Source organism: Rhamphochromis longiceps, linkage group LG14 (genome assembly GCF_057381845.1).
Source record: "Rhamphochromis longiceps isolate RC_006_pf linkage group LG14, R_longiceps_female_GT1.1, whole genome shotgun sequence".
Classification (NCBI taxonomy): Eukaryota; Metazoa; Chordata; class Actinopteri; order Cichliformes; family Cichlidae; genus Rhamphochromis; species Rhamphochromis longiceps.
Genome location: NC_140570.1, coordinates 19,626,878 through 19,698,966, shown reverse-complemented (window position 1 = coordinate 19,698,966; position 72,089 = coordinate 19,626,878). Strand labels below are relative to the sequence as shown.

Genomic DNA, 72,089 nt, shown 5'->3' with positions numbered 1-72,089 from the left:
AGTGACTAGAACCATGGAAAGGGTCTTAAAGCTGGGAGGGCTGAAATTTTGTGTAAAGTGTGTATATAATATTCCATTCATCTTGTCACATTCTTATACAACTCTAAAACGTATTTTATTCTTGCAACTATCAGACCCTGCTGCACAAAACAGAAAAACAAAACTGAACTGGTCCACCAAGAAAAATATACTGGGAAACCTTTTGGTAAATCGCTTTTTGGTAGATCACTTTGTGGCTTAACACCAGCATGCGTCAAGACAACAGGTGAGGAACTTCATTATGAAATCACTAAAAGTATACTAGACTTCTAACTACAAGGTTTCTTGATACAAAGCAGTCAAGCTATATAGTAAAGCTATTGTGCACAGGTGACTAGAATCTATCCAAATATAGATATTTTACCCAGAAGCTAAATTTAACCAGATAGTTGAGTATCCATTTGCAAGAAAAGCAGGGCTCTGAAATGACTGCTTAACAATAATGCTAAACTGTGCAGTGGCAGGTCATAATAAGCCCAAGCGCTACCTGTGTGTGCAGGTAATAATATTCCAAATGTGACTTGACACTCATAAGTTTAGCTGATAAATTTCCTCACAACAGGCACTGATGCCAAAAGTGTTCAACATGTCTGTGAGGACATTTAGCTGGTGATAGGTATTGGCTAATAGCTCATTTTGAAAAATGCACCACTTCTACTGGTGTCTAGTGTGTAACGTAATTTAACCAAGATGCTTTCCAGGGAGAAAAAGTATTTTTACTTATTTAATACAACTTCCCAAATTACACATTAGTGAATAAAATAACAGCAGGAATAGTGTTTATTGCGTTTTAACACCTCTGTCTACATATTTTTTGCATTTGGCAGAGTGTGCTGTGATGTATACCTTTTACAACAGGGGTGACTATCTTGCTAATTAAAATGGGAACAAATCATTAGACTATAGTCAATTAAATGACAAAAATGCCATGAGAAAACCTTTAAAAATAAGCACAATTTAAACTTGTTAAACACTGGCTAAACAAATATTTTATGTGTATTGTAGGAGCTATATTGATTCCAACCGTTAATCAAATCAAGCATTTGTTGGTGAAACGAGCTGCACTTTTGGTTGTTTATAATGCTGCAAACACACACAGTGGCAAAATAATTTGTGGAGTTTTTTGACCCTTGAGGTGCAAGTAGCATTAGTGTTTTTTTATGCTAGCATCAACATCCTTGTGCAAAATGTGGTTACACATTGCTTCGGTTTCTTGGTTATATTCCAGTTTAAGAAAGCTGACATAACAGCTGCTCCCTTTTTATTTTTTGTGGGGGTAAAAAGTACTGCTGGGCAGCACTTGTGAACTTCCACAGAGACAAAGACAGCATGAGAGACGTCTGTGAAAACTGTATTCCTGGGTAGAGGCCACTGTTGATGTAGCATCTTTATAAGGGTAATACATTCAACTGACCAGTATTTCTGGCTCTGACTAGCAAGGATAGCAATGTTAAAATTTCCAGCTACGTGCAAACTAGTGATGGATAGAGTTAACTTGCCATCTTTAATCGCTAAAAATACTTCAAATGCAGCCTCAGTCACTGGAAGAATCACTGAAGATAAATTGAAAAAAAAATGCATAATGAAGACAGAGATCAAAAGAAAATGTTGCTCAATGAAAGGTATTATCCATTTTAATGTGAGGAATATTTCCATATCCAGCAGTAACAAGTGTGAACAAGACCTTTGCAGTTGCTGCAAAGAACCTTTGTCCTACAGCACATAAATCTAAACTTTAGAGGAAGCAGTCTTATGTGCTACTAAGCTTTGTAACCATAAGAAAACAAAGATTGAGAGTACAAGAAAAAAGATGAGGGAATGGAAGAAGGGGGGTAAGGGTGAACAGAAGAGACAGAAAAGATAAAGAGAATAAAGTGCCCTCGAGACGAGACCGTTTGATCATCCCAGCTGAATCAGCCATGTACTTTAGCTGAATTTTAAAAAAACTGATGCCGAAACTCTGCAATCCAGTTATATGTATCATTCTCTCCCCTCGCTTACCCTGTTTCTAAGGATCTCTTTCCCAGCACTAACGCATTCCAATCCTGTCCCTTTTACATCCAAACCATAAAAAAAGGTCCTAGATAAGATTTTTTTTTCCCTCAGCAGGACAAATTACCAAAAATGATTTACCCTGCAGCCTTAAATGTAAGAAAGAAAATATAAATGTAAAATGAAATAAACATTAAGTGAATGTAAGTGGGCACTCTTATTCAGAATGCCTAGAGGTGCAGTGGGTGAAATAGCAGTAACAGCCTGACACCAGAGTTTGGACTGGCAAGCAGTGCATCTTTTTTAACTGCTTGGAAGAAGGATATCACCATCTTCATTTACAGTTTGCATTTCGTAAGTGCCAATCAAGCTTCACTACGAGCCAAAGGGGAATGAATAATTAGCTGGTAAATAATTGGGCAATGAACACAAGCAGTTGTTGTCTAGTTTGTTTGTCTCAGGGGTGGGACAAAGCAAAACAATATCAATCTTCCCTGTTATTCAGCAACAGTTTGAGCGTGGGCAAGGACAAATTACTGTCAGTTCTTTCCAATATACAATGTTTACACGAAAGTGCACCAGCCCTTTATCTTGTTGCTGCTTAAAACTGCTCTGCTATACTGTTAAGAAAAAGACCCCTCCTGAGGGAATATACCACTCATAAAATAAAATAGTTACATGAAAAAAAAGAAGGGCAAAAGACAGCCTGGCATACTGATTGAGAGTCGAACCTGTAGGTTCTCATGCGCTGACATAACTTTGACCTACTGCAATGGTGATCTTGCATTCATTAGCAGAAAAATTACCTCTATGGCAAATGTAAAGAATTCCTCAGTGACATCATTTCATATTTATGTAGTCTTTTCATGGCAGTGCTTCCGATAGAATAACACACATTTTATTCTTATGATTTTCCATGGCAGCATATGCAGATCTGACAGCCAGTAAGAGCTGAAAGGGATTTTTTTTCTCTGCTATTGCTTAAGTTGCTATTAACTATTATTACTTGACAAAAATGCACTACTCAGTCTTAGAATAGCAAGCGCAGAAATCCGACTGCCCCAGGAGACGTTAACGTATCACTGTGGTATCCTCAGCCCAAGCCTGACCAAACATCATCAAAGGCAGCATGATTAACCCCGAAAGAGAGAGAAGAGAAACAAACATAGTATGTCTTCCACAAGTGCAGCACTGTGTTATCACTGTAATCGGGTCATCTGTTCAAAATATAAGCCTGTAAAAATTTTTCTTTTTACTGACGTGTCAACGATGTCTGACAGTTTCTTTTAATGAAATGATCAAATATACGGTACCTCTGTAAGCAGAGTGCATAACTGGTCTAATTTAGTTTAAAACAGTATCCATACTTATATTACAGTATATCATGAATTTGGTGTACTTATTTTTTTGGTAATGAAAAGCACTTTGTGTCCAAGCACTAGAAAAACAGGGGTTTTTTTTACTCTCTACAACAAAACAATTCCCAGCAAGCAAACATACTGCAAATGCTGCCATGGTAGAGTTCTGTGTTAGATTAAATGGTGGTGACCTAAATATGAGAAAAGGCCATTTGAGAAGAGGATCATCAGTTTGATTCCAAAGTTCAAAAAAAGCAAAATACATAAATAGCACAAAACAAAAAAAACAAGGCAAATAAACTCCAGCTGCTTCAATGGAGGAGCTCAGTGATCAACGGTGGCCCCCTGTTGTGATTATGCGAAATGCAAGTGTGTATGAATGTGAAATAGGACACTGTTTAAATAAGAAGTAAGTTTGACAAAATTATCACTGAAGGCAAAATAGGCCACAGACCTGTTTCCACTGAAACCCAAAAAGAGAAAAAAAAAATTCTGAATATTTTAAGAATAATTGCACAGATTCACGGATGGATGTTGAAGTCTGAATGGATGTCCTTGCCTTAACTATGCGGCTGTGTGCTTGAGGATCAGGGTATCCTGTCATATAGCAGAGTAAATACCTCTGCAGACCACCACCAGCCAAGCACGGGGATTAATGGGCCATTTGAGGCTACTTGACATTTCTGAAGCCTATTTCTTCTGCAGAGAACAAGAAACACAACCCTGGAAGGCCCCGCTCCACTGTCGCCAACATGAACACACAGGCAAACAACACAGAACAACACAAAAATGATACTTGTTATACTGCAGGTGCATAAAATTATTTTACAGTTTTTATAAATTGAAAATTAAATACATGCCAAGCTACTGTATTACAAATGTTCTTCACATGCACACACAAAATAAATTGTACGAACAGAGAAAGAGATGCTGGTAAATAAAGCTGACTGATGGATTTCCAGTGACATAATGTACTATAAGCACACATAATAATAAATCCATAAATCTAGTCAAACTCTCTATTTGCTAAACTATTCAGAGTGCGTGCACTTTGTAACCCGTGATATATCTACCAAATTAAAAGACCCTTACATTTAATAGAACTTAATCAAACAAAGTAAAAGTTTACTTCTGCGTGGCATGCAGAATTACTGGCCATTAATCTATGATTTTCCAAACACAGCTAGAATTATAGTATTGCTATATAAATTGCTATATAGAAACCCATAACAAGAAAATATATAGGAAAACTCAAAAGGCAAACAAAAGGCTGCCAATCAATGCATTGGTGTTTGTTTTTTACCAAATGCGAAATCTCACAGCTGTTCAAGAGAAGTCACCATCTTCTTTCAAACGGCTAAAAGTATACCGTAACATCATGCTAACTATTTATATGGAGTCACCAAGGATACATTTAGAAAAACATTTTTTATCATAGTTTGTTCTTACTGTCTTTGAAACATTTCACTAATTAGAAAATGTTTAACACATTAACCTGCTACCTAGGGCTGTGCGATATGACCAAAATCTCATATCCCGATATTAAGACATCTATCGTCCGATAACGATATAAATCACAAAAATGTAACATTTTCTGTAAATTCTGTGAATCTCGGGCAGCTCGACTTGTGGGAAGTGTTTCCAGCTGCGCGTCATGTAGCTGGAGTCGAGTGTTTTAACCGATGCATGAAACGATACATTTTTAGACATAAGTTGTAACGGCCGCTGTTTTCTTTGTGAGTATTTATTAAACGGCGTGCTGCGGGGAAAAGCCTGTTCTAATGTTTGAGTCTAAGGTTTATTTTTTAGCACCTGGCGGCTCTTTTTTACTTCTCATCCATAAATAATCTGCTTTTTCACGTGGTTCAGTTTATTTTGAAAAGTCTCAACAGGATCTTGAGCTTTATTGTGAAAGGTTCATGTGGAACATAAACAAGCGGACACGCGATGGTTTTACCGTGGTTGTTGCTAACCACAACGCATAAAAACAGGCGCTTGTCCGTCCATAGTGTGGTTATATAAAATATAAGAGAAAGAGAGAAGTTTAAGAAATTAATATAGCCACTACAGTGACCATCAAAACGATGAAAAAATATTGCCGTAAACAGTTTATTTTGCGACACCACGAAACAAACGATAGCGTAAAATGAAATGATAGACGTTTTTATATTTCATCCGATATATATCGTTATATTGAACAGCCCTACTGCTACCTATTATCCACACCACTCAAACCACTCAGTTTACCAATTAATGTAATCATACTGTTGGGTATATGTAGTGTTATGACCCAAGATCATGTGGATCATATGTGTGTGTGTGTTTGTGTGACTCCTCCCACCAGAGGATGGCTGTGGGGTTTTTCTCTCTTCCCTCGCTCTCAGCTGTGGAAATGGGCGTGTCTTAATGGAGATGGGTGTGTATTAATGGAGACCAGTGCCTGCTGAGTGGTTGGATTGAGTTCATTCCTGTTCCGGGATTGGATAATTGGTTGATCAACCAGTACTTAACCACCACTCCTGGCCTCCACCACCCAACAAACAGTCTGGGTTTGTGATTGTTACTTTGAGTGTCTCTGACTGAAAACTTAGCAAATTAGTATATTAGTAAGTATAAATGCACTAAGTAAATCTTACCCCTGCTCGTGTTGTCATTGTGAGATTGTTGGAATGTTAGTATTGATTATTCTGCTCAAGCTGCACAGAGTAATCAGCATTTCTACTGACTCTTGTTTAACCGATTTGGGTTTTTGAATCAAGTAGAGTCTGAGATGTCATTTAAAGTTAAGAAAGTAACTCTGCGTTATACTTTTAAATTCAATGAAAATTGCATTTAGATGCCGGTGGATAACTTGTCCATGTGTGACATTCTGGTATTTAATGCTTAGGAAGTAAATAAAGAGTTTCTTTTTTTAAATTCATGTAATGACTGTAAAGGATTTAATTTCACATTGTGTGACTCTGTTGTGTGCTTGATAATAAGGAACTAAGGCAATTAAGCCTTATCATCTGTGTCGGGAAGCACTGTGTACACTAATCTTTTGTTTGCATATAGTGTGTGTGTTTGTGTGTATGAGAGAGAGAGAGCGAAAGCAAAAGAGAAAAGGGGGGATATGAATATATTCTTGGCTATGTTGTTTTCACATGTGCATTTGTTTGACTCAGGCGTGACTCAAGCATGTCCAGTAAGTGCTTGTTTGTGTATTGTGAGTTTTCTAGAGCATTGGTCCTCATGGATCAGTACAACGCACAATGCCTGTTAAACACTACTATTCTTGTATTCATCTCAAAGTTTATTTGCCCTCACGAGAATCAGGAATAACTCACCTACATATATCTATATGCCGTACGCGAATGTATGCATTTTAATATATGTCTTTGAGTGTGTTTGTGTGCATTTAATGTCTCCTAGTTTAATTTATATACAGAATGTAAGTGTGTGATTTTGTAAGTTGGAGGCAAGAGAACTCTGTCAGTGAAGCAAAAACAATGCTTGTTAGAATAATTCTCCATTTGCCTTATTGCCTTTTGTAACAAACCTGCTAAGAACACCTACCTATTGATAATCTGCTCCAAACACAACGCATCAGACAACAGACAACCCTACACAAAATACACACAACACACGTATAGAGTAACTGCAATGACAATAGAATACAACTAGCACTATCAGAAATACAAAAACAAACTGTTATTAAAAAAAATCCTTGATGCTTATTGCTATAACACTACACAAAACGTTTTTGCTTGAACTGCTTGAAAATAAAATGTATTTGAACACATCCATCAAATTACTGCTTATCCATTTATTGTTGGAAGGGCTGGAGTACAAATAAAAGTATTCTGAAGGGCACGGAGGAAGCAAACTTTGCAGAGTTCGATACACAATCAATACCCAATCTTAAAAAGTCAAAGAAAACGGGTTGTTAATGTGTAGGTTTTGCAAACTCTTTGCACAGTTGGACAAAGAAAAAAACAATAACAACACTGAAGACCTCTGCCTTTTGTGGATAAGCAGTAGGAATTCCTTGGAAGCTCATAAACCAGAGCTGGATGATCCATGTTTTTTTTTATCCACACCCAACACTTAAGCATAAGTTAGAAACTTCTAGGAAGTTGTCTTAACAGATTAATTTAGTGCAAGACAGATATTGTGAGTTGCACAAGCTGGACTAGTGGTTCAGTCTCTTTAATTTATGCATTATGACCTGATCACCACTTATGCTAGCTTTCCTCTTTAACCTTACTGGCACCTAGAGAGATTACTTTTTGTCTGTAGGCATTATTGATTGGATTAACAATTTCAGCCTTGATATTCTGAGACATTACCCTATATAGTCCTGTAAGTCAGTGATGTATGCCAAGATTCCCACAGAGACTGCTCCAAGATTCCCCTGAGAAGTTCCGTGCCTTTCAGCAGAGATGCCTTTAGCCGTTCACTGAATTCAGGCATGCATGAGTGTAGTACAGGACATTGTGGTTATCAAACTATCAGCAAGGCTTGGAGTGATCATATTTTCATTTAGGTGAATAGCACAGCTGGCTTCATGCATTCTCAAAAGCTGCGATCAGTGGTTATGTATGAACCATGTTTTAAACATATAATCAAATATCGGCATCAGTGATCGTAAACAAGTAATATTACACTATAGGGAAAGACGGACAAAGCAAGTTCATGTGCTGGGTCACTGTTGGTTCATTATGGCTGTCCATGGTTTGTTCCCCCCAAAAATTCAGTCTTATATACTTAAACTACAATGCAAAAGGTAGAACAAATTTTATGTTTTGATTACAGCATACATTTTTTACTAATGAATGCTTTTTATCGTTGGTGTCAAAATCAAACCCTTGTCAAAAATAAGAGCTGATTTGTCTCTGTGTGTGTTTCTTCGACCAGGCTGTTGTTACACATGATGGTCAACCTCTTTAGCTGGACACAGGATGCCATTACTCACACTACAGTTATGGAATTACTAATTGATGAAAACTGAAAATAGAAAACAATATGTTCCACACATATTTGTGAGAAAACACCCACACATGCAGCACTCAATTAGGAATTCACATCCACATACTCCAGGGACATGCACTCACCTCTCTTCTCACCTACACACCCATACAGTGCAAGCACAGCACAAGAAACCAGGAAGTGCCTCATTGCTCACATTGCGACACTCACACACACAGCTACGTGGGTAAGCACACACTTGTGTGTTCATGCACACACTGAGAGATGTTGAGCTCATTAAGAGATTCTCAGAGGGCAGCCAAGAAAGACAGGCTACTGTGGGAACCAGGAATCTGCCACTCTACTGACCTAAACATGCACATCTATTATGTACAGGAAATAAAACAACAGAAGAAAACAATATGATGCTTTATTCTGATGAGGGACCATACACCACTGATAGGTAGTTCCACATTGATTTGAACATTTTTTTTTTACTTTTTTTGATACTTTATCCTAGAATTGATGATTTTAGTGTCTTTTTGCCAGGCTTTGGCAAATTTCTAATGGCTTTGGTCATGACTGGTTAGTTTTATGACATTTATAGGAAAGCATGCATTACGGGAAAATAAAGAAACATCTACAAGTAGTTGTTCAACATTATCCACTCCTGTATGCGCACTATATTTCACACTCATACAAATGTAAACTTAATTCTGTTAAAGCAGGTTGATTGTTTCAGCTAGCTCAAAATACTGCTTCCACAAAGTGCTGTTGTTGTTTCACCTGGACTGTTCAACCTATAACTAGCTTCACTTTTTACAGTTTGACTTGTACAAGTTAATGAGTAAAGATTGCTTCAGTTTTCATGTCAAGGCTCTCAGGGGGATCTGTACACACATACCCAAGTTGCCCTCATGCTAGCACACACACACACACTAAAACACTGGGCACGTCTCCATCTGCTAAAACATAATCCCCCTTCATCTGATGCTAAGCCAAAAGATGGAAGGATGAGGAGGTAAACAGAGGATGAGACAGGGAGACAGAACAAAGCAGAGAAAAGCTAAAGATAACAATCCTCTTTGCCCTATTTACCTTTGACCTCTGGCTATTAATCCGACGCAATGTGTCTGAAGAGATTTTGACATTTTGAGGCAAATAATTAGTTTATGTTTGTTAATTTGAACATTTTAACACGCAGACCTGAAGTTTTAATCACCAGTTTTTAGTCAGTTTTAAGCTTTGTAACAAAGCTTTGACTGTTTATGCAAGCTTGCATGCAACTTAAACTTAAGAGAATTGTGCATTAATACAAGCACCTAAAAAGATGCAATAGTTTCATGGAGGCACTCAGCCACTAAAAGAGACAGTTTCTAAGTTTCTTTCCTTCCTTTGATTGTCTCTGGACTACTTTCAGGAAAATACAGCCCAGAGCGAGAACAGATACACCTTTTTGTGTGTCCGGTCTTTAGAAATCATGAAGGCTGCCACATTTCGAGACTTAATGATGAATACATGCAAAACCTAAAAACCTATCTGACTAAACAAACTCAAGTTCAAGTTACTCTCTATTTTTTCACCTTGTAAAAACACATTGTCTGACCTCATTTGGATCACCTCTGACCTCATTACTATACTGTATGTGATCATTCTCAGATGTAACACAGACTCTCTTTTGACTACTTTTTATGGCTTCTTTGTTTTCTTTTTGCCCTTTACATCCTTTTTTGAATTTCCATTCCATCCCTTTTTTCACTTTTTATGTTATATCATGATAAGCTAAGGAAGTTTGTTATTTATATGAGTATGAGTCTAGTCAGACAGCAAACAAGAAAGACTTGCATTTTTTCTTAGCCTCACTCTTATATACACATGCATGCAGAGTCACAAAAACACGCATTCATGGTTATATTATGAAGACCACACCAATTCTCAGAAACCCTAGCCTAATTGGCCCAAACCAGAAACTGTGGGTGTGTGTCTGAAAGAGAAAGAAGTGGATTGTAGTTACAGAGTTTCCCAATTTGACTAGTTTCTTGGTATGACTGTGCAGGATTACCAGATATGGGTAGCTGAAAACAGCATCGTCATTACACCACAGTGGGTGCAGCATTAGAGCACGCAGCTGATACACACACACACACACACACACACACACACACCTATCTAGGGGCAATTGTGGCTCAAGAGTTGGGAGTTCGCATTGTAATCGGAAGGTTGCCGGTTCGAGCCCCGTCTTGAACAGTCTCGGTCGTTGTGTCCTTGGGCAAGACACTTCACGTGTTGCCTACTGGTGGTGGTCAGAGGGCCCGGTGGCGCTAGTGTCCGGCAGCCTCGCCTCTGTCAGTGCGCCCCAGGGTGGCTGTGGCTGCAATGTAGCTGCCATCACCAATGGGTGGATGACTGGTTGTTTAACCTCCTAAGACCTGAACTCTTCCACAGCATGCATTTTTAATTTCTCTTTGATATTTGGGCATATTGGGGCCCGATGAATGTAAAAACAAAGAATTGCCAGATTTTTTTTTTTACCTTATTTTTGTTTTTATGAAAAATCAGAGCCACATATGAGGATATTCGTTTCAAATTTTGATAGAACAGTAGCAGTATAATGTCCTCGTAAGTGGATATCAGGCACTTGTAGAGCAACATTGAGTATTTTGGTCTAAATAACCCAAAATGTGATGTCCACATATGTGGACACCAGATCCTAGGAGGTTAAAGGAATGACAACAGTCTAGTCCTTAGGGACTAGAAAAGCGCTATACAAATACAGGCCATTTACCATCTATCTATCTATCTATCTATCTATCTATCTATCTATCTATCTATCTATCTATCTATCTATCTATCTATCTATCTATCTATCTATCTATCTATCTATCTATCTAGCTATCTGTGCAGTTCCTCCATTCTGCCAGCAATCACAATCATCTACCCACACTCACAAAGAACTGCAATAGACATTTGGCCCCGGCATGACCCCATTATATACATCAAGCCAAGCCCCAATCTGGGATTACATGATGAGACAGAAGCGCAGCCTTAATCTGCAGAGGAACTGTGGGAGAAGTCTACCCTTAAAAATATTTTGGTTCACATGTGATTTTGTTTTTGAAAATATTTATTTAACAGAAAATTAATAAGATAGAAATGTTTAAAATGATAAACTTAAAAATAGAGGCTCTAACATGCAAATATTACTAACTATAGTATTCCTAAATATATCTAAAATTTTCAGAAGGCTAATAGTGGATCACCTCTCTTGGACCAGTAACAAAACAGTGGCGTTCAATGGGTTATAATCATTCATTCATAAGTCATTCATTCCTGAGCCATGTTTCATTTTGCTACCACTGAAGACATCCTGGTAAACCAAGGGTGAAATCAACATTCACTGTGGACCATCGAGTGAATGTTAAGCTAAAATCATTGTTTGGAATATTCAGACTTTAAGGCCGAAGTGTTGCTTCACCAGGCTCAGAACTATGCAGAGCTTTGCTCCAAGTAGCTTCCAAAGTTTCAACAGGCCTGTCAGTGTTTAAGATTAAATCAACAGATTAAGCGGATAGCCCACTGCACCCATAAACAAAGACACACAAGAGACATTAGTTCTACAGCACATCCATACAATGCATGCTTGCTTTAGCAAAAAAAATTTTTTTACTTAGGCTGACACTTAACACAGGCATGAAACACAAGTGAAAAGACAATACCTGCTAATGTAACTGCATTTTAATCTATGTTTGTAGTCTAGATAGAAACTAATGACACAGATTATCATTATTTTAAAATTCATGGTAATTCAGTTGCATCAACATGGCTAGTTGGTCTCAGCTGTCTATGTTTTTACATATGAGCAACTTATGTTCACATAAGATCCAAATATTGCTACCATGTTATTACATTCTTGGCAGGTTAAAGTTTTAATACCATAAGAAGATTTCATGTCTCTGTGCGCATGTGTGCGTGTCCATACACATTGTGTATGACAACAACCGATCTCTATGTATACAGTACTTACAAATTCACTCCCGTGGTGCATATGCCTTTGAAGCTCAGCAGGGTAGTCTAATAGCTTTTAATTTTAATTAAATTTCTCTCCCTATTAATAACCTATATAATTCCCTAAGTGGTTTCAAGTTTTAGAGGTGCTGCATTAGTCATTAGCCAATTGCTCAGTAATGGGTAGGCTTTCTGCTGACTCAACAGAAACCCGAAGTTGGCAAGTTCATCTTATAAAGTCTAAATAACTCTGATAATTTTTGTGACTATGCACATGAACATGGTGCAAAAGAAATGAAAGCAAACAAGACATGCTAACAGTATTTGTGTGACCAGGGAAAAAGTGATAAAAACAACAGTGATTCGCAATTAGTCAAGTCAGAAACACACTCATATGATATTTTACGGTGGTGGTTAGATCACTGTTAGGGAGTGATTCCAAACAGTTCATTTCCAGATTTATCACATGTGCTGTGTTATCTTAGATGGGTCGCAACACCTCATTTTGAATTACAGAAAATATATGACATTAACATCGCTCAGGCAGAGCAAAGTGATGTTGTCACTGCCAAGTGATGAAACGTTTCTCACACTGAAAAACACAACATAGATGCTCAGGTCCAGCTTTCCTTACCCAGATGATCATGCATGCATTGCACAATGCTGTGACTTACTGTGACTGCTTGGTTAAAACTTGTGTAACAGATCTCATCCCCTGGATTTACTTGTATCTCATATTTCGTCAGCATGATTCAACATTTAAGACCTGAGGAAAGTAAATTTCCCAGTAAGTCCTGGACAAGTTCATGACACGTTTCCTTTTATGTAACTGGTGACACCCCCCATTTCCTCTGGATTTTCTAAAAAAAAATAAAAATTAAAGAAAAAATTTGCGTTTGCTCATTTCCTCATTCCATTTTCCAAAGTGTGTTTTAACAATCAGGTACTTAATTACAATAATCAGAAAGCAAAAGATGGATCAATAGAAAGAATAGATACGAAGAAAACTTTACATACATTTTATCGATGTTTCTTTTGAAAGGTTTTCTTTCTTTCTTTTTCTTTTTCTTTTTTCTTTTTTTGAATTATCCTGTATAACTTTACACCCAAGCATCTCACCCGCACACCCACAGCAAGCTGGACGCTCACACACGGTGCGCACGCGCCACTCATTTGGCAAAGTTTGACGCCCCAACTTTAAAAGTGCAGATGCATTAGAAACTGGAAAACTATGCGGGATATTTCTCAGTGGCAGAATAGATTTTTTTTTAGTTGTTCCACAGAGATAAGACGTCCGGCGCCTACAGTCTCCAGTCTGACCGTGAGCGTGGCTATATTACCCTCCACCTGCGCTAAGCTATTTCAGAGTTTTGCACTTGGTACGCCTGTGCGCGCATAACTTTTTAAAGAAAGCAAAGACTTCCATATTTTTTGGCACTTTGGAACAAGACGGGGCATAGAGTGCGTCAGACTTCAAGCGTTGGAATCAACAAGTGATTCCAATTTACGGGTAAAGGAGAGAGCTACTCAAAGCTCGCAGTTATTGCAAACGTTAATGGAAAGCTTTAGATAACTTTTGAAGTACATCATTTTTCGCTTAAGCCACTAGAAGACGAAGAGGACATTTACTCATTTTTACCGCTGTCGTTTTTTTAACCTAGCATCATTCTCAGCAACATGAGAGGACCGGTGTTTTTCCACATGTGGACGGTTCTAATTTTGGGAACTTTAACAGGAGTCGTGAGGGCTCAGGTCTCTACGACCAAAGTGATGAGGGGCAACAACAGAAGAGACGGTGAGATCACCTTTTTTAAACTTTCTTTAGCTTTAATATCGATGTAGCTGTAATAACATGTTTTGTGGTGCACAGTGTGTACGTGGATTTGTGTGCAAACGACTGACTTGGTGGTGAAAGTTAAGTGATCTAAAAATGAGCGATGGAGAAACAGGAAGCGCATAAATTCCGTTGAATAACAATTGAAATTTTTGAAAATGAAATAAAGAACGGGCATCACTTTGTCCCACTGGGTGTTAAACACCTTTTGTAGCATAATTATCATGCATCTCTACATAATTTAAGATAAGGTCTTCAGATTCTCAGAGTCTCGTGGCTGTATAAATTTCTGGATGTGTGCCATGCTTACTTTGCGCTCGTGCCTGAGGGCAAAGTCGTGGTGAAGTAGCGCTGAGTACCACGCGCGCACACCCAAACAGCTGCAGCGTTGCTTTTGGCTGGAAAGCATGAAAATACCTCTGTATTAGGTTCTGACCTGGATAGCTGCCCCTGAGGCCTGTTTGACTAAACTCTCTCCTGTGTGAGTGTAGAAAACACAAGGTTGCATGGGGAGCTCAGCCATGAATGAAAGTCTGACACAATAAAACCCTATTAGACACGTCTTAAACTATCTTTAGTTTATTATTATTATTATTGTTGTTGTTGTTGTTGTTGTTGTTGTTAGCTTTTTTCATCATTTCCAATTTTATGAATCATCTCAACCAAACCTGTCAACAAAACGGTCAGTATTTGAGTTTTATCATTTGAATCCAACAGTGTAACATCCACCCGAAGGACGTTTCATTGTACCCCGTTAGATAAATGCATGTATTTACGGCAAACATCACAATAGCCATTGCAGAGCTGTAGCAGCATTATGAGGACAAGCAGACGGAATAGAAAAGTGATGGAAGAAATGGTGCAGATTAAAAGTTGGTGCTTTAAAAAGACAGCAGCTGCATCAGATCTTTTTGGGCGAGGTTCAAAATAGCAGCAGGATGAAAAGTGTTTGTTCCCTCACAGAACAGGAAAAGAAACGGTATTAGCTGCAAAGATCAGAAGAAGGCAGCGTTAACACTGGAGTAAGTTTTCACAATACTGTTAAAATCTGTGTTTTTAATACGTGTTCCAACTTTTTTCTTTTTACAGCTCTGTAGAAAATCTCCCTTGGTGGTTGCTATTGTTGCTATTGTTTTCAAGTTTTATGTTACTGAAGTCTGTCTCAGACTGCAATTGTAAACACAGTTGTTCTACTCTTTTAGTATTCCAGACACAGTATTTAATAATAGTCTTTGACCTTCATGACCTCTAATAATATATTTACAGTTATTTTCTAACAAGCATTTATAACAGCTGATAAATGAAAATTAAAAAAATAAAGAAACAGGAGGAACACCCTCCAAACGTACTATCAGCGTCAGCATATTTGTTGAAACACCACAAACACAAGAACGAGCTGATATGAGTTAAGTAGAGCCTTGTGGTGACATTAAAACAAGATTATTTTTAAAATGCACTGTCATATTATCTCTGTAAGAACATATGAATAAATTCACATACAAACTGTTACGGAAATCCTTTTCATCTGTTGAAAAGAAAAACAACATCATCCATTACATTGGATTTTTAAGTCACAAACGACTGGTAACAGTATCAGTCTTAAAGTTCCTACATCAGTCGAACTCCAGACATCATTGTACATTATACTGTTATTTATGCTCTTGTCCTTCTTGAAATCTTTTGACAATAACATAGCTAACCATTGAATGGTCTTGGGGAACTTTTCAGCTTTAATCCTTGTCCAGGGAGGTTTGCTGCAATACCTCAAGTTTCAAACACAGAAATTATGATACCAGCATATCATGTTTACAATAAAAGATTTTTCTCACTTATATCTGCTTTAAAATGGGTTAATGAAGCAAATCCAGCGCTGCTTTAGAGGTCCCTATATACTTTTTGCAACAGCTTTGTATTGTTACAACTATTAAATGAACAAAGTCAGGATAAAAAGTTTGAAGCTTAAAAATCAGTCCCACAAGTCAACACATACAACACATGCATGCGAGATTATTCATAAATTGGTAAATTGTTTTTTTCTCCCACAAACTTGTTTTACTCTAACATTTAAAAAATAGCTGTTATACTAGAGTCTCATTGTTTCCCATGTATTGTAATCCAAACTCCTTAGTCACTAAAACAACAGCGTCTTATCAGTCTAACTTTTTTTACACACTCACACTCAATGAGATGAGGTCAGCCATTCGATAAGAGAGCCTCTTGACACAGTTGTCAAACCATCCGTATTTTCTAATAATACCAAATCAGACCGATATGATCAAAGTGAAGTCGAGTCACGTGGAACCGAAGCTGCTGTCCAGTCAGCCTGATTGCAAGATGTTTAGATTCAACAGCTCTTTAATCCATTGCAGAGTCTTAAAATAATACACTGCTACAAAGTTATCTTTACTTGTGTGTTTGTGTCTAGTTTTTGCCAAAACAACCAGCTTATGTGGAATATGAGAGCTTAGTTCTGTTATTTGATTGACTGTAGCTGATTAGAGTTGTTTCCAACCTAAAGCTGATAGGGCCTCCACAGCTTTCTTTCATCCATTAACCATTGCGAATGTGCTCATATGTGCGTATTTGTGTGTAAATGTTCTGACAGAATGTCTTAGCTCATTTCAAGGAATTCCCGCCAAGGTTTTGTTTTATTTTCCTCCCGTGTTTGTTCAGCATTTTTCTCATTCTTTTTGCCTGCTATTGAAGTGAGTCTACGTGTGCTTTAAAGGGGTTTGGGTGGTGTGGAGATGGGGGGGGGGTTAGCCAGGGAGACGGCGTATTTTTGTAGAGAAGGAAACACAAAAATACACATGTAAACACATACAACAAAATAAACACTATTTGGCCTTTCTGCTCAGAGGAATTTGTCATCTCCACTGAAAAGACCAGATGACCCAAATACAATAAAAACTAATACACAAGCACAAACATATACACAGACTCGGCTACTACCATCGAAAACATCATAAAATATCACAGATGTTCAACTATTTCCCATACTGCTTATATTCTGTGAACCGCTCTACTATTGCTCAAGATATTTATTATTATAATAACAATTTACAACAACTTGTTAATATGCAGGACTAATAATACAGCGAAATGTTGAGCAACTGATGGTAAAGGTGACTGCTCTGCTCTGGTTTTTAACAGAGGTATAACTTAACTAGGGGCGATCGTGGCTCAAGAGTTGGCCGTTTGTCTTGTAATCGGAAGGTTGCCAGTTCGAGCCCCGGCTTGGACAGTCTCGGTCGTTGTGTCCTTGGGCAAGACACTTCACCCGTTCCCTACTGGTGGTCAGAGGGCCTGGTGGCGCCAGTCTCTGATGAATACTTCGTCTCTCAGTATTCATCTCAGAGAAATGATATCCTTAGGTATTGAGAATGCAGCAGATGGATGCAAAGCCCATCCGACATCACATAGAATTGCACATGATAGAATGGCATAGATTCAACAATGTATTGGAAGCATCCGTCAGAGATTTTAGTCAATGTTGACGTGACAGCATCACACGATTTGTTGCCTGCAGATCCATGATGATCCCCTCCTGTTCCACCACATGCCAAAGGTGCTCTATTGGATTGAGATCTAGTGACTGTGGAGGTTGTTTGAGTACAGTGAACTTATTGTCACATTCAAGAAACCAATTTGAGATTATTTAGGCTGATTCATATGGTGCGTTAACCTGCAGAATAGATACACTGTGGTCATAAATGGATGGACAGGGTCAGCAGCAGTACCCAGGTACGGTGTTACTCAGCTGGTACTGATCAAAGTCCCCTAAGCGTGCCAAGAAAATATCCTCCACACCGTTACACCATTGATTGAAGGCAGGATGGATTCATGCTTTCATGTTGTTTATGTCAATTGCTGAACCCGTCATCTGAATTGAGATTCATAATTTTTTCAATATCTTATTATCCCATTATTTAGTGAGCCCATGCAAATTGGAGCCTCATTTTCCAGTTGTAGCTGACAGGAGTGGCACCCTCTGTGGTCTTAAGTTGCTGTAGTTTATCGGCTGTAGTCCTTATGCTCTTCTGCATATATTGATTCCAATGAGTGGCTATCTAAGTAACTGTTGCCTTCCTATGAGTTCAAAGCAGCCGGGTTTTTCTCCTCAGACATCAACATGGTGTTTACTCCTAGAGAACCGCTGCTCACTGGATATTCTTTCTTTTTCAGATGTTTCTCTGTAAACCTTAGAGATGGTTGATTTTAACTTCAGCAGGTCGTCTAAATCATGTGTACATGGTGTGTGTGTGTGTGTAGATATGTTGTGTATATGTGGAAAAACAGAAAAAATGAGAGGGACATTTGGTGAAATATTAATCTTTTTAATACACCATCAACAATCCTTGTGAGACTCCTCATATCATAGCCTAAAATTTATTTTCCGCGTAAAATAAAACTGCTGACGTCAGCTGTAATGAAAATGTCAAAATGGTAATTTTAAGTTATTTACTCCATATATATTATATTAAGATTTCTCCTTGTAATATTACATTTATTAGTGCAGCTGGGCTAATCTAAATGTACCATGGTGTGTTTAGCTACTTAGCATACTGAAGTCTAAGGCAGACAATATGTGACTTTGAGAGAATGCGGTAAAGTGAAATTCTCTAGCGATATAAGAGCACTGATATCTTCTTTTTAACTGTTTGCTTCAGGATTAAAGTTACACTTTGAAGCTTAATATGATAGCATATTACATATTCAGGGGGCTTGTATTATACTGCATTTGTACACTCTTGTCCCTTTTGCTTGCATGTAATCCTCAAAGGAGACAAAAAGGGCCTGAAAAGCACAGGCAGAGGCTATGATGGACACTTTTCCTTGTTTTTAACAGTCACTTTAGCTCTTTGTATGTTATACATGCAGCCAATTGAAAGACTAACAACAACAGAAGTGTGACTTGCCCACAGATTGGTTGTTTGTAACACTGCCCCCTGGTGACACTAAACAGTTGTAACATGTGGATGATTTGCAAAGTTGTGCGTAGGCTCTGTGTAGGGCCAAAGCACAACTATGTTTGAGCCATTAGCACGAACGCTAACATGCACCACATACAGAGTTATTATACTTGGAGTATGAAAAATAGAGAGTAACCATAATTGCAGTGATAACCAGCTCTCTACTAGCAACAGGTTAGACATACAGGTTTCTCTGTTTTTGTCATAAAACCATCATTTAGTCATGGAGTGCAACGGGTCACTTTGGCGGACAGAGATTAGAAATTACGCATCTTGTATTGAGCACAATATTTTTTTTTTATGAAGAGTCGTGGCATATCCTTCTGAATCCTTCTCTTTCTTCCAATAATTCTTATCTTTGCCGTCCTCTCAGTGCCGTCTTATCAGTCTGCGCCTCGCTACATATCACTTCATCTCTGCAGATCCTCCTCTTTCAATCTCTCTCTTTCTCATGTCTGTCTCTATCTCTCAGCCTTCACCCATTTGTTTCAGCTGTTTTTAATCAAAAGCTATTTCACCCCGTTGGCTCTGTTGGCAAATACAATGTGACAAACAGTGTCACAGACAGGCATACTAAGACAAAACAGAGACAACTGCACAAGGATAACACATTTAGTCAAATGTATTCTATCAGACACTATGGATGCACTTGATAGACCTTTATTTACCTTTGTATACTGAAAAAAGGGCATAGATTATGAGAAAAAAGCAAAAAGCCACAAGCTCCACAGCAATTCATTTAGATATTGGTACAGATAATGTCCTCACCTGTTTGCATTATCAATAACTGTGATGTCCTGCGGGCCCTCAGTGTGTATGAGTGCTCAGTGTGGCCAGGGACACACAGCACAGACACACAGAGGCACAATCACACTCCCATCAAAACAGTCTTGTGGATTGGTGCACCGCTGGACTTGTAATACACTCGTGGAAACCCTGTGAAGAACAGTTCAAAGTAGAGATTCATGTTTGACTAAACAATTTCACCTCTGTATCCGTTGGTAGATGTCTTGGAGCTTTTCCAAATGTTCACATTCTTATGGAACTGTGTATTCCATTTTCCATTTCCTAGACCACTTTCGGCTTCTTTTTACTCGTGTTGGCTTAAAAGTTGAGATGCAAAGTTTGTACATACTTGACCTTCTTAAGCATCACTTGTGAAAATATATCCTCTCTAGTGTTCATTTACTAGCTATTGTGGAACTTTACATTAATATCTTCTCAAATCAAAATCATGTCTAAAAAAGCTATTTGGCAATTAGACTCAGATCAGGAATAGGATAGGAAGTAGGATAGGAGTCTAGATGCTGGTGGTGGTGAAGATGAAGATAGAGATGTGAAAGATTTCCCTTGTTGAATTTAGACATATGCTTCATCAGGATAGTGATGGAACCAAAATTCAGTGATTCTGTTTTGTGTGTTACATCACAATGTCACACCGACTTGTGATATCACACAAGCCTGGCGAAACTGAATAATGACAGGATGTAAATGGGTTCCAAATGTTTTTCTGGGACTATATTAAACACAGGGGTGACAGCAGGGAGGATTATGACTGAGGTTATTTGGAATTCATGAGTCACATTTCGGACACCCAACATGAAGCTACTCCCCACCCGCCCACCCAGGCTGAATCAAACACAATTACAGGATCTCCCTTTCAAGGGAATCCCCCAATAAACACTTTTCATCACGCACATACACACACACGCATGCTTTGCCACACACTTTGCATGAGCCAAAGTTACCCCACCTCTAAATGTTTGGCAGACGGTCTTTTCCTCCCCTGCACAGAAAAGAAAATAGGGCGGTGACCACTTGGACAGTGTAGTGGGAGAGGAGTGTGTGCTGTTTGTGTGGCGAGAGAGAGAGAGTAAGGGAGAGAAAGAGGCAAAGGGTGAAATGATGGCTTGAAAATTGAGTGGGTCTAGGTGTAGAGTCACGTATGATATGGTGCTCATATTTTAGGAGGAGGAAGCAAGGGCAGTGGGAGAGAAGTGGTAGTTTTAAAGGAAGCTTAGAGGGCACAGAGGAGGAGAACGGGGAAAAGGTGTGTAGAGAGAGATATGCCAAGTTAAAAGACCTGTCCTTCTACTTTTCTGCCTCGTCAGCTTCCAAAGATATATAGTGAAACCAATTGCAAGCCAAATGGACAGAGAAGATGAAGGTAAGCAGAACTGATAGAGGAGGGAAAGATAAGCTATTTCTGACGAGGGAGGGGGGTCAAGATCAAGAACAGTGCCAAACACCAGCAGATTACCTGATATCTCAGTATTTGATTAAAACTTGCATGATGCAACAAAAAAAAATAAATCCTTTCACCCCTTCTCTAAAATACTAATGTCTAAATAAGAACAATGAATTCCCCAATATTATCCAAAGTTTACAGGAGTTTACAGAAAGAAAGAAAAGAAGCAATGACAGGATCTAATACGCTCCATTAACCACAGCAATGTGAGAACCCAAGAACTGTAAATTCATGATTTAAAAAAAAATTAACCGTGACCGCATCGTCTTGCAGAAATGTGATTATACTGTAACAATTTAGAAAAACGCGATGACAAAAAAGTGGTGATGAGGAAAGTTTTGCAGTAAATGTTACAGTTTTAGGAGCATGTTTATAATCTAATTCAGTCGAGTGAAATAGCTTGTTTGTATTTGTACCAATGCCAAGCTTAAACATTTTCATTTTAGCTTTATTTTTCTGATGTGATCATTTATCTTTATCTTTCTTGCACATGAACATATTACAGTGTTTGGGGAATCCCTGTACACAGTTGCAGACATTTTCTCGAAGGTTGCACACAAAAGAAGATCAGTTGTGTTCTTACTACTAAAAAATGCTCTGGATGGTTTAAGTGAGAGTGCTAGATGCATGGGAATTACCAAAATAATGAATATACATAATTTAAATTATTGTCATATGGCAGTGTTGGCTGTAACACATTACAATGCATTACTTTACTAAATCCAGTAATTAAATGACAGTTACAACTATGTTATTACTTGCTTTAAAAGGTGCTTACAAAGGTGTGGGGCGGAAAGAAAAAAAACGAACCACAAAATTATGTGTCAATGCATTTCAAGTCATTTTATGGAGTAATCATAATATAATGTAACGAGTAGTGTAACAAATTAAAAATCCAGAAAATATACCGTATTACTATTACGAAAGTAACGATTAATGTGTAATAGATTGCTATTTTGAGTAACAACACTTCCATTTGAATATTTATATTCTGATGTTTTCCTTATCTTATCCCCCATAAGAGGTGATATATGTATGAAAACAGTTGACATATTTAATGTTCCTCCAGCCAAAGTGAGCTGAAAACATAAATTCTAATGTGCGATCATGCCAAAAGTGGGATAATTCAAAAGTATTGGTAGAATATTTTGTAATACTTTCTAGTCTATACTGTGTATAGACTTTGATTACTTAGGGTTCCCATAACTGGCAACTATGGCACTTGTTAATGCAAGCTTGTTATGAGTTGTGCAGAATCATTTATCTCTGTTGATGTGCATTGTCTTCCTTAGCTGTAATAACTGAATTTACAAGCCAGCAATGCACTTTTGAAAATGAGCTGAGTTGGGGACTCAGTAGAGGAGAATTAGAGAGCGAGGTAGAGAGAAAGGGAGACAGATGTTTAGTCCTTGTAGAGTGTCAGTCTTGGCAGCTGAGCCATCGGACTGCCAAATAGCAGGGTGCAAATAACAGAAGAGGGAAAGAGCAAGGAGGTGGAGGTGCACAGAAACAGAAAGCAGTTGGACTAGTGGGTGAAACAAAAGAACAGATTCAAATAAAAGACAGAGAAGATAATGAAGGTTGAATAAGATAAAGTGAAGGTAGCTAAACAAGGAAGACGGGAAGCTAAACAAGTAGAAATGTATAACTATATAGAAGGTAAGAGGTTGACTGGGGTAAAACAAAGAGGAAAGGCTAAAAAAAAGGGTGGCGAGAGATGCTGCATTCTGCCAGTGTGTTACAAAAACAGCTGACAAGCAGACGAAAGAGAGAGCTTGTGAAAGTAAGAGGGATAACTTCAGACAACAGAAACCGAGTGATTGATATGGAGAGAGACTGTAGAGGTGTGAAAAGAGTGATATAGAGTGCATGGCATCAAAAAGGAGAAGTATGAGTGGGAGAGGGTTGTGCTGAATAAGCAGTGAATGTGAGATAAACAAGAGATTGAGGGATAAGAAGAGGATAGGAGGAGACAAAAATTTGGAGAGAGAGGAGGGAGGGAGTCTCTGAACAAAGATTCACAGCACCCCCTCAACCTCAGAGAAACGCAGATGAATAAGAATGAGGAATATTAATAGGGAGAAAACATAGTGTGAAGAAATGGAAGTGTGTACTTTGAAGGTAGTAGATTAGTTGGATGGTGAGCTTCTCTCATGGCATTTAGTCTGCTCCAGTCCTTCACAAACAAAGCTAATGTGAGTCAACAGTTCATGCATGAGAAAACTTCTCATCTGTTTGTATGAGTGTGTTAAAGATACAAGAGAGGAGGACTGCATCTGTGTAGGTATGAGTCCAATAATACCTACTGGGCTCTAAAAGTTTTATTTATTGATCTAGATTTACATCCCTTCATTTTCCCTAAAGCTACTCACCTGTAAAACAGCATTTCAGCTCAAATGTTGTCTATAACATGTGGAAAAGTGAAGTTTACATGTTCAAAGCTTACAGAGTAATTAAGTAACACGTGGAACAAAGTATTAAATGCAGTAAAATGAATAAATAAAAACATAAAATGCCTGCTTAAGGCGCCTGACTTCCACGACCTGTCAGAACAGCTTCTGCTTCCTATTTACACAAACAAATGAACTCTAATTAACAACGCCACTGTAGTTGTACTTGCAGCAGGTGTGTTAATTACATCGATGTCCCTTGGTGCAAGGTGGTACTTTGAAACATGCTCTCTGAGGGGATGGAGGGTGCAATTAAAAGAGTCTGTTGTGCAGCTATTTGGCAGTCATTTGGACTTGAGTTGGAAAGCTGCTGATCTATATCACGCTGCAGATCATAGATGCATAAAACCAAAAGATGACAACATCCTCAGTTTGGCACAACAAGAACTGAAACCGAGTGAAAATGATTTCCTGCTGAGCTGCTTTGAAGCAAAATTTGACCTTGCCATCACAGACCTCTCCCCTTATGGCTCTGTAGGGTTTAATTATTGTATTTTAGGTAATATAAGGTGTACGTTTTTAGCATGAATGCATAAATGGTTAACTTGCGTCTTAAAAACTGCTCACAGTTGGGTCAAATTGCTTATTGCTTAATGAGTCATTTTATACATGGGATTAAGAATTAAAACATAATTGTTTTTGATCTTTCCTGAGTTATTTCCAAATCAAAGACTACAGCTATTGTACTATAACTAAGAAAGTGAAGACAGCCATACAATGGTGAGTTATGTAGAATGGTTTCATGAAGTGCATAAATTGTACTGTATTGCATACTATCCATTAGAGATGTCACAGTAGCAGAAATTTAATAGTCAATACCAATATCAGTAGAATTGCACAACATTCACATGCAATATATTTATTTATTGAAAATAGTTTATAATACTAACATGGTGGTGACAGACTTTAAAAATGTTAACATATTTGACACACACACACACACACTGAAATGATAGGATGGTTGTCAAGTAGCTTGCTAACGTTTTGTGGTTTTGAATCAGGAGCTGTTTCTTTCTCTTCATAATACTTTTCTGTTCTCGTAACTTTATCTTGGTTTCATGGAAAGAGTTTGTGACCTTCTTGTTGTTGAGTGTAACCAGTGGTTTGCAATTTGCTGTATTTATATTCAGCTGGGCAGTACACTATTTCTTTTTCTTTTTTTTATCTGATAGGTTTATTTTGTTTTTTAGGACTAATAAAGGACTAATTTTACCACTGGACCTCAAATTTAGAATTTCAGCAGAAAACAAAGCTACCAACTACAAGTTCAACATTTGGAATGAACTCCAGATCTTCTATCTTCTTAGGTTGTGACGAAATAGTGAAAGAGCAGGACTCACTTGGCAGTCCAACTACTTGTCGGTCAGTTGGCCAATTACTTCTCAGAACTGGAAAAGTCTGTGTATATAAATGGCTGCAATTACTAAACAGCTAATGCAATACCTTTTTGATAAACCCAGTAAATTAAAGCTGAAAATCTGCATTTCAGTCACATCTTGGTTGTTTGATATAAAACCCACTGTGGTGGCAACAGTACAAAAATAATGTGTTACTATCCTAAAGCTTTGCAAAGCCTATTTGCTACCATTTATCCACCTATTTCTCTTAAGGGCTGGGTTATCCTTGGGGAAAAATTATTCCCATCACTCCTCAATATCTGCTGTGCTGACCCTGAAGCATCCTTCAGTGGTTTAATGAGCTCAGTGCCTTGAGACCAATAATCAACTCAACATATCCTGTATTCTTAAACCAATCTGTGTCAACTTACCAAGTTATCTTTTTTCAGACTTGTGTTCATACAAATCTTTACAATACAGTTGGCCAAAAAAAACAAAAAAAAACAGTGGGCAGCAAAAAGAATTTACTTCAAGCATCGTGTACAGTGAGAACTCATACAGGGTGCTGTGCAAAAATGATGCAAATTTAGCATTCCAGTCATTAATCGTGTGTGAAGGGTTGCTTATGGGTCACGTTTGAGGGTGAAAGGTAGGTAAATGGTGGTTAGATTATTTTCTCAAACTACACAAAGGTATAAAGTCTTTCAGATGTTTTCAATGCCTGCTGAAACTTGAATGAGGGGGAGAACATGACAAATGTCAGAAGTGACACTGCAGAAAGATGAGAGCAGGAGCTGCTCTCACCCCAGGAGTTTCGTCCCTGCTGAAGGAAAGAGATAAACACCCTGTGTATTTATGTTTCGTGCTTTTTATATATATGTGTGTTTGAGTGTGCGAAAGGGAAAGTGTGTTTGACAAATCCTCCAGTGCACTGTGAGAGCTATGTCTTTGTTACTCTGACAATGGCGCGCTGACACAAATGAAAAAGATTCCTTTTTTCCTCCTCTGTCAAACACTTTTATCCTTCCTTCCCCTACTGTCAGCGTTTCTGCCCCATATTCACTCTCTGTCTGATTCTCAGTTTGTGTATCTCAGCATTCCTCACACTGTCTCCTACCTCTACCCCTGTCTTCCCTCTTCTTCATTAGCTTTTCCTCCTCTGTTTTCATTTCATCATTAACTCTATGAATATTGGTATCTGAGCAGCAGAGAACGAAGAGAAGGGAGCCGCAAGTGTTGAGGGGGAGAAGCAGGGACTTATTAGTGCAGAGAAATGGGGATAGGGGACGTGGATAGGAGTAAAGGGAAATGGCATTGTTAGAGGGCTATCAAAGAGGGAAAATGAGAGAGAGTGGCAGAAAGATTAAGTTGAAAAAGAAAAGGAAAGAAGGAGAAACTAAGAAAGAAATGACAGGAGGATGGTGCCGTGTGCTACTGTGGAGCCTGCAGAAGGATAAGTGATCCCAGTGGTAGATAGAAGGTCAGATACTCACTGACAGTGAGACCACTGTTTAACCCTGCACTAAGACCACACACACACGTGCACACACGTACGGCTTGTGCTTGCGCGCATGCTTTCTACAACAAACACGAATGCACATTTGCAGACACACACAGCTGACGTGAGGCGGACAGACTGAGAGCAGGATGGCTGTCAAAACATCAGCATCTGCTCAGGATCACACACAGCGCTCAGAGCAAACACACACACAAGCATACATCGAGCAAACAGCATCCAAGCCGCCCCTAGAGGGATCGAGTCTGATTTTTAATAAACTTGCGCTACTCCAGCTGGGGCATAACAAACACACATACACGCACAGACACACACGGGCAGATAGTGCCACAGCCCAGCACTATGTCTCCTCATTTCTTCTTTCATGCAGTAGAAAAGTTAGAGTGTTTTTTGGAACGGTGACGAAATTTCAAGATAAAAATGCTTTTTTTGCAAATAAAATTCATTAGATGTTGATCATGTTGTATATAATGTTGTTTATAATACAATACTGTATAAGGTGTGTTTAGATCAGTGCGCATCGGTATGCAATTATCACTGTGTGTGTATGTATGTGGGCAAATCAGGGCTAATTGATTGTCCTCGTCAGCCCTGCTGTTCAGACTGCAGTAGCTGTCAGCAGGAGCCAACTGCTTCTCTAACAAGCCTTACAAACACACACTTTTATATTCTCACAAGCTCACGCATTATCACATTAACTCTTAATGCAGAGATGCACAGACTTGTGATAAATGTAGAGTCACAGGACATACAAATCCATGCAGGCAGACAGCTTAAGAGGTCTATAAAAACCAGATGTCAGTCCTAATATTTACCATTTGTATTTGTATGACGGATTTTATCTTAAGAATCAGTTTTGAGCTGTTTACCTTCTATTTGCCTTCAAGAAACAGTAACCAACAGTTCACAATGTTACTTGTAAAGGTACCTCATCAAACAAAGTGAGTATAATGGAATATAATGAAAATGGCAAATAAAACTCTGTATCAAGACACATTCTCATATGGGGACGGTATTGCTTATGAGGGCTTAGTAAATGCTCTGCATCAAGGAGTTAGAGGCCACGTCGGGACGAGCCCCTCTCATCCCTCATCCTTCCCTTCTCCCTGTCCCACCCCTCCCTCAGAACCTCCTTAAAATCTGTTGTTACAACTTGAGCTGACTCTCCTCACCTACCTGCTTTCTCCTCTCACTTTCTCTCCCGCTTGCAGGCACAGATTCCTCTCGTGTCTCACTCAGTCGTCAACCTTCCAACATTCTAGTTCTTTCCTCCTGTCAGTCTTACTTTTAACATAATTACAAGGAAATTTTTGCTTCGTCTTCCTTATTTAGCAAGATGGGAAAAGATATCAGACACCATGCTGTGATTCCCTCTCCATCCTTCACTTGGTGCCGCACTGTATTTGTGTATGGCACCACACAGCATGTACAACACTGTGGCCAGAAAAGGATTTATTCATGTTATGCATAAGCCACAATCTGTATTCAGCTTAGATGTCGGAGAAAAAAACCTTCTGATGGAAATACCCACAAGTTTTAGTTTAGTTAGCTTGTTACACTTCTACGTTCTTGTAAAGTAAATGTAAAAGTTATAAAAATGTTTTTGACTTTAGTAATGCTGCATTTTTGTGTTTATTTGAATTGTATTTAATAAAGGAGGCAAATATAATTGAAGTTACTGACATAAATTGGGCTCTAATATGTGTAGTTAGTATGTCAAGATGTATTGGTGAAGTGGTTGGAATGTGTTGACTATGAAAAATGCTTTAATCTGCATTGATTATGCATTTGAGCCCCATCTCCCTAATACGATCTCTGTGTTTATGTGAATATGTCGCGTCTGCTTATGCGGACTGCCTCTGCATTCATGTGTCGAGGCTGCCAGAGCCGCTAAACCACAGTGTCTCCGCTGACCTGTCCTCAGTGCTGATTCAGCGAGTTGTTCCCCCCACTGCATTATTCAGCGAGCTTAGCCAAGGTGTTAAACAGGAGCACATCACTGCAGAGGATGGGAGCATGCTAAGTTGACTGGCAGAAGGCGAAGAGAATGTAGAGATGTTAACTTAGTGCTATAGAAACAAGACTAAAGCTGTATCCTGTTTGGATTTACGGATGTTAAAAACCCATGGTAAATCAGCTTGAGTATTTAATTCAGATTAATACATTATCCTTCTATGTAATGCATAAGTAATGTGGGAGATTGTCACAGTCAAAATAAGATTCTCTAAGGGACTTAAAAACAAGTAATGTGTCTTTAAACGCCCGAAACACTGGCTTGTCTTGATTTTAGTTTGAAAAAGCGTGGAAATTGTTTGTGTGCAAATCAGGAGGAGCATGAAGACTGGAAATAACATTTTTCACTGTTGATTTAATGCTACTCATTCAAGTTGTTTACAACTTAAAGGTGCTGTTCTCCACTACTGAACAATGAGGCAGTTTTCACAAAGAGCCACTTGTAAGAGTGACCCAAAAGCAAATCAAAGCCAGTCCCATGACTCACACATTAAAATCCCATCTTAACAGTAGAAGTACAATAGTAGCAGCAATGACAAAGAAGCCATGTATCGAAGAAAGAAGTTAAGTTCTTTTTCATCTAGTTTTTTTTAAATTGTCTAAGGAGCTTGGAAAGAAAAGCGTCTGGACTTCTTTGAGTTGCTTGAAGACGTTTCACCTCTCATCCGAGAAGCTTCTTCAGTTCTAAGGTCAAATGGTGGGGAGTCCCAGATATAAATCCAGTGGGAGTATCCCCCCAAAGAGGGACAAAGGAACCCTTGATGATCCCCTACCTAATCACATGAGCCAAGGTGTGAAACTGGGTGTGGGTCCCAATCAGCCAGGGTTTCGGGTGAGCTCAATGTGAAACCTGGCCCCACCTTATCATGCGAATTCCTGAGGTCAGATGGCCCAGGATGTGAGTGGGCATTAAGGCGTCTGGGAAGGGAACTCAAAACTGGATTATAGATGGCAGAGAGTTGGTGTCGTAAACCACCGCCTTTGTTCAAAGATGGTCGCTCACAGTGGACGTAAATGGCTTCTTTCACTCCTCTTTCAAACCATCTGTCCTCTCTGTCCAAAATGTGAACATTGGCATCCACGAAAGAGTGTCCTTTATCCTTAAGATGCAGATGGACTGCTGAGTCTTGTCCTGTGGAGGTGGCTCTTCTATGTTGTGCCATGCGCTTGTGAATTGGCTGTTTGGTCTCTCCAATGTAGAGGTCTGGGCATTCCTCGCTGCACTGTACAGCATACACCACATTGTTAAGTTTGTGTTTAGGCGTTTTGTCTTTCGGGTGAACCAGTTTTTGTCTACCAGACAAAAACTGGTTCTCTACGATGACCTGGATGACTGAGAACCTTTTAATTATAAGTAGAGCTGGGCGATAGAACGATAACGATATGTATCGCGATATAACTTTTACTCGATAGAGAAATTAAGCTATCGCGATAGACCTCGCCGCTCTTGTCCTCTTAAAAAAAAAATTTAAAAAAAAAAGGTCAGCCGATCCAAATTCAGTAGCGCAGAGCCGAACCAATCACAGCCGCAGCGTCACGTCGCGTGACTTGTTACGTACAGCACAAGTGCCAAGCCGCACGTGTGTTTGTTTGGGAAGCAGCCAGCGCATAATGGAGGAAATGAGTGTGCCGACTAGAAAAATCAACCGAGCGTGACCGAAGAGAAAACAGATGATGGTTCCAATGCCGGAGAGATTGTCGAACGGAAGAGCCAAAGAAGGTCCGTAGTGTGAAGGTATTTCGGCTATTTCAAGTCTGACAAAAAACAGAGTAGCGTGCACTGTAAATTGTGCCGAAAACAAGTCTGGAAATACAATAAACTGGTGCATGCGTCACACTGTGCGCCACTTATTGTTTCAGTGAGATGAATTTCTACAATACTGTTACTGTTAATTCTACTCTCTGCAGTGTTTAAATGCTTACATATACACACAGTTACTGTCCGTCCACACATACGACTCGGTTCTGCTTCTATGCCGCAGCTTTGTTTACTTTTTCCCACCGAGGCTTCTAGACTTCTGATTGGCCAACATTTCTGCACGGTTAGGAATCTAGCGCCACCTGCTGCTTTGGCATGTTCATAGCAGCGTTTTCCTTCATTTCTGCCTTTACGTGTGAACGGGATTATTTTTTAAAACGAAAACCGAAAATCTCAGTTTTCAAAAATACCCGTGTACGTGTGGACGTAGCCTCAGTCTCTGACTGGAAGCGCTAATTCGTCATTCGGCTTTTGTCAGACTAAAGTAACTGTTAAAACTGTTTGAAAAGCTAAGCTATACAACAAGGAGAGATTGAGAATTTCCTTTTAGTTCTCAGTTTATTTGATATTGACAAAAGTTAGTCAATTGTGTCTGTTCTTCTGTAAAACAAACTAAGATTTATTTTTAGAATTAATATTTTGTTTCTAAGTGGAATTGACAATTTAGTCTGTTTTGTTTGTTCTATTTTGAAACTTAAACGCTTTAGCGGCTGCCTTTTGTGTAGTTTGCAATATTTGCCTTTATTTATCTGAAAAAGTCTCATGTTCCTTAAGTACATCTACCCTGTTGAACTTATTATGGGAAATAAATATTTAAAAACAAGCTGCTGATTATTTCACATTTTACTTGTGAGCAACAGCACATTTAAATCTTACAAATATAGTTATTTGGCTTATATCGTGATAGATATCGTTATCGCCTGAAATGAAAAAAACATATTGTGATATGAAAAAATCTCATATCGCCCAGCTCTAATTATAAGTAAGATTTCCTACATGTTACAGCAGCACACAGTACAACAAAGCAAATTAGAGATATATTAGAAAAATAAATAAGAAAAATAAATAAGAAAAGCAGTGCACAGATAAACTCATACATGCAGTAACCTACATACACAGAGATTTTTTATATGCATAAAGTGCAGTTGAAGTGAAACATGTATATTTTAGCAAGCATGTATTGTACCGTCCGACTGGAATGAAGTACCTATGATAGGGCTTGGTACTACATGCTGGCTGCACGGAGCTGTTTAGGGCCACTGCAGTCTCATGTAGCAGGTGAGAGGTGTTGTTCATAATGGAAATTAACTTGGCTGAGATCCTCCTTTCACCCACCTCCTCAGTTTAGGAGACTGGCCAGGACAGAGGTGGCCCTCTTTACCAGTCTACAAAGTCATTTCCTCCTCCTCTCTGTGCTGCCACCCCAGCAGACAACTACATAAATGATTGCAGAAGCCATCAATGTGTCATAAAAGTTTCTCAGTAATGTCCTGGACATCGCAAAAGACATAAGCATGCCCAGCAGCTGGCTTTGACTCTTGTACAGAAATGGGTGTTTTATTTAGAGATTGTAAAGGTGAAAGCATTTTAGAATCCACTGATAAACAAAGGGTACAACAAAAAACTCAAAACCTTATACATCCTAATAATTCATTTATTGTAGAAGAGTTTAAAATCAATTTTAGATGATGTGTTTAAAAGAATTACACAAAAACCTCATTCAAAATCGATTCCACGGGCAATCTTTTCACCTTCACATTGTGCTCCACTCCTGTTAATTAAAAAATCTTTGCTGGGAAATAACATGTTTAGTCACCTGACCTGATCTAGTAGAAATAAAATATAAAGTCTTTCATTCTTGATGGATGTGAATAACACTGTAGCAAAGCACTCCACAGCTGTGAGATCCCTCCACATTTTTCATTTATTTTGTGTACAGCGCTGGTTTCTGCTGCTTTAGAAAAAGTGCATTAGGGGCATGTTGGCCATTCTCCTGAAGCAATCGTTACTGTCCGAGTTTAGTGGACACATATCTTTGAACAAACAGTATGTGATTGTGTTGGTGATTTCACTGCATCTTTGTGAGCTACAAGAATACACCAATGGGCTGTACAGACTCACATTTATGGATGTGTGAGTTGATGTTTGATGATTCACCTTAGCAACAAACACCGCATTGTTTTTCTAGTCCTTCACTGATTATACTTTTTATGGTGTGCTTTTTAGATGGTTGAATAAGTTGCCTTTGCAGTGCTTTGGTTAACATCACAAAGTATTTCCAAACAACTGATGATGCTCCACTTTCAGGGACAAACTTTTTTTTGCCCTCTGCTTTGCCAGATGTTAGAGTTTTGCTTTAAGTCTGTCTCCTAATGTAGTTTGACTTGGCCAGGCGAGTCCAGGAAACCTAAAGCTACCCAGAGAAGATGTGATCGGCACGGTGATTTAGGGAGCGCTTGATTGACTTTGTGTTCAATTGGCGGAGCACACATTTTCAGTATCAGTCAGTTATGTTCCTTTTATTGTGGGAAGCCAAAATCACGATGGAGATTAAAATTTGATTAATTGTGCAGAAGGCATAAAAAACAACAAGTTCACTGTTAGACAGGTTGAACAGCTCACTGCCTACATTTTAAAATTGATCTCACAGTTGGATACAACAAAATATAAAAGAAAATTTTTTTTGTAAAAGCAGAACAGAAGAGGTTTATCATCCACATCTATCTCCTGATCACCAGACCTGAGGTCTCTCTCTCATCCACTGTTCCCTCTGCTCTGCTTTAGTCTGCAGCCCTCCTCAGTTCTGCTCCTCAGGCCTGACACATGTCCGTCAGGCTGCCCTGCTTCAGATTTCCTTTATTATTAGTTCATATTAGTTTTCCACACCCTGGACTCTCTGCTCAGTTCAACTATAGCTCCCCTGCTGCTCTGCACAGCCAGCAATGTACCCAGTTCTCCACGTATCCAAATGTGTAAACAATTCTTATTTTTTCTTGAGCACAGCATTTAACATTGATTTCTATGTAGTCAAAAACATTATCAGTGGTTTTACAAAAGACCATTTTAGAAAAAAGTCACGTAATATCAGTTGATGGGCTTTATTTTAACACTAGAACTGGAGGGCAGTCAGTTTGACCCTGTCGGAAGGCATAAAAAACAACTACAGTCCCCTGTTTATTTTTTTAATCAATCATATTCACCTAGCTTTGACTAATGTTATAGCAACAATCATATTGCTTGGAAATCCTGCAGTAGTGGTTTTAGATTCATTTCTATCAGGTCAAAATGACGTCCGCGGTGATTCTAGGTAAAATCTGTCATAATTGTTTTCTTCCAGACACCCCAAAATTCAGAATTTGGTAAATAAGTCTGATTTAGTAAAAGTTATGAGATGGTGGATTTGATTTTAACAGAGTTACAAGGTTTTTAACAATGTTAACATGACTTTAAAATCCCAGTGGGTCAAAATGACATGTTGGTGGTTCTAGTGTTAAAGAAGAAATAAAAAGGTCTTCAGCCTGGAAAACAAAACAAAAAACCCCCCAAAAAACAAAATCAGCTTAGGACTCCCTTCTCTTTAAGGCAACTTTACAGAGTGATCTTTTAGATTGGAGTTTCCGTCAGGTGGGTACCCTTAATGCCAAAACACCAAACTTTATCCTTAAAAGTGTCATCCACAGAATACTGGGTTATATGATGACTTTTTTGGTTTGTGTATAATACTTAACATCCTTTATCATACATATCAATAAACATCATTAAGACATTTTAACATATTATCTTTTCAACTCAGACTTAATCCCTGATTTCCACTCACTCAGGCACAAATCATTGAGAGCTGTTTGTCCCTTTTCTTTGTATCCATTAGACTAATTTGCCCTCATCAACAGGTGTTGAGTCATAGATGCCTGAGAGCCTCTTGGAAAAGTTAAGTGGATGCTAATGCTAATCAAAGGCCTAAAAGGATCATTGAAACTCACTGGTGAAGATGTGAGGGCCAGCTAAAAAGCTCCAGTACCAAAGGAAATTTAAATGCGTTGCGAGTCATGGCTTTGCATTGATGTTTTGTCTTTGTTTATGCCTTTGAAATAGATGGGAAAAAAAACAAGGTAATGATGAATTTGCACAAATCTGTGCACATCACAACAAAGCAAGTGGAACACTTACACAAACATACACACAGAGTCATATATATATGCACACATAATAATAAATTTTTTGCATATTTATGAGCCCAACTCAGATATGCTCTTTTGTGTAACTTACACAGTTTTCATGTGTTGAGATATCTTGGGGCTTCTCTTGTTGTTTTCGCTGCACAGTAGTCGTGGCCACTGCTCCATCTTTCCTTTTTTGTCCTGACCATCGTTTCCTCTTTTACTCTTGTTTTTCTCAACATCCCAGAGTTTCCCAGTTTTTCTCACACCCATTCCAGATTTTTTCATCTCTACTCCATCTCTCTTATTGTTTTGCATCCCATATCTTTCTCTTCCCCACCCTACCGTCTTTCCCTGCAAGGATGTCCACAAAGAGTTTTCTAGCTCAGTTAACAATAATTTGTTCACATCTGTTTGTCTAACCTCATCTGTCCGTGTCACAGGACACGCCTTTGTTTCAGCTTCAAAGGGCCACGAAACTCTTTCTCACACATATTCACACGTGCACATTCCCTGAAATGAAAAAAAAAAAAAAAAAAAACTTCTAAATCCACCCTACAACTCACAAACTCTTTCTTATGCTCTGTTTCAAATACTCATGCTGTCACCCTGAAAACATCCACCCACACAGACACTCACAGTGGGTGTAACTACTGCTGCGAGTGGAGAATGGAGAGAGGCGAACACCCGACAGTGTTTTGGAATTGCCCCCAGGCAGGGGGTTATAAGGATAAGTGCCCTGTCGGTTTGGTCATGATAAGCTTGGTCATGATAAGCATTTTCACAAGTGACAAGAAAAATGGATGGATCTGATACACACTGTAGTTTTACCTGCAGGAATCTGAAAAAAAGAGTGAGAGCGTGATGTTTGCATGTGAAAAGTTAAATATGCATGTAAATCAATGTATTTACAGCCCTGACACTGATATGACTCAGGCACCAAAAGCTTTGAAATACAAAGTTCTGCCTGATAATGTTGCCTAGCAACTAAGAGTTTTCTTAGCAAATGTTTCAAAAGTCAAACGTTAGTGTGTTGCACACATTTATAGTCCAGACGAAGTATTTGCCTCACTTTTTACCTGAAAAGAATCAAAATGAAAGTATGATGATCTGGCAGGTATTGTACATAGTTTTGAGCAAAGTCACAGGGAAGCAGTTGAATGACAGGTTGTTGCAAGAGATGTTTAGTCGTCTTCCGCAGCGTGTAACTACATCGTAAGCGAGTATATCTCAAGATATTTTCCCCTGTTTTCCAGCAAGTAGATGTAGCTCATGTTAAATATAAGCATTAACCTGTGGGCCTTAAAAATGAAGCCAATGTGGTGTAAAAATTGCAGCTTGAAACCTGCTTTAAGGGAACCAGTACCCATATGTGTTGAGGCTGTTACTCAAAATAATATATTACAACATTGTATTACTTTAGTTTTTTTGTTTTTAAGTGATGCATGACATTACTAAATTACTCATTTGACAAAGTAATTGTTGACTCTACATTGGACATTACTCTTACATTACTAGTTACCAGTTAATGATAATAATAATAAAGTTTATATATATATATATATAACTTTACAAAGTCCTTTTCAGAAACAATAAAAAAAAGTACAAAAAAAGAAGAAAACTCAGCTATATTAGGCCAATAACATGAACATCAGTTCATCAGCAAACCTTATCATAATGAGGACAAACGGGATCTTTCTTTAAGTCTTTAAGTAAGTTATGAAGCCCAAAGAGCACTTCACAGTGATTCTTTTATAGATACAGGTCAGGGTAGAAATACGAGGTTATGGGCCTGTCTGCTCATCACTGCTGCTTGGTTACCTGCTGAAGATCACACAGGCTGCGTGATGGGGTCAGCATACCGGTACTTATCTTTAATATCACTCTAGATTCTTCACTACTAATTTTGTATTAGTGTGTTGTCTTTGTAGACGCTTCAGAAGAGTCAGTGTTGTGATATCAGCAGCAGGTTGCTCTGTCTGACCTGGGCACAGTTTGCACTTCATGTTCTCGTCCTTTTTTAGAAATAAAAATAATTTCTCCACTCCTCAAATGTTGTAGAATGCTCCTCTATTTTCCTCCTTCACTGAAGTTTGCATTAGCAAGTGTGAAGGAAAAAGGGCATGTTATTTTTCCCATCTGCCCATTTTGCAGACATCGTAACAATAGTTACAACAGTAAAAACAGTATTGCAATACTGGCATTACTGCATTATAAATTTATTTTTATGTCATTACAAAGTAAGACACTACACTTAAAATAGCCGACATGTTTGCAGCTTGGTACAAACATTTTTTGGTCTTTTACCCTTAGGAAAAGCTGTGCAAGTGTGACTTTTTTATGATCATCTATTTCTAGTTTTTTAATTCTGTAGTGACTGAACCGAACCTCTTAACTCCTTGGTAACTTTTAAAGCACTTTAAATGCAAATATTCTTATATATATTAATGCACATATTCTTTGGTGGTTTTTAATACGCAGTACATCTAAAGCTGGTCGATATACTTTCTAACCACGACTTGATTGCTTACAAATATGGCAGAAGCTCTGTTTTGTGTGAGATAATAAATGTAGTGTCCACACTACATTTGCCTTGGCACATGCATTTCCATGTGGGCTGGTTAACACTATGCAGTCCCATACACCCTTCTATTAAACACATATTTTCATTCTTGATCATCTCACAAGTTATATCAAATGATTGCCGTCTTTTCTCTCAGTCAATTCAATTCAATTCAACAACAGTCACCTCAAGGCACTTTATATTGTAAGGTAGACCCTACAATAATAGATATAGAGTAAAACCCAACAATCATATGACCCCTTCATGAGGAAGCACTTTGGGGACAGTGGGAAGGAAAAACTCCCTTTTAACAGAACGAAACCTCCGGCAGAACCAGGCTCTGGGAGGGGCGGCAATCTGCCTCGACTAAGAGCCGTTTGTCTTTGCCTCCTTCATAGTGCAATCAGTCCACACAAATATCCCAACACCACACACTTTGACAATGAATGCAGAGGGCATGCATCAATTTGAATAAAAGAAAATGGCACAAATTAATGTAGGCCAGTAATAATTGTAAAGAAAATGTAAAATATCAGAAAAAGATGTAATATACTGATTAATTATAGTTGTTTTTTTTTAACTACATACACCAGAGGTTCGACCTGGTCACGATTCATGAAATATTATTAAATGTTAAATTTAAGACTTTACATTAGGCATCTATTACTAGGGAAACAAGGAAAAAGTGATTCATCGTGATTAGAAACAGAGTGAAACAGAGATGGTGCAGAAATGAGCAAAGAGAAGAAGCCAAGAGGGAGTAGATATGTGGGGTAAGAACTGATGCTGACCAAAGCTGACACCCCTTGGCATGCACTGGCATGACAGAGAAACAAAGGGGCATGTTTACAGCTGATTTGTCATGAGAAAGTGGTAAAACAATGAGCCTGCATAAGCATTACAGTGAAGCACACACACACACACACACATACACACACACACACACACACACACACATATATATATATATGTGTGTGTGTGTGTGTGTGTGTGTGTGTGTGTGTGTGTGTGTGTGTGTGTGTGTGTGTGTGTGTGTGTATATATATATATATATACACACATTTAGCCAGATGAGCATTTAGCCAGATGGAAAAGGCTTTGGTTATTTCTCATGGGTGGAAATACTCTGAGCATGTAAGTGCAGCTCTCACATCCACAACCAATAAACACTCACATGTACACAAACACAGAAACAGTGACCCATATATACCCCAGTTCCTAACAGATATGCCCATATAAACCTATTGCATACACATAAACAACTAATGATAAAAACGAATACACAGACGCACACATTTACACATGCTCGTTGTGTTTATCAGCAGTTTTGCTGTTAATGGGCAGTACACTCTGTTACCAAACACAGATGAATAAACAACTCAGCAGATAACGCAGATGGGTCTGTCGTCAAAATATTTTGGGGGTTTTTTAAGCTAATATTTGAAAGATCATATTTTTTATTCATACTATGACAAGTATTTTTGTCACCGTATGAATACAGTTGGCCAAAGTGCTGCATACAAAGTACTACGCAACATACTGAATGGTTTATTGTTAGTGTTTCCTTTGCTATACTTTTTGAGGCACATCTGTCTAAACTGATCATTGAGTGCTTTCATGGTGCTGTCGTTATAATATCCTTGCTCTGTTTGCGTACTCAGTCCAGAAATAGTCCAGGGCTAGCATTACTCAATTCTACACACAGTTTTATTCTTATCTTTTTATGTTTTTCTAGACACCAAGGTGAGATGCTTCAGCAAATTGAAGTGATGCATATATTACCTTTTCCAGACTAGCTGTTTCTCTCTGCTGTCAATAAACTAATCAGCTGCTGGCTGTAGTTTTAACAGACAGTGTATCACTATGTCATCTTAACTCTCCGATAGAAAGCAAGTAAAGCACATTTTCCCCAAAAAAAAGTATTTTGACCTGTCCATTAAATACTTAACTGTGATTTTTGAAACAGGCGTAAATACTTAGTTAATAATCGTGAAGCACATCAAAAATAAACACCTGCTTTTTTTTTATTAAAAAGAGTAATGCCACCTTGAATGAAAACAGCAATCTCTGGGTAGTTTTTCACAGCTGAAAGTGAATCCATTACGTGTGTCCTGCTCTCTTGTATATGTGTGTGTTTGTGTGTGAAAGTTATGAGAATTCATTGTTAGGAGATGAAAGTCAGACAGGATATGTTAGACAGGGGATGGCAGATGTAAGAAATGGGGTCGCCTTGTTATAGGTAATGTCCTCTGGGACTGTGTCTCTGTGTGGGAATTCATCATACAGTATGTAAACTGTCACTCAAGAAAAACAGAGTTTGCTTCACACAGAACAGACACTTAAACTAAAAAATAGATTTACTTTTTTAATATTTACTCTTTGCACACCTGTGACTTCACCAAAATCTGATTTTAATTAAGAGAGAAATATAAAAGTTTCATATCTTAGCTTCAACAACTCCGAGCAACTTCTCTAAAGAGCTATTTTTCCTTCTGTGATGCATCATGTTGCTGGTGATTAGAGTGTGATTGGCACTGGGATCAGAAATAGATTTCAGCACCATGGAGAACATTACACTCTGACACTGGATGTGGGAGAGTTAAATTTAATTAGGGAAAAATTAACCACATACATCCTTCAAGACATGCATGCATCCAAATACACACATGTATAGTCTGAACCTTTTTCTTGTAACCTGCCACATCCATAAACACACACAGCCATGTATCCATGACTTCAGAGGACATTGCATTAACTTCCATTCATCTGATAGAAACGTACCCTAACCTTATCAAAACGCTAATGCTTTACGACAAACCCTAATCTAAAGCCAACTTTATAAAGAGCTCTTCATCTCGAAAGGGAAGGATTTAAATTTAAGGTACTTGTTTTTTTGTCTCATAAGGAAGACACAGACCCATAAAGTAGCAGGTTGTAGGTCCTCGCAAAATGATTAACACACACAGAAACTGACTGCCAATTAAACTCTCAGACTCCTGATCTGACACTTAAATAACTGTGACAATGATGCTGCGTGACTGTGTGGTGAGTTTGTGAGTGTGGAGCAGACGACAATGTGCGTGCGTGTTTGTGTGTGTGAGCAAGATGGTGGGGGTTGGAGGGGGTGGCTAAATGTAGGATTTGAGTCAGACAGTGATATTATCAGCACAATATCATTTTCTGTGACTGCAGAATGTTGACTTCCTGTCAAATACACATGCCCAATTTCATTTCATATAAATTATATGACTAGTTTAGATTAAAGATCCTATAATCAATAAGTTATAATGTGACTGAGGCTTATGTCTTGCAAAAATAGAAATAACAACAGCAAGGAATAATAATAATTAATGGCAGATGTGTTAGTCCATCGCAGGACTAACACAAAGAGCCCTATATACATTCACATTCCTATAGCCATAATCACTAATTAAATTATTAATATTGATATTTTAAATAATAATAATAATAATAATAATAATAATAATAGAACCTACACTGAACAAAGCTACCTCACCGTGGAAACAGATTGAAGTTAATCTTATCAGAAAATGAAAATGAAAATTTTAAATATAAGTACAAACCTGTGAAAACCTGAGCTAAATCTGTCCCTGTCCTAATATTTCCAGACTGCACTGCATATCCATCTGTGCCCGCTGATATGTCTGCTGGTTTCCGGATTCTGCTTAGTCCGTGTGAGCCATTTACCGAAAATCCTCAGCAGTCTGATAAATTGCACCAGTTAGTTTCTCCCACTGTTGATTCTGTGGACTGGATCTTTAATAGAAATTTCCTTTCTAATCACTGTATCATTTGCATTAATTTGCAACAGTGTCACTAACATCACTGCATGATTTATATTAAGGTCATGATGTGACTGCAGAACATCATCCAGAAGAGCTCACTGCTTTTCAAGCACATTTGCATATTTCCTCATTTTAGTGTCTGCCCTCTTCTTGCACACAGATAGACTCATACCTGTGCGCATGGACAGCTGCATTAATGGATGGGTGCATTAATTGGGTTGTGGTTTTACAGCAATTATGTGCTGGATTATTTCATGGTCAGAAGCACTGACTTCTATCTCTTGATGTATTTCAGTAGACAGATGCTTCATGGTGTGATAAAAAGTGGCGCTAACGTGTATTTACGGTTATATGTATTGGACATTGTAAGCAATGCACACGCTGTGCTTGCGACCACTTGCAGTCACATGAGATTTAATGCAAATTCTTTATGAAAAGAACAGAAACAGACATACTCTGTTCACCAGGGATATAGTTAGGTTAGAGTTCCTCACATATAAGCACTTCTTTTGACTGAGTGGACTTACACAGCCAGGCTTCTGATCAGCAAAGTGGAAGAATTTCATTACAAATACAATTGTGCCCCAGCACACACATGCAGTCACATTTACACACATGCTCCAGACTAGAAGTACATGCTGCATTAATGCCCGCTGCCCATGATACACACTGGAGTGCTGTGTTAACTGTTGGAGCCGGAATTAGCAGACTGTTGAAAAGAGCAGAATGACCGGTGACTGAGGCGGAACTGCAGCACTGTAGAGAAGAGAAACACAGAGAGGAGGTGAAAGGTAAAGACGGGGCTGAGCAAGAGGAGGAATTAAGAGAAGCTCAGAGTGAAGTGGAGGAGGAGGAAGCCAAAGCTTCATCATCACCATCAACTCCCAGGGGTGCAGGCTGTGCCTTGATTATGCATTCAGTGCTCTAAAAAACACACACCACTCACAAAATACAGCCCTGTCAGCCTACTTCAGCACACAGCCTGACCTTAGGGAGTGTGTGTGTAAGAGCTTTTTTTTTCCCCTCTTGAATTTTCAGGAGCTCGGGAATAGATTTAGATTTGTGAGGCCAATGAATGATTATTGTTATCAAATGTCAAAAATAGATTTATGATTGCATTGATTAGTTGTGGCAGCATTTTGAGTGGTTGTAATTTCATGTTCACCACCAATGAGCAGCCGTTTTACTTAAAGCATAACTTTAGAACCTACCCATACAGCTTCTGTACATATAAACTTGTTACCTATATATAAACATGAAGCAAGAATATTTCTTCCAGATACTTTAAGTATTTTTGTTACAATAGATTGATGTGTTCACACAGATAATACTCCTCACCTAGAAGGCGCCCAGGAGGCAGCTTACTCAGATACCGAACCACCCCAACTGGTTCCTTTCGATGTGGAGGAGCAACATCTCTACTCTGAGCCTCTACCGATTGTCTGAACTCCTCGCCTTATCTCTAAGGGAGAGGCCAGCCACCCTTTGGAGAAAGCTAATTTTTGCTTGTGTCCACGATCTCATTCTTTCTGTCACTATCCAGAGATCGTGATCATAGGTGAGGGTAGGGATGTAGACCGACCGGGAAATTGAGCGCTTTGCTTTTACGCTCAGTTCTCTCTTCACCACGACAGACCGGTACAGCGTTCGCATCATGGCTACCAGGGCAGAGACCCTGACGGTTCGGTCTCCGGCTACCAAAACTAGCAATGACTCTTGGTTCCAAGAGAATTATTCTGAATGATTTTGGTGGGGGACCAGTTATTGTTGATATTCATGACCTTCAGGGAATGCATGTGAATATTTTTTGACCTTTTCTGCAGAATAATAATAGCAAGCCAAATTTAGTTAGTGACAAATGTTTCCTTGAACTGAAATATTCAAATGTAATCGGTGTGAAAAGGTCAGACAATAATATTGTTATTTGATGGACACCAGTATATAAATACATGTTTGATAGAAACACAACCAAGTCTTTGCCCTATCTGAAAGATATCAGACTTTTTTCATACTAAAACCCACATGTTATATTATACACACTCATTGTACACTTGTTAGACATTTATTAAGTCCACAGTATTAAGTATTAAGTTCCACCTTACATGGAACTCAAAGCATTTGTAGAAATGGTTGAAACAACCTCCTGAAGTTCATCTTGTTGGAATAATATTTTCTTGGCACACTTTGGGCCCTTTAGTACTAACTGAGCACTGTTTAATTATCATGTCCTGACCATGTGCACCACTGTATGACCACAGTATACCATGTTCATTTGGCTGTTTTCAGCAGAATAATGCATCATGTCACAAAACTCAGATGATCTTTTACTGGTTCCTTGAACATGATGATGAGTTTGCTGCGCTAAACGGCCTCCACTGTCAACTGATCAGTATTAGCGTAGCGCAGTATGAGCATATGTCATAATTAGGTTTTGTAGACATAAAATATCTTGACATCAAAATGATGCATTGCTTGTAAAAAGGGTTAATAGGATGCAAAAATGGTAAAGATGGTTCACTTTTGCCATCAGCAGGTGGTTTCTCAACAACATGATGATGTCACAATATTAAGACGTACCCATGTGCTAAGTCTGCCCACTGAAGTGTGGTCTGTTTATCATGTATGAGAAAATCGCGGGCAGACAGACATTTGATGTATTATAGTTGGCTAGTCTTTGGGTAATAGTATATATGTGGGCTGATTAGTAGATAAAACTGCAGTATGGAGACGGCTGTTTAAAGATTTCAGATACAAAGAGTGGGGAGAAGTTTCGAACTGTGAAATGGCCTGCTGGGTAACTACCGCAGTCTCACTTAGAAAACAAAGATAAAGATAAACCCAAACAAATCTACGTGATCCATTTCAATATGTGTGCTCGGCACGCTCTTATTTAAATTAGTCTTTCGTCCTTTGCTGAGGATTGTTTCTGTATGAGCTGTTGTTTATATGTTTTGCGCTCCTCTTTTGCACGTCTTTGTGGGTGCCGACGTCTAAAAAAGTTTTTCTCTTGGGTGTGAAATTGCATCTGTGAACAATCTGCTTTGCTTCTTCTTCTATTATTAAATTGACTAACTAACTGATTAGCTGTAACCACTAACAGACAGCAATCGCCTCACCACAGACTTGTACCGCAAGGAGGAAAACATCACAGTAACGCCACAGGGTGGAGTCATCCACAGCCCACGCTATCCCAACGCTTACCCTCGCAACCTGCTGTTGTCATGGAAACTGCTGTCACCACCAGGGAGCCGCATACACCTGGAGTTTGACGGACACTTTGGACTGGAGGAGGCTGAGAATGGAATGTGCAGGTAAAACTTGACACAATACAGCACGCGATCTAGAGAAGTAAGGAGGGCGACGTGAAAGCCATTCAGGAAAAAAAAGACAAGAGTAGTAGAAAAAGTAGAATACCGGAAACAAGGATTAAGGCAGTGAACAAAAAGAAGAAAGAACACTGATCATTTCTGAGCAGCTGTAAAGGAGAAACATCAGATGAAGGAAGAGTGATTTAGAAACCCGAGCAGGAGATAGACTGATGGAGAAGTGTGACAGGGAGGACAGGAAAGTGTATTGTGTAAAAGCCTCGAGTCTGAACAATAGCAACGGTAAAATATGTGTGAATTATTTGGTACTGTAGTCACATGGCTCCACAATAAATTGGAATTTAAATGAACTGAGAGAAAATAATATTAAAAGGTATAAGGTGCTGGAATCACTGTAGGAGAGATGGATAGCTGAAGTTTGCTTTCTTGGCAAGAACTATAAGAAGTTTGTCCTTGAGGGCTGCAGGGAGAAAATAGACTTTTTAATCCCCATATGCAACTCAGCCATCTTTGTAAGCACTTTCCTGAAAAGACAAGGGGGAGCAGCGGGGGGGGGGGGGGGGTTGAGAGGAGGAGGAGACAATTGAAAAGGTAGTAAGAAGGAGAGAGAGCTTTGCCCAGTCTTTCAAATCTTGTTTGTCATATTGATTATGTGTGTGTATCTTTGTGGGCTTATCATCATGCAGTTTATGGTGATGGTCTGCTTGGCTGAGAACTCATCATAAACTTCTATCATAACAAGTCTGATTACTCAAAGTGCCTCATAACCCTAAAAGTTACCTGAACCATTACAGTGGTGGAAGTGTCCATAAAGAAAAATTAGGCTTTATTCCAAAGTTGGTGTTATTTGTTATGCTCTGCGTTCAGTCTAGCCATCTATCTACCAGCTGTTTGTGAGATTGGCACAAAATTGGAACAGAATTTCATGGTTGGCGTCAGTGACTCGTTTAAAATTGCTTCATCAGCCTTTATGTCATGAAAATATTCAAAGTCTAGCTTTGCCCGTGAGGCTAGTTATAGCCATGGTGATGTCATATAGACAGTCATATATCAGGATATGATAAATAAAAAAAAATAGCTGGTCATTTGAAGGACTTAAAAATGTATTTAACATAAACTAAGCTAACATGTAGAAGCAGTGAGTGAAAAACGGCAGCTTGTAGGTCCGGAGCATCTAGGTGTGTGTTAACGAAAAGTCAAGGAGGAAAGACATCAGCAGTGACCTTACAGGTACTGCTGCCTTTCAGTCTAGGAAGGTTTATATGGTCATTTCCAAACAATTTATAGTCCATCATTCTACAGTGAGAAAGATTATTCCCAAGTGGAAAACATTCGAGATAGTTGCCAGTCGTTCCAGGAGTGAATGTCCCATCAAATTCATGCCAAGGTCAGACTTTTAAATCCTCAAACTACAGCGAAAACCAAAAAGCTATATCTCAGACTCTGCAGACACATGACAGCAAAAGACTGCCAACTATGACTTGTTTGAAAGGTTTGTCAGGAGAAAGCCTCTTCTCTCTAAACAGGGTTAGCACTTGAACAACCACAAGACTTACCAAACAATGTCCTTTTGACTGATGAACCAAATTGGAGATGACCATCACTACAACTACTGCAGCCCTAGGATCTGGCCAACTCGCAATCACGGAGTCAATCATGAGTTCTATATACCGAAATGTGAGGCCATCTGTCTGACAGCTAAAGCTTGTCCACAATTGGGTAATACAGCAGGGCAAACTCCAGACCTTAACCCGACTGAAGACTGTGGAAGAACCTTAAAGGAGCTGTGCATAAACAAATGCCCACAAATCTTAATGAACTGAAGCAAGAGTGAGCCAGGGTTCCTGGCTATAACGACTGAATCAGGAGGTGTTTTGTTTTCACACATTGCTTCAGCATTTTGGTTTAGTTTTTATAAAATAAATAATGACATGATGTGATATGTCAAGTTTTTTGTTAGTCTCAGGTTGTATTTATCTAATTCTAAGTCCTGGTAAGGAGTTGATCATTTTTAATGTCCTTATATGCAAAACCTTAGAAGTGACATAATTGTTATTGTGGCCACGTGTGCTGTGCTAGCAAAAATGGAGCATCAATTCTGCCACAAATCACTGAACTTTTAGCATTGCAGCGAATAATTAGCTTTGTTTTTTAATCTTTGGGCATATTTATTTTGGCTATTGTCATAGCATGTTATTTAAAATGAACAGAATCAGAATCATCTTTATTTGTTCATCTTTATAAAAAACAAGTTACAGAAATTCTGATGTAACAGTATAAAAGATGGACGTAGCTACCGTAACCCAGTCCCAGTTCGAAGCCTTGACATGAGCGTTTCTGTCATCGTCATCTTGGTTAGAAAAACCTAGATGTGACGAGGAATAACACGTTTGACTATAAAACTGCACATTCTTGTGATTGATCGTAAGTCAATCTTTAGTTTCATACCACTAAATAATCCTAATTTCAAAAACATAATACAGTCAAGATTTACAAAATAGACTTATTTATTTATTCAGTATGACTCAAAACGAGTGACTGAGCTGATAAACTCAGCAGGAAAGTGTTGACAGAGGCCAGGAGTTAACTGAAATTTTGACAGTAGTAATCCTCGTCCCTGCAGGAGAAAATACAAGAATATTATATGAAGATAAATTGGTTTATAAACTGTGATGGCTGTTTACTGTTTTCCAGCTCTCTGGCTGCTTAATCATGACCTTAGCAAGAATACGTTTTTTATTTCCAGAAATAATGTGCAAAAAAGCACCAAAAATCTAACTACCGGTACTTGTGCTTAACTTGAACATAGTTTTTTGTGTGTGTGTACAGTTTTAATCCTCAGCCAGTCTCTCTTATTTCCTACGTATTAACATACCTCTATGTTGCTCTCACTCACACTGCAGGTATGACTTTGTTGAAGTGGAGGACCAATCGGAGACCAGCACTATAATTTGGGGTCGGTGGTGCGGGCAGAAGGCACCACCCAGTCTAAACTCGAAAACCAACAAGCTCAAAGTCACCTTCAAGTCTGATGATTACTTTGTTGCAAGGCCAGGATTTAAAATCTACTACTCACCACTGGTAAGGGGCACACACACACACACACACACACACACATACACACACGCACACACACACACACACACGGCTGATGACGAATTATTGGCTGTTATTTGAAACACAACATAAAGTCCTTCATTCAAGTGTGTTTTTGTTTTTAAATCCGATCAGTGTCAGACTCAGTACCACAGCAGTGCCCTAGGTAAAATGCCTCTTTGACCATTTTACTTGTGGCGGCAATAAAGAAAAGGCATGAGATGGAGATAAATAGATAGGAGAGTCAGGAGCAACAGAAAAAACACAGGATCTTGTAACGCTGTCAGTAGACTGCCAACATGTGTAAGCCAACCGTGCTTTTCTCACATGTCCATTCAACAAAAGAGGAGAGATGAAGGGATAGGTGAAGGAGGGCAGGACGGTTGGGGGGAAAAGATGACAACATGTTCTCTCAAAGGCTGTCAAACAAATTGATAAGGAGATTAGCTTTGTCATTCTGTCGGCAAGAGGAAAGAAGAAAGTGAGGGAATCCGATATGAAATGTTCACCCACCCTATTATCAGAGGGGAAAGGGGAAGAGAAAGATCAGTGGAGAGACGCACAGACATTTAAAGATGTTCCCAGACTTCCTCATTTATGACAGAGAGAGGAAGAGACACAGCATCACAGACAGGGTTGAACTGGTGGCACTGCTTATTATCTGAGAAAAAAGAGAGAGAAAAAAGTGGTGTGAACACAGAAGGAATAAAGGTCTTAGCGGGCAGAGAGAGGAAAAGATAGATATCGTATTTATTGAAGATCCTTCCCTTTCCTAGTGCCATTTTCATATTACTTTTATTTACTCTTGCTGTTATTACAGTTTGTACTCTCCATAAACTGTATAGGGTGTTTAGGTTAAATTAGCCCTTAACTACCTCGACTGCAAACACTACACAGCAATGTCATTCAACCTAATGTAATGACAATGAAGTAAAAGCACTTCATAATAGAGCACTTGCCTAAATGTATCTACTTACTTCCTACCACTGGCGTAAACCACAAACTGCTCTCTTATCTCTCCCTCTCAGACTCTCATTGCATTTCGCTGCCATCCCTCCCTCCTCAGTCTTTGTTATTTCTCCTCTGGTCAAATAATCACCCCTCTGTACATTTAAAGCAGAATCCAGCTCCAGAGGCTTATCTCATTTAATCAGTTTTACCCATTTTTCAAAGCGCTCCCATGTTTGAGTGTGTGTTTGTCTCTTTCCGTCTTTCACACACACACACACACACACACACACACACACACACACACACACACACACACACACACACACGCACACATAAACACAGTTTCCCTCCAGCTAGACTGGAGCTTTGTGTGTGGCTTAATTTAGCAGGTCTAATTTGTTCTCTCCAGACCTGCCGAACAGATAAGAAGGAGGAGGAGAAGAGGCAGAGGGAGGAAAGGAGGAAGTGAGAGGCAGGGAGAGGCAGGCAGAGAACGAGGAGAAGCAGCAGTGGAAGGAGAGAACAGGTGTCTGAGATGGTATCGGCATGTCAGCTAATGACTAAAACAACCTGAACTGAGAGAGACAAAGAGAGAGAGAGAGACTCTTGTGAAGAAGTAAGTTATATGAAGTGGACTAAGGTGGATTAGATAAAAGAAAAACATTAGGGAAAGTGAAACAGTCGGTATAATTGGGGGAAGGTAAAGCAGAGTCACACAAGGAAGCAAACAAAGAAAAAAAGTTAAATTCTTGCTGTGTTGACACCTAAAACACTTTATATCCAAACCTACTTTAATCTCAGTTTGTTTGATAAAAAGCCTTCCTTGGTCCTAATGTCTTAGATACGAAGACCCAACTTTGGCCAAGCTGCATGCAAGCAGAGCAGCAGACTCAGTCCTCCATAAGTGTGACTACTTTGGAGGAGTTGTGGAAGGATAACGAACCATAGCTTTAGCTTTAGCATAAATTTAGCTGAATATTTGGTGTTGATCCATTGCCACATCTTGGGTTTACAGATCTATCGAAGTAGATTGCTGCAAACTCACTTGCAATTCTGCTTGTGTGTACGTCACAATATGAACCCAAGAAAAATGTGTTCTTTAAAGCTAAATGAAAATTCTTAAACAGTGACATGTGGGAAAAATGGCACATCGCTGCTCATAATGAGCCTATATGGCTGCTCATTAATTAGTTAGGCTTCATGTTCTCCTTCTTTAAACTAGCTTTCTGGTGCTTATTTGAACCATCAGTATGTCAAATGCTGATCTAAATGAGGTAGTGCTGCACAAAATAGCACAAGTCAAAAAAAAGTTGGATATCTTGCTAATGTTTGTCCAATGGGGGTATTTATGTGGCTAGATATAAACAGAAGTACATGGAAATGTATTTCTACTCTATTCTTAAAATTGAAACAGCAATTGTGAGTGCAATTCCATCATTTGGGTCAAATTTCAGTTGATATGCGAGTGTGTGAGTATGTGTGTCTTTATTTCACATCTGCTAAACCACCCAAACGAGAGACAGACAAATAAAACCCTGTAGGCATCACTGCAGTCAGAGGTCTAACTTGTTATTCATGTCAGTCACTGTTTCCTCCTAAAACATTGTTTTAAACTGGTGTTACTCACCACCTGCACTGCAGAATTACATGAAGCAAAGGGTGCATTTCATTGTACAAGAGAATCTTTTTATAAAGGCCCCAAAAATGTCTTTGAGCATCTGAATATGCCATCTATTTACTGTGAAGGGAAGCTTTTCTTTGTTTATGTTTGTAAGAATATTATTGATTTTCTTTTTCTTTTTTTCATTGTTTTTCGTAGTGTTCCTAGTAAGTGCAGGTACGTCAAGCACAGAGAGTATCAGTTGCAAAACTTTGTGTCTTTTCTTTTCAGCCATGCTTGGGATCATTGTCCTGGTACATAACCCAATTGAGACCAAGCTTTAGCTTTCAGATGGCCTCACATCTGACTCTAGAGTAATTTGGTATACAGAGGGGTTTAGAGTCAACTCAGTGGCTGCATGGTGCCTGGGTCATGTGGCTGCAAAACCAGTTGAAGTCATCACCCCTCCACCACTTTGTTGACAGTTGTTATGAGGTGTTTGTGCAGTTAATATGCTGGGTTTGGTTTTCACCAAACGTAGTGCTGGGCGTTATGGCCTAAGAGCTCTATTTTGGTTTTCTCTTATGCTAACAGAGTCTCAGATGCAACTCTTTGATTTTTGGGAGTTTCTCTGAACATAGGATGGTCCAACCTTGGGCTAAATTTTCTTGTAGCACACATCTAAATGCTTCAGACCACCAAGTTGCTAAAACGTCTGCTTTTATCGAGGTGCTCAGACTTGCTGATAATCCGTTAATCAAGTGCATTTGATTATCAGCACCTGGCTGCTACTTACCCTTTTAAATCCTACAGAAACAGTAAGGAGCCACTGCATAGAGTCATATGACAGGACATATGTTTTGCATACTGACTAAACTCCTGTAATCCATTAAGTACGAGCCTGAATTATTCCTAGATCAGGAGTGACACCAGAGGGTCCAATCTGGCCCACTGAATGTTTTTGCCAAGTAGAAAAATTGCAGTAAAAGTGAGTGGGTTTTTTGAACTGCAAATTTCATTTGAGTCAGAGGTGTGAGTCATCATTGCTGACAAAGGCATTACCTGTGGGTTGCCATGCCACACAGAAGCCAGGTGGTAAAGCCAAAGAGCTTTGCCCATGTTAATTTGCTTTGCAACAATAGCTTTTCTGGTAAACAAAATACTGAATGTGGAAAATCTGAGACGTGTTGTTGGAATTGCACTTATTTCCCTCGAGGCTTCTCGGACAAGACATCACCTGTTTGTTATGTATAATCTTTCGTGAAGAGTTTTAATCACTTGAGATCTAAACAGGCCGTGTGGGGTCCATGGACTAAAATTTCCTGCCACTGATCCACAAACCAAACCTCCATTGACACAGCTGCAGGAATAACTGCATTAGTTTCTGGTTGAATATGTATTACAAAAAACAAGAGAAATAAATAAATACAAATTAAACAAGGAACTGTAACAGTAAGTCTTGTCAGTTCTCTAAGCTGAACATTAGCTCACGACTCAAACATAGATGAGACAGCATAAAATGTGGTCAGTGTGACTTAACTTCTAACTTAAATGTCCTCTGGCTGTGAGGGCGATAGCTGCTCATGCAGGGTAAAAGTCGACAGAAAAATGCTCTCTCCCTCCTCACCATCTACTGCTCACTTAATCCTCAGCTGCTCCACTGTCCAACTGTACAAAATGGAGGTTGAAAAGGGCAGCTCCCTGATGTCCCGCCCTGGGCTGCTACTGTAAATAAGACTGCATCCTCTCAACATTAGAAAATGTGGTAGAGTGCCTTGAAATATTAACGTTGCTTCCATGATTAGCATTACTTTGTTGTTGGAAAATGAGATTCTCCTCTCTGTGTGTCCTGTAGAATTGAAACTTTTCTCCTGACTTTTACTTCCTCTTCTCTGCTTTATTCACGTGATATTTACAAAGAATCTTATTTAGATCTGCTAACATATATTGTTCAGGGCACATTGCAGAACTTTAATCAGTTAATCTGAAGATAATGACCTGGCCTGCTTTTATGTTAATCACTTAGGCTTGTCTAATGTTATAAAAAAAATACGGTGCTGAAAAACAAAGCAGGATTTTCTGATAAAGCGTGACTTAAACATTTGTGAAGCATCCATCTTTTCATCCATTTTTGATCTACTAATCCAATTCACAGTCACTGAGGGTTTGGGACCTATTCCAGCTGTCACTGGGCAAGAGGTGGTGTACACTCTGGACTGAATTGTAGCAACAAAATAGTGCTACAATTCAAAATCTGTTTTAGTGAATAAGTTCTTCCCACCATATGAACATAGCAGCAATCTGCTCTTAATGCTCCCATTTCCAGAAAAAAGGTGTTTAATCCAATATGAGAACTTTAGAGAAAGAAATATCCTCTGGACCTGATGAGTTTGGTAGTGAATTTGGATTATTTAATCATTCATTACTGCAGATGCATCATTTTGTTGCTACAGTTCACAAATTAATGATATCTTTTCAGTATCATCCAGGAATTCCCTCCTACCCTCGTGAGACCGAACCTATTCATTATGTCCTCTGCAGTGGACAAAAAAAAGAAAGTTACACTGAAAGATGTCTGTGTAGGTTCTCAGTCAACCAGATCATGGTGAACTTCTTCTTCAAGAAGTCCAGTCCTTCTCTTTTCAAACTCCTTAGACTAAACTGAAAGACACTGTTTCCTCTCAGGAAAATAGACAGGTTGATGATTTAGTGCTCTCTTTGGATGCTGAGAAAGCTGTTGACCAAGCTGAATGGTCTTTTTAATTCACTGCTTTAACAAATTTGGTTTTGAGGACAATTATAGTGGATGGCTTGAAGATCCTGTATGAGGCCACTATTCTTGTTAATGGTCTTAGATCAGATAGCTTCCCAGTACATCAAATGTACTGAGACTCATACTGGTGAAAGGGCTAGACAATAAAAGAAAATACCAAATAGGCAAATAAATAATGAAACATTAATAATGAAGCAAGCATTCTGCATTAATATGACATTGACCTCGAGTTGAGTTGAAAAAATTCTGTTTTTCATCTTTTTACTTTTTACTAGTACTGAAAATTTGTTTCCATTGCACGAGAACACATTTTTAAAAAGAATTATCTCTGTCCATGCCCTATGATGAGTCAAGTCTCTTTATTCAATCCTATTAAGGATGACATGAAGCTTTTGATCTTACAGTTTTTCTCGATTGCTAAAAAACATTTCTTGAAACTACGCCTCATATCCTCACAACAGTAAACACAAATCCATAACATCTCACTCAATTTCCCAAACATCCTATTTCCAGGTCAAAATGAAGCTCTACACCCAAAACTATTCACTCCTGCTGAAAAACCAAACTTTGCCCACAGACATCAAACACAAGCCCTCAAAAACACACACACTACAACAGAGTTTTGCACACTGGTACAATTAATTCAAAACAATAGTTCCAAAACAAATAGGTTGCTTATGGTTCTCCCCTTCAAAACCCTTGTCACATGATAAACACAAAAGACGCAACCAATGTATGTACAGTGGCACATTGTCATTCATGTACTATACAGTACAACACACACCAGAAACATTATCCCACCTCAGCATCTTGTCTTTGGTCTGGGTCAGGCCAGAGAATCTCATCCACATCACAGGCTATATTGGCCCCAGCCAGGCAGTGGGGGTAAAATCCTCTTGCATGCCTGATCCACCCCTGGCATGCATCTACTGATATGTCTAGGCAGGCCTCTTCCATGGCCTGAAGGAGGTGAACACGGACATAAGGTTCTCGGTCATACACTTTCCACCGCCATGCCGAAAATAACTCCTCTATCGGGTTTAGAAAGGGAGAGTATGCAGGCAGAAAGATATTAGAAAACCTTGGGTTATTGGTAAACCAGTCACGAACCAGAGCAGCGCGATGGAAGCTGACGTTATCCCACACAACAACGTAGTGAGGCTGCTCTGGCTGTGCTGGTTCCCTGTAGTCCAGCTGGAACATATGTTGTCTTAAACCATCAAGAAAAGCAAGGAGAAGCATAGTGTTATAGGGTCCTAGTACGGCATGGCGGTGGAGTACCCCTCGTTGGCTGATGGCTGCGCACATAGTGACATTCCCCCCACGCTGACCAGGGACATTTACAATAGCCTGATGGCCAATTATGTTCCTCCCCCTTTTCCTTCTTTTGGTCAGGTTAAAACCTGCCTCATCCACAAAGATTATTTCATGGGGAACAGGCCGTCCTTCAATCTCAAAGATTCTCTGCAAAACACATAACACAGTAGAGTCAATCGGTACCCTGAACCACAGTTCAAGAGTGCTGAAATGGCAGCATAAACTGCCATGCTGTGATGGTACACAATACTTTATACAGTATCAAAACTCATACCTGAACATATTCCACACGTTGGTTTTTCACTCTGTCAGAGTTTCGTTCGAAAGGGACTCGGTATGCCTGTTTCATCCGGAATTGATTCTTTCGGAGGATGCAGTCAATTGTGGAGAGGCTGATGGCATTTATGCCTCGAAAAAGATGATCATCCTCAATCACTCTCCTTTGAATCTCTTGCAGGCGGATTACATTATTTGCAATTACCATGTTTACAAGTTCCCTCTCTTGCTCCTCCGACAAAAGCCTTAACCTGCCTCCACCAGGTGGTCGTCTCTGTGTCCTACAAAAATAGAAGCACTCATTACTGTAACTGTCACACATTCATTTTACAGGCAAATAATGGAAACATACTGAAACTCAAGACACATAAGTTCAGTAACTTAAACGTTACTGTACAAAGCAGTCTTACTGCAAGTACACCTACCTGTTTTCCTCCCTGAAGGTTCTGATGATGGAGGCAACAGTGAAGCGACTCAAATTTGGTTGTACTCGTTGCCCAGCCTCCCTCATAGTCATCCCATGGACAAGGACATGGTCAACTAAAGTGGCTCGAATTTCATCCGAGACTGACTGTCTTCTTGCCCTTGCTCTTCCCCTTCCTTGTCGCCGTCGTTCTCCACCTCCACCTCCTTCACCACGTCCTCCTCCACCTCTCCCTCCTCCTCCACCACCTTCCTGTTGTCCTAGACCACCTCCTCCTCGTCTTCCACCACGTCCTCCTCTTTCACCACGTCCTCCTCTTTCACCATGTCCTCTTCCTCCACCACGTCCTCCTCCTTCAACACGTCCTCTTTCTCCACCACGTCCTCTTCCTTTGCATCTCTTTGGATCCATTGTTTCAAACCTGAATGAGCTGACTTTGGCCCTTTTATCTATCCATCGCAGGTTCTGATTGGTGTGTGCTAAATTTTGACTCCTAGTGTTTCCACCTGGTTAATTGTGTGCTAATTGAGCTCAAGCTATGCTGACTTAAGTTAACATTATTGCATGCTAGTACTTTCTAAATGACTACATGGTGTAAGCACTGTAAAATGTAGGGATTTGTGTGTAGAGTTTTGCAGTAACAGTTCACCAAATTTGAGTCATGTGTCAAAGCAGGGAATAGTGTTTATAGTTCAGGGAAATGGGTGAGCTTTTTGAACAATAGCGTTACGGTTTTGAAATTTTAGTTTAGAGGCCTGGTTATAGTGTTTAGGCAATCGAGAAAAACTGTAAAAGGAAACGGGACTAGGCGTCTCTAAACATGCATTTACTCAAGCACACAGGCGTGTTTTTATCACTGCAGAGGACATTGCATCAACGTACACTCATTTCCTGTTGTCTGTTAACCAGGCGTTAGGTAACCAAACATGACATAAACCTTACCTTACCCTAACCTTACCATGAAAATTTCATAGTATGAGTCCTCATAACATGAGTAATATGAGTGCAAACACACACATGCTCTTACACGAAACCTTCTGACCTCATTCACAGCTGGTTTGGGTGTGCAGTTATTTGTATGAGTACATTTATCCAAAGGCCACATGGAAGAATCTGTTAAACAAAAAACCTTTGCACACCGACTATCTTTGATGTCAACTCTATTACTAGCACACACTAAGACAAAGCGAGGGCGCTGTGTGTTTGAAGTCCAGTCGAGACAGATTTACTGTTCCACATTGACTGGGGATGGTATTTAAGACTCTTCAAGGAGAGGGATTCGATAGCTAGAGAGATTTTATGTGTGTGTAAAAAGTGTGATCTCTCAGACATTGTGTGTGTGTGTGCGTGTGTGCGTGTGTTTGTCTGTGTGAAAACAAAAGGGCAAAAAAGACAAGGAATGTGTGAATGAGTGCCAAATAATTCAGTCGGATGAGCGTTTCGCGTCAAAAAATGCTTTGACCAGAGTCTGATTACGTTCCCAGACAGATGCACATACAAAGGCATGCTGTGACCGGCTTCATTGAAAATTCTTTCAGGATTTCACTGACACACTGACAGTTTACCATCTGGACAGGCAGATACCTGAATATCTTGGAAAACATGCGAACGCTCCACCCCGTATCCTGCAAGTTGACTTCAAGGGCAGCGACTTGAACAGTAAAAATGTGAGAGCATTGAATTGATAGATGGAAGCATTTACCTTTAGCAAGCAGAGTTTCCATTCTCACTCATCTTCACAGTCCTCTCCTAACCTTTACCTAGGATTTTATTTGCCTGACTTCAAATCCAATCATCACTTACAATAACTGTAGTTTCGCTGATATGTGAAGAAAAACACAGTTTGAGAAGATGTGGAAATATGTGCAGTATGACTGTGATGTCTGAGAGATTTAAGAGAAAAGGTCACTTAGGTGGCATTATCACTACACTGAAATACATACCAATAGTGGTTATAGGTCAGTCATTCACACCATGGAGCAGATACACTTAGGTTTCTTCACATAGCAAACCATGCATTAGAGGCGTATGCTGCAAAAGGTCACAGGGGATGGTGCAGTGACTGGGTGGGCTTAGAAAATGTTACTAAATGTTACAGACTTTGCCAATAAAGAAAATGTTTAATGTCCTCTTAAGCAGCATTTAAAGGTAATTCATCTCATCCCAACAATCTTAACCTCAACTTACTCAGTTGTATCCACATTTCTGCATTGTCAGTCACCTTTGATGTGTCACGTGTCATATCCATGTAGCCTCTGTGTGCAGACTTTTTAGGAGCTTATTCAGCCATAAGCAATAACACCAGTTATTTCCATTTTCTTTTTCTGCAGTATGAGTCTCCTTTGCCTGCATCGAACACCAACTGGGAGGCTGTCACCGTGCCCATGTCGGTAAGCCATTCTCACACAAACTTTATTCATGAGTTATTAGTATAAAAGCCTGCCTTCCAACACTTCCAACCCGTGCATAAATGCATTTGTAAGCACACCAGGAACAATGACTTGTAATTGTAACATATGGACCATTTGCATAGGCCAACACTCACCCACACAGAATACATTATTGCATGCATGTACTGTATTTAATATGCATGAACCTTACAGTGTCAAATGACTTGCTTCCTTAAACTAATGTTTAAAGTACGTTCCGGAAATCAGTGTAATTTCTGTAAGAGTATGTTCTTTGACTTATCTGATCATAATAATTAATAATAAGTGGGCTTCTGGCTGTGAGGAAATTTTAATACATATGGGTTGGTTATATAAGTATGTGGGTGCACGTTTTACACTAGTACATATACTCTTATACTCTTACAAGGATTAGATAATCCAAAAAGAAAAGCTAATACAAATGGTAACAGATGACAATGTCTTTATTTAAACAACAATGCAAAGGGGCTTTAAACATTTTATTTCAATATTCAGTTGAGCTCTTGTGAACATTTATTTTATAAGAGATTGTTTCACATTTTGATAGGAAGATTTACTGATACTGAAATTATCATTTTTATAGGATACTTATTAAGCCACTTTATTTAAGAGCTTACAATAAATCTTAACAAATCTCAGCGGCTCTTGCCTGTTTCTACATTGGATGAATCCACGTTTCCCCCTTAAATTGCTGAAGCCTCATTAGGACCCATGTTCTCTGACCTTAATGAAAGTCATTGCTGATTAGGGCAGTCAGTGTCATACCTATAATGTCCAACATGTCATAATAATTATACTCCTAGAGTAGTGGTCATCCAAATATCTTTTGTTTAATCTGGTGCTACGTTTTGTGCACCCCTGTCCTGACTATTGTTGGGAAGAACTGACAAGAAGGAGATTGTGATTTCAAGAGTGTATGTTCGATATAAGAACATGTTTTTAAATAGCAGAAATTCTGTGTTTAATGTTTTTCCCCACATGTGTATATCTCAGACAGTAGGTTGACATATGCACAAACAGGTGACATATAGCTAAAAAGCATTGTTGCAAAGATTTTGGCATTAACAATATTCACATGAGGTTTAATAGGGTTCATTGTATTGTTAATATGTGCAATATATGCTGTAATGCTCATGTTCAACCATGTGATGACTGGTAGCATTTTCAATTTTGATACAAGGTCAGCCTCACACTCAAGAGTGCTTACAGGCCTGGATGCACTCATTCATTTGAGCAGAAGCGCTGTGTGTGTAAAGAGTGAGCATTTACATTATAGTAAATGGAGTTTCTTAAAATCCAGATTTTGCTAAGTTTATAAATCTGATGTTTATTCAGATTTTTCAGAAATCTGTACAGAATTCTGATCAGAAACAAACAACAGCTCCAAAGTTATGGCTGTTGCTTCAGCTGTAATCCTTTAACTGTGGAAATTTAGGATAAACTGTGGAATTTAGGATAATTTAAATAGAATTAAAGAACTAGTTTTACTCTTGACCTTTGCAGGACAGTGGTGGCGGGAAGGTGTCAGCGGCGGTCACAGAGCAGGCACCTTTTTCACTCGATGATTTAGACAGAACCATAGCTGCCTTTGATACTGTGGAGCAGCTTCTCAGATCCCTCAACCCAAACACATGGAGACAGGACCTGGACAGCATCTACACTCAAACACACATACATTATAGATCCAGGGCCTATCACCTGGCAGGCAGACATAATAAAGGTAAGTTTTACATCTTATGAAAGTTTGACCTTATCTGACCTTAAAGAAGAGGTCAGATGCCCAAATTAAGATTATATTTATAATCCCCATATATAATTCCCTATATGCCTATATGCTGTCAGTATAAACAGTGGCAGTAAAAACATAATTGTGAATACTCTGTATAGCATTATTATCATTTTGACCTTGAAATCAATCTGTTGACCTTGAAGGAGAGGTCAGAGGTCAAATGTGACATGATATTTTAAATCTTTATATGTTGATAATACAAACCACACCTGTAAAAATCATAGTTTCTAAGTTATAAGCTTATTATCTTTTACAAATAAATCATTAAGGTGACCTTGAACACCTCTATGCTGTTATCAGTGTTGGGCAAATGACTTTGAAAAAGTAATTAATTATAGTTACTAGTTACTTCTTCAAAAAAGTAACTGAGTTAGTAACTGAGTTACAAGATTCTAAAAGTAATTAATTACTTGAAAAGTAACTATTGCATTACTTTAAAAAAAATGTTTAACCCTCTGGGGTCCAGGGTATAATTGGCATAAATAATTGGTATAAATGTTTAATGAATCATATTTCATAACTTTAAATGCAAATATAAATTGTCAATTTTAAAATCAAGTTTTGCAAACAACAACGTTATTTGCAGCCATTTACCTTTTACCCTATTTAAAAAACAAAAACAAATTCAAACTATTTACAGAACAATCAGCTGTTCTGCATTCAATAAGATGCCACACAAATTATTTGTGCCACTCCAAAAAATTATTTCTGTCCACTGTAAAGAAGAACATCACAGCCTGATACCTGCAGGTCTGACAGCAGCAGGTGTATCACTCCTTTTTCTACCTGGAGACAGCAGTCGCCTCATTCTTCTGACACACAACGCAAAACTATCCACAACACCACACACTAACTACACAAGACAGTAGCCATTATTCACACCACTGCTCATTATATAGTGTCTTTGTAGACTTATGTGTTGTAATGAGACCAGCTAACTAGTAGTAATAATGAACTAGTTTATCTTCAGTCAGACAGTCAGCACACAAGTGGATGCTGGGGTGGTGGAGGGGTTGAAAGAGCAGACAAATGTGGCGCTATGTCAGAAACAGAGATGGGAAATCTTGCAGCTGAAACAGGGCGTCTGGTATATGACACGAGGACGATGAGGCTTTTTATTGCGTGTGCTGTGTGACGCAGTGCAGTTCCTGAACCACCTCGCAGGCTTCGCTTCATTTGATGCCGTAGGATGAAAGTCATCCCTTTTTATTGTTCTGCAGATGGTGATCCTCAAAATCTCTGCTGCGTGCACAGTATTTCTCCTCGTGCCGCTGCGGTCGGTCTCTGGTAGCTTGAAGGGGAGGGGGAAGAGCGTGAAGCCTTGTGCTGACCCAGACAGACCCAAACAGCAGGAGGCCCATTCTAACATACCGAGCTATACATAAAACTCAGTGCTACACCACTGCAGAAGACGTCTGCTGCTGTAATTTGAAGGAAATTAGTCATGTAATAACTTTGATGGAGCAAAATTGTTGCTGGATGTTCAAATATAGCGCAGATGACAGCCAAAGACAACCCATGAAAAGGTGTATTAGCCAGCCTCTGTCACTTAAGAAAGAGATCTGTTGTAACATTAGGCTTTCTAGTAGGTGAGTGCATTAATACTTAATTTGGCTTTTAGGAAGGAATATATAACAGCAGGAGAAACACGCACATGCACTTCCAGCATAGTGATCAAAGTAACGGTGACAACTAAGAGAAGTCTGATTGACTATGATTGAAAAAGGAAACTTTAAAATATTTTTTCTGTTAATACCAGAGATCTTTTTTTCGGGGGGGTGCTCCATTTTATGTGCAAAAGTATTGCCGTAAGTTGTTGCATCATCGAATTGCCCTTTGGGAGGGTTTATAGTGAGTCAGTGACAAGTTTAAGGCGAGACAGAACAACGCAGCTCTTTACTGTGAAGTCAATGCCAGCAGATTTTATCCTTGGGGATACAGACTGCAGATGTCTTTGACTAGATATGAAAATTAATATGCTTATTCCATACACAATAGAAAGGGAGTGTTTGTGTGTGCATGTCTGTAAAAAAATGTTCAAGCTTGCAGCATTTGCAGTGCTTTTGAGCCATCTCTCTCCTGTTTCAGTCTTTCTACCCGAGGGCTGTCCTGTTCCTTAGTAAATATTTGTACTTGACAGCAAATCTATCTCATTTATTAGTGCACGTGTGCGTGCGCATGCTGGATTGGCACAAGGACGAGGCTCTGTGTAGGGGCAGTTAGTGCATTTTGCAGGACTACCTAGAGCTGCATAGATGCTGCAGGTCTTCGATACACAAGTATAGCTCTCTCTAATTGGGAATTCAACCTGTGCAGTGGAGCAGAAATCTGCCACAGTCAGCAGCTTGGCTTTGCTTTCATTAAGACACACATACAAAGACACCCACCTCTGTTCTCATGAAAGACAGCGAGCCAGATGATAATATTAATTGGGTCGGCTCCAGGTCCGTAAAGTAACTCACACATATTCAGCCTCAAACAATTTCAAATGAAGTCGTCGTAATGCTAATACAAATAAACTAATCTTCAAAGAAACTGAGGGGTAAACACTGGAGCAGAATATGTTTTATGATTTTCCACACGTGCTCAGACCCTATGATGTGTTCACGTTGATACTGTGTGAGTGACACAGTCATTCTTGGAGTGTTGCTTGCTCATCTGTCTCTGTGTTCTTTCCCTCCCCTTTCCACACCAGTGCCTTTCTGGGATTATACTCATTCTCCTTAAACAGACACCTGCAAGTCTCACACATACACACCTGCAAGCTCACAGCATAAAAAAGAACCCCGTGCCTTCACCGTCAACCGTAAAAGCATGTGCCTTACCCCCAAAGTACACAAACACACTTACTGGATTTGCTCATTAGAGGCAATGCAGTAGCATAAGTCTGAATGTGCTGCTGTCACATTGTACAATCTAAAGAAACATTACCTCACAATTCTGTCACCAGACATGAAATTATCTCTTGCTGAAAATGTGTCTTTTTTTATCTTTAGTAAAATCGCAGACTACCTACATGATGGGTTCACTGTCATTTGCAAGCATGGACAAGGAATAAAGGCTATAATATGGTTGTAAATGTAGATTCATTTAGTTCAGCTGTATCCACACTTGACCATTCTCCAATTCAGGGTTGTGGGTGGGAGGCTAGGTCCTATCCACTTGTCATAAGGGGAAATAGACAGGATACGCCATGGATAGTTCATCACAGGGCTAATACGGACTGACAGATAACCTGATTCCCTCCCATCCACAATCTAGGGCCAATTTAGAATCACCAGTTAACCTGACAAGCATGTTCGAGCACCGGGGACCACCCAGAGGAAACCCGTAAAGACACACAAAAGACCCCATCCAACCAGATGGTTCAAACCAGGAGTCTTTTTGTTGCGAGGTGCCAGGCTCCACATGGCAGTTCTTTCCCTTGTTAGAAAGAATTTGAGTAGCAAATGATCATTATTCTTAATTTCCTGACATTTTTATATGTATAATAAGATTTATTCAAATGAGCAGATAGCTTTAAACTGATTTCACACTATCTTCTCTACTTATCCAATATTGTCACACAGTTGTCCTCATTTAACCTGCTAATGCTCACACAAACGCTGACATTATCCACTTTTCATTTAGTCTGACGCAGATGTGCAAATATCAGCTGCCTGTAAGACAGAAATCGAGGATTTTAAAGGAAGAGGCAAACGTGTGCAGCACCTCAACTAGAGATAGCTTTCATTTGATGCATTTCTTTTCTATATAACTCATAAGTCTGTTCTTAATTTCTTATGACCATTTTACTGAAAAAGGAGGCCTAAAACAACCATCATCAGTGTTATAAATGCAATATATATAGAGCGCTATCTACCTTCACTTCTCCTTCTCTCTGCCCTGCCAAAGGAAATGATAAAATCTTTCCCCGCATTTCTCTCCTAATGGCAGCCATGTTGTCTTGCTGCCAGTGTTTTTGGTTTGTTTTTTGTTTTTTGTTTTTTTTTTTTTGGGGGGGGGGGGGGGGGGGGTTACAGCACTACCTGAACTGCTAATGAAGCTCTGCTAATGCTGACAGTTTTACCTTTAAATTGTTTCAAGTACATATATATGGACAAAAGCTCTGCTAGGGTTTGAGTGCTTAAGCCACGACTGTACTTGATTAGTTTAGGGCTTTCTCCTTGTACTCAGGGAGGACAGTTGCTTTCTACTATAAAGGTGAACGTATCAGCAGTATCTTCTTGTTATGTTGCTTTTGCGAAGCTCCGACTCAGTCATGCATCCCTGAAGTGGTTTCTGCAGGCGGTGGAACATCGGACTGTGGTATAATAAGTGCTGAAGCTTTGGTACTCGAGTATGACTCCAGCAAACTCTAGGAGACCACTGAATAAACATTTAGAACTTTTACATCTACTTTTATCAATGCGATAAGTAAATGAAAGTGAACTGTGTAATAATTTCTTTAAAAAATATAAAAAAAACTTGTGTTCTTATCCACTTTATGATTTCTATGCCGCGTGTGTTGTAAAGATTCACTGCCCTTGGTATGGACAGTGCAATGATTATTATTCTGCTGATGACCACAATCAGTGAGCAATCAAACCACCACTGATTGTTGCTCTGCTTCTGCTGTCTTTCTTCTATTCTTCCTCTTATCTTTTTGCCTTCAAACTGCCTGTGGTCTCTCTGAATTGCTCCCAGATTAAATTAAAACACTCGTGCTGTTTTTCACAGACAAAACAGCACGAGTGTCGGTTTCATTTCTCTCATTTGTCTGTGCATAACTGAGATAACTGTTGTAGTTCTCTGCTTAACCACATTACAAATCAATCTTTTCATCACAGTTGTTTGTTGGCATCAGAACAAATATTCACCTTCTACATTTTCACCGAGCAGACTTATGTGAATAATAAACGTATAAAGATTCTAGTCGAGCTCTTGGATCTGAATCTTTAGCAACAAGTGCTTTAATTAATTATTTTAAGTGTCCACCTGTCAAATAATTGCCTTAATTCCCTCAAAATGAGTTTTGAGTCATTGCAGCAGGTCCAGTGTGTGCTAACTAGGTGATTTTTCTTCAAAGTGATGACACAAAGAAAGGCTGTGATCTTCAATCAATGAATGCCCCCTGCTTTTTTTACTGCATCTCTTTCAATCCTCTCTCCATCTCTACAGTCACTTGTCATTGAAGTTGTCCCCATAACTAATAGTGTCTCCACCTCTCAACCATTTTCACTCAGTCAATATTAAGGATATTTTTAATGTAAATCACTCCCGTCCTTCCACGCCATTCTTCATTCTGTGCCTCCACTGTCCCAAACATTTGTCTTTATCATCACATAAAGCAATAACTGACCTGTCTCTTTCAATCTTAGTGTTAAAGGGAACTTTGCAGTGTAACACAGTATAAAAAGAGCTATTTTCCTTAGTGTATTTCTGTCATACCATAAAACACAACAGATTAAAAAAAGAGAAGGTAATTTGCTATTGTAAAAATTAGTAAGTCTTGATAAAAAGCACAAAGCGAGAGGGAAAAAAATGTGATCGTTTATTAATTTGATACTTTTCTGCATTATTGTCAAGTTGATCTGAACCGGCTTCACAACGATGTCAAGTGGTACAGCTGTACTCCTCGCAACTACTCTGTGAACTTGCGAGAAGAGCTGAAGACCACCAACGCCGTCTTTTTCCCTCGATGTCTGCTGGTGAAACGCTGCGGGGGCAACTGTGGCTGTGGCACTACTAACTGGAATAATGGTTGTACCTGTCAGGCCTCCAAAACAACGCTCAAACTGCACGAGGTAGGTTTAGCACCATGGAGGCACTCACACCGAGTTCAGATAATTACAGATTTCCAGACCACACAGCATCACAAAGAAAGAAAGAAAAGACGTGCAAGCTATACAGACACCCACACAGGCACACTAAGATATTTGGATCTCACAGTAAACCAGCAGAAATCTTTTTTATATGGGGAAAAAGAGCAGAAAAATTAGAGGGTGTGAAAGGGAAATTTGCTAAATATTCCCTCTACTGCGTCTATCTGGTGAGCAATGCCTTTCAAAGATGTTTTCCATAATGGCTCATGTGATATTTGAGACTTTTGGTGTAAGAGATGATTTTGCTACTGTTACTGTTGAACTATGATGGAACTAGATGAGTCCACCAGAAGAAGCAAATTGTAACAACCATTACACTGTTTGTTAGTAAAACTGTTGTTTTCAATACATTCTGTTTCAAAAGAAAAAAAAGTTTCTTGTCCATAAAAACAATAGTTCAAATCATAAACAGTTTAATGTACTCAATATTTTTCCGTGAATGTTTGTGCATATTGCAGCTGTAATTATGCAGCAGTACATGGGATCGTTAAGGGTTCTTCTTAAAAAGTCTGAAAATTAATTCAGCAAAAAATCGCCCTAAAATGTCTCACACTTCACAAACTTTTGCTGTCTTCATTAAATACTGAGAGGGAGCAACAAATCATATTAACCTTGGTCACACATGGCGATGAATGAGTCAATGGACAGAATGTATAATTACAAATGTACTGTAATATTTACAAAGTCCAGCAATACAAACGGCATATATATATATATATATTGTGAAATCTTTTTTAACTCCATTCACCCCTTTCTGCTCATTACTTCATTTAAATTCAATTCAATTCAGCTTTATTCTATTCATGTAGCACCAAATTACAACAACAGTTGCCTGAAGGCACTTTACATTCTAAGGTATAAAATACAGAGAAAATCCCAACAATTGTATGATATCGTATTGAGTGAAAAAAGAAAGGTGAAGGTGAAGAAGAAACACTCAGTGCATCATGGGAAACCCCCCAGCAGCCTAGACCTAACTAAACTGTAAAAGTTGAGAGGGTTCCAGTCTCCCAAAACCAAACTGGGAGCTAGTTCCACAGAACGTATCATTAAGCACTGAGATTTATCTGCAGTAGTTCTGTAAGAACATTTCTGCGTCTATTACAAACAAAGAAAAACATTCCTATAATGCACTTTTATTGCTAAATGTAATATATCAGAACTAAGACTAATACCACATGAATCATATCAAATTACAGGCCCATCGTAGACTAATAGGATACTTTCTTTCTACTTTTTTTCTTTGTGTTACTCAGATATATGAAAATCCTCAGATACATAGCAACATTTTAAGCCCAGTGAAATGCTGAGCTGGCATTACACTAATAGGACTATTTTTTATCAGCACTCCCAAATCCAAACAAAAAAACATCAATTAGGCCATAAAAATCATTAATTTAGGTTTGTTTTTTGTATGGTGCAGCGAGTCTGGTTACAGAAATGTTACAGAAAGGTGAAGCAGATTTATTCAAGCACGAGAACGACATTTAAAAGTTCCACATCGTGCTGGGTACACGATGCTGCGGAAGGAAGAGAGTGAGCGAATGAAAGAGGGACTGAGAGGAAGTGATTTAGATGCAGAGTGAGGGACAAGCAGGGAGAAATTGGGCGAGTAGTAGCGAGGGCTGCATCAACAATGAAACAGCAATGCACCATCAGTCTCGCGCTTTCTCCCCACTTCTCTTCTCAGTGCTTTGTATGCCGCCTCTGTCTTTCTCTTTCTAATCTCTCCATATCTCCATTGTAAGCATTCTGTCTCTCCCTTCCTCTCTATCTCTGTGGTTTCCATCATCCTTTCATTCTACCCAATTCCCATTTTCAATTTATCCCTTTGCAATCCACCATTCTTGTTCTTTAAGCCTGCCATTCATTCTTCTCTGTCACTTCCCTCCATCTCTTTGTGTCTTTGTTCTTGCATAGCATCATTATTGAAACATAGTCCATAGGGCTCTCTCTCACTGTCTCTCTTTCTCTCACTGTTAAAAATCATACAATGACAGTTTAGACAAAAGTGGGATTTGGGGTTGTAATGGTGCTATGTGTGTGAAAAGGAAAAAAAAGTGTATTGTGTCGGTACACATTGCACTGCAGAGTACAGAACCACTGCAGTTTGGGTTCTCATGAGTGTGTTTGTGTGTCTAAGAGAGAGTAGGGTACAGAGACTGTGACTTCCTTTGTTCACTCTTCTCCTTGCCGGTAATCACGGACCTGTAGCTGCTTCCTTCAGTGACTTAACTTCTCTAGAAACACGTTATTACTCACACTAACGTTTCACTTCTGGGAAGTCCTGACATTAATCATTGGTCGCGTCTCTTTCATTGAGCTTTGGAAAACAAATTTGCTGCATCATTTGTGGAACAGTTTGTACCTTTGCTGTATTTTTACATTAACAGGGAATGCAGCAAATGGTGACTAAATCAAATTATGATTTCAGTGCTATGTATTTCCCAGTAAACATTTCTTTTGGTAACTTATGTTTTCCTTATTACCTGATAATGGGAAAAGCTCCTGCTCCCAAAGACTCTGAACACAAATAAGAAGACAGGTTAAGACATGAACAGATTTTTAGTGTAGCCACTTACAATAAACAGGGAGAACAGAAACTCCCGAAAAGCCAGGAGAAGATGATTTTCCATGACTACCCCATCATCGACTTTGTAATCTACATTTTTGACTTGCCCACTTGCTTCAAAGCCAAGTTTTCTGACATATTCAAATCCTCTCAGGTAGCAGTTCCTCTTTTTTGTTGTTGTTGTTGAACTCCTGTAGTGTTTTGTCCCGACTGGTGTGCTTCCTCTTGATATTTCCTCTTTTATATTCAAACAGGATTCAACAAATACAATCACTTGACAACACAAAACAACGTCTGGCAACGAGACGGAAAACAAGAAATAATTTGTGCCCATTTTCATTCCCATTCTGCGTCCTTACCATTTTTTCCCTCTGTGCCTCTTCTAGGTGCTGAAGTACGCTCCAGACCCCATTCGGTATCAGCGCCATCAGAGTCCAAAGGTTCGCTGGGTCATTGATGAAATTTTCCTCTCACATCATGAACAGTGTGAGTGCGCGTGTCCCTCCCAGCCCCCTCGCTGAGGCGGGCACATCTGGAACTGTTAGACGAGTTGTCCTTTCTATCTATTTTGCAATGGACTTCATATAATAATAGCACCGCTGACAAACATGCAACAAAGAAGAAGGTAACAATTGACTTGTAAACTGCAGCTCGCGTCATGACTTACCTTTCCTCTGTCTATGGGCCAAACCTGTAAATCCTGTAAACGCAACTCCCATCCCAATGTTTGCTATTTACCATTCCTGCAACTTGGTATTTCTGTCTTCACTGTTCGTGCTCCATTTAAACATTACATGTATGGTATGAGTGTTAACGTCTTCCAAAGAAATCCCCATTAAACTCAGTCCAATTTCTTTCCTCCCAAATTTTAAAACCGTCGTTGTTGTAAACTTAAATTTGCATTTTGATGAAAGGATTTTAAGGGAGGCCAGCCTGATTGAACTGAACCTGAATTTTTCTCCAAGCCCTAGAAAAGAAGTCTTTTACTTTTATGTCACATGTTTTATTGCATTTTTTGTTTTAAATAAGACTGTTTCTAGAAACTTTAGGCAACTGCCACGAGCATGCTGAGATGAGTGAGTGTGAAACAGAAGGGGAGAGGGGGAGAGAGGGGGGATGGGTTGAAGGAAGTTTACACAAAAATAACACTTGATATGAACTACAACCTCCAGGCTAACTACAGCCCTCCACATTAACACATTTACATGCACACACATCCACTCCAGGCTTCCAAAACCCAAAAAACTGTAGTTATTTATACAGGATCCTGAGGCTTCTTCTACTTTGTCTGGATATCACGCTCCTCGTTATCTGTCCGTCCATCCACACAGCTCATGCGTCTTTCTTTTCTTTCTCTCTCGCTGCCTCCGAGTCGAACACATCAAAGAAAATGTCAGATCCGGCTCCTGCCCCGTGCCCAATTTTCCAAGCATTCCTGGCATTCCAGCTGCTAAGCGGAATTCTGCTAACGCGGATAAAACCGCGACACTTAGACCCTGAACGCACAGCAAAGGAAAGAGAGAGGGAAACAGGAAGTTTATAGGAGAGGAGGCTGATGGAAAAGGGGAAATCGAGCCTTCTATTTGTAGATCACCAGCACGTCGGGATAAGAGGAGCACGATGCTTTTATGATAGATTCCAATTTTTTCTTGAATTTTCTAAATGCTCGTGTGTGTCACAATCTCACACGCTGCCCTGTAAGTTTGCAGAGATCTGTGGGAATTACCGTGAGCGATGTTCTTGATCTCTGCTCATAACACAAGCAGCACTTGAGTGTGTGTATGCGTGTCAGTCCCCCTGTAGCAGCGCAGGAAGAGGTCCTTTTGTTTAAAGGGTGGAGGGTTACCAACAGTCTGTAAGAGCTGGCAGCGGATCCAAGCATGTGAATGCTCAGCATGTGACTGTGTGTGCATGTGTGTGTAGCTGTCGGTTTAATGGAGAGTCAAAGCAGCAAAGCTAGAAATTAAATGAAACGCTCACATTGTAACACTGAATTATTATTAATAGATGACAAATCTGGGTAAGTTTAGGTAAAATGACAGATTTCTGAGGCGCTCTGCTGGAAAAGTGTACAGGTGTATGTAGAAGGGACTAGAAGGGACTACAGATACTTTACAGAACAAACATCTAAACGTAAATTATGATTTTTTTTAAACAAAAGCCAAATCATCTCTGAATCGCTAATAAATATTTTTTAATTTCTATGTGTTATTTCATTGTTAGACTTTTGGTACACTCAGAAAAGTGTTTTTCTTATCGCTTCTCATTGGGTTCTCATTGACTCTGCTTAGAGTCATCACCATCACTAATCAGCATATCAGAGACATCACATTCTGCAAGTTAAATTCATGCTGTGTGGTCAACACACAATGACTCAAGTCATTTATGTTATTTCAACAAAATGCTGTGTTTTGCCAGGTCAACATTTTAGGCTAAAACGTTTTTAAATGCATAGTATTGTGTTGAAGTAACACAAGGGACTCAAGTTAACTTTCTCCAATAAATCCAACTTAAGCAGAATCTTTAAAACCAACAGTAGTGAGGTTTGTTTTTTTAGAGTGCATAAGGACATCGGCTGCTGCAGTTTCTGGACCATGCATATAAAATAAAGGAATAGTTTTTACATGCAAATTGATGTATTATAAACGTAGCAGGACCTGTGGTTGTGCACCCGTGTGTGTGTGTGTGTGTGTGTGTGTGTGTGTGTGTGTGTGTGTGTGTGTGTGTGTGTGTGTGTGTGTGTGTGTGTGTGTGTGTGTGTGTGTGTGAGCGTGTGCATCCTGTGTCTGCCAGTTTGCTGCTGTTATCAGCACATTCCACTGTTGCATGCACCAGTGACATGCTCTTTTTTCCATGTAGCTGTTTTGTTTTCTCCTGCAGCTCTTGAATATGAGATCATATGTATCTCAGCGTAAAACTTTAACTAGTTTCTTAGGTCAAACACAAACAGAGGGCCATGGGGGAACATTTGAGATTATCGTACCTTTCAAAGAGATTTGTTTCAGTTTCCCTTCCCAAAATTTCAACAGGTGGCTAAGTAGTTTTAACTCAGAGAAAAGCTGTTGATGTCTGTTTTAACGAACAAAAGTCAACCTCTGTTGCTCCATTCAAAATATATTAAAGACAAAACTGTATGCTTTACCTAAATAATTTATTGTCTTTTTCTGTTGTTTTATTAAAAAAAATCAGTCTGTTGGTTTTGATAAATAAAATATTTCAAGCATTATTGGCTCGAATGCTTTGTTTTGTGTTATTTTTCCCCAGCCAAAAAATGATTTTATCAGGTCTTTGCCCAGGTTTGATATGATATGGAACAATGACTTGTTTGATCACCTGTGCAAAGCAATGGCAAATCTGTGGCAGTTTTTTTTTTTTTTTGTTTGTTCTTTTGTTTTGTAGTGGATACCTCACACCCGATGTAGAGAAACACTGAGAACTGCAAAGAGCCAACGCAAACATAAGAAGAAGCTGTCAGATACCTTCTTACACACAGGACACAGGTCGCACAGGTCACCACTGAAACCGCAAATGCAATTTTTAAGAACAATGTAACACTAGTAGGTTCAGGAGGGGCTAAATAATTGAGCCAATCGAGTGTTTATTAGTTTTCCACAATCACTTTTCAGGAACGCCTCCACTTTTCTCTGAGCTGGTGATTCAGCTGCAGTCCAGCAACTTGGGAAAGATTTGGACAGCTGGATAATCGGACTGAGCTTTTATTTTTTTCCCCGCTTCGTCATTCACTCTGGGGAAAAATAAAAATAGAAAAACAAAATCTCTTCATTGCAGCTTTATTTCCTGTTGCTGAGGGACAGATGTTACGTTGAATTCACAATGATGCATATTTTGTCATAATAATGCATTTTGTAATTTAACTGCATCAGTTTCATCAACACTTCTCGTAACGCTGGCACAAATTATTTTGTAATGTTGTCTGTGTGGTTGTTTTTCCAACATAATATGCTCACAGTTACATTATGGACATGTTAGTTTACTTTAGTTTGCTACTATCATAACAAGTATTAGTTAGAACTAACCAGGAAGTCAACTTGAACTTCAGAAAATATTAAAAAGATGTTGGGGATATAAACCAAATCTAATGCTGCTCAAACTTCTATATTAAAAGGCACATTCACACATTGCTTTAAGTGTTATTATTTTTAAACATCTATCACAGTGGTAGTTTAACCAAAAACCATTTGTCATGTGAACTATAGAAGCTTGAGAATTGAACCGCCGACGTCCTCTCTATGCTACTACCTGAATCATGGTAAACACACCAGGTAAGCATAATCTTTCATCATGCAGGATTAATGTGTTAAAAGGAAATGTTATGACCAAAACCTCCAAGACTGTTTTTGCTGCCTGACCTCTTAGCAGTCTCTTCATGACTAATTTCTTTGCTACCATCACTCCCAGCTGAGGATCGTTAAACAGCTGCTGTTAAACTGAAGTGCGTTCTGCAAACGCAGGTCACGCTTCAAGTTTGAGGTCAGGTCTCTGGTCCGGCCAATTCGTCCACACCAAACTTGCTTTCTGCAGTGGTGCACAGTCATGTAGAAACAGGAAGGGGCCATTCCCAAACTGAACTTTGCAGTTGGCACAATGCAGTCAGACACGGTGTCAGATTTTACATGGCCCACCACTTTGTAGTTAAGTTCCTGTTGTTCCTTAT

At 39.1% G+C, this 72,089-nt stretch overlaps 2 protein-coding genes across 5 annotated transcripts; one reads left to right on the top strand and one right to left on the bottom strand.

Annotated features, from left to right (window-relative positions):
- The first annotated feature begins 13,538 nt into the window (after positions 1-13,538).
- On the top strand, positions 13,539-70,555 carry pdgfd (platelet derived growth factor d). Of its 3 annotated transcripts, XM_085380455.1 has the most exons (8): positions 13,539-13,851; positions 14,003-14,136; positions 44,098-44,308; positions 47,227-47,404; positions 57,091-57,150; positions 58,693-58,909; positions 64,547-64,764; positions 67,801-70,555. In XM_085380455.1, the coding sequence occupies exons 2-8, from the start codon at positions 14,019-14,021 to the stop codon at positions 67,933-67,935; spliced, it is 1,137 nt and encodes a 378-aa protein (XP_085236581.1). In that variant the 5' UTR covers positions 13,539-13,851; positions 14,003-14,018; the 3' UTR covers positions 67,936-70,555. The 3 variants fall into 3 exon arrangements, with proteins under 3 accessions (XP_085236581.1, XP_085236582.1, XP_085236580.1); XM_085380456.1 differs by having other exon boundaries at positions 13,539-14,136; positions 44,119-44,308; XM_085380454.1 differs by having other exon boundaries at positions 13,539-14,136.
- Positions 53,470-54,969, bottom strand: LOC146653946 (uncharacterized). 2 transcript variants are annotated; one of them, XM_085380459.1, is made up of 3 exons: positions 54,747-54,969; positions 54,335-54,617; positions 53,470-54,207 (listed from the first exon to the last, which is right to left on the bottom strand). In XM_085380459.1, exons 2-3 carry the CDS (start codon positions 54,542-54,544, stop codon positions 53,536-53,538), a joined length of 882 nt encoding a protein of 293 aa, XP_085236585.1. In that variant the 5' UTR covers positions 54,545-54,617; positions 54,747-54,969; the 3' UTR covers positions 53,470-53,535. The 2 variants fall into 2 exon arrangements, with proteins under 2 accessions (XP_085236585.1, XP_085236584.1); XM_085380458.1 differs by having other exon boundaries at positions 54,762-54,969.
- Positions 70,556-72,089: the final 1,534 nt, after the last annotated feature.

Coding starts and splice junctions, on each gene's coding strand:
- LOC146653946 (XM_085380458.1), bottom strand. CDS start 54,853: ATGACTATGAGGGAGGCTGGGCAACGAGTACAACCAAATTTGAGTCGC. Junction 54,618..54,761: donor ACCTTCAGGGAGGAAAACAG/GTAGGTGTACTT, acceptor CTATTTTTGTAG/GACACAGAGACGACCACCTG. Junction 54,208..54,334: donor AACGTGTGGAATATGTTCAG/GTATGAGTTTTG, acceptor TGTGTTTTGCAG/AGAATCTTTGAGATTGAAGG.
- pdgfd (XM_085380455.1), top strand. CDS start 14,019: ATGAGAGGACCGGTGTTTTTCCACATGTGGACGGTTCTAATTTTGGGA. Junction 14,137..44,097: donor GGGCAACAACAGAAGAGACG/GTGAGATCACCT, acceptor AACCACTAACAG/ACAGCAATCGCCTCACCACA. Junction 57,151..58,692: donor CTGTCACCGTGCCCATGTCG/GTAAGCCATTCT, acceptor TGACCTTTGCAG/GACAGTGGTGGCGGGAAGGT.